Source organism: Polypterus senegalus, chromosome 10 (assembly GCF_016835505.1).
Source record: "Polypterus senegalus isolate Bchr_013 chromosome 10, ASM1683550v1, whole genome shotgun sequence".
In the NCBI taxonomy this organism is placed as follows: Eukaryota; Metazoa; Chordata; class Cladistia; order Polypteriformes; family Polypteridae; genus Polypterus; species Polypterus senegalus.
In genome coordinates this window covers 145799208-145871296 of record NC_053163.1, presented here as the reverse complement: position 1 = coordinate 145871296, position 72089 = coordinate 145799208, and the positions used below count along the sequence as shown (strand labels likewise).

Sequence of the window (72089 nt, the reverse complement as noted above, 5' to 3'; positions counted from 1 at the left end):
AGATACCTAGGAGGGACCAGGCTCCTCTTGTTCCAATACCCCTAGTTGACATTCCCTTTGATAGGATGGGGTAGACCTTGTAGGACTCTTGGAACCCTCGAACCGTGGCCATAAGTACATATTGGTCATGGTCGATTACGTGACTCGGTACCCAGAGGCGGTTCCACTGTGCTCCGCTAACACAAAGAACATCGCACGGGAGTTGCTCAGCCTTTTTTCTAGAGTGGGAATACCCAAAGAAGTCCTCACGGATCAGGGTACGCCCTTTACCTCGGATACATTCAGGGAGGTTGCCAGGTTACTCCGTATCAAGCATCTGAAGATATCTGTCTATCACCCGCAAACCGACGGGCTGGTAGAGTGTTTAAACCAGACCCTCAAACAGATGCTGCGCATGGTAGTCAGCGCGGATGGTAGGAACTGGGATCAGCTCTTGCGGACCGCTTCTCACCTGTGCACTTAGGTGAGAAACGCCCACATCACGAACTCCTCAGGAACCGCTTCGGCCACACACCACCACGCCCCCTCGCTAAGCTGCGAGTGCGGTGATTATTTATTAAAACTGGCTTTTTTGATGGGAGCTGTGGACCCGCTATACCACAGGAGGAAGCTGGGCTGAGAGAAGGTTACAGTTTTGAGGGAGAGTCCCTCTGCGTGATGCACCGAGAACAATGTACAGTACAGGGAGAGACTGAACACGTGCAGAAATCATCGGCGCGTACGAACCGAAAGGGAAACTGGCTTGTTCGTCAACGTAGTGTGTGGTCGTAAACAGATGCAAAAGTTTGGCAAAAATTTTGGTCGTAACCCGATTTGTATGTGTTCAGAGACGTTTGTGAACCGAGGTTCCACTGTATAGAGATGATGTATCTGCACAATGGTTACCTGTCCTCTATCTCAATCCATTCTACCAAGACAATGTTTGGCCTTCTGTCTCACCTTCTTCAGATTTAGTTGGTAGTTATACAGTGCCTTGAAAAAGTATTTGCCCCCTTCCTGATTTCTCCAATTTTTGCTTATCCATAACACTTACTTGTTTCTGATCTCCAAACGAATTTCATGTACAGTAATGCAAAAGACAACCTGGGTAAACTCAATACACCGATTTTAAATGAGCAAAAAGTTTGCCAACACCTGCATCACCCATGTGAAAAAGTAATTACCCTCAAGTCACTCAATCAACCAAATTTCAATGATAACGGGTTAAATTCAACTAGACGACCCCAAGCTCGATGGCTGCCAGCCTTATTAAATCCAGACATCTCTTGAACAGAACCTTCCCAGCAATGTGAAGTTGGCTAAAGGTCTCAACAGGCAGCACCCGATGCCTCAATCAAAAGAAATTCCAGGCCTGAGAAAAAAAGTGACTGTGATATGCGAATCAGGAATGGATTATGGGGGTGCTGAAAAGCTCTAATGATGTGGAGCCATGAAACGTACAAGTTATTCCACATATTCACCCCAAAGTTCAAAACATTTGGCACATTGTGTTTGAAGTTTCTGTCTGATCACGGGAATACTGCTCTGCTGCCGCAGTTACCTCCCAATCGATCAAAAATTGCCACCCTTTCAAACTCTTTTTAAGGTCTGTAAAAAGGAAATAGTCAGATGGAGCAAGATCTGGGGCCTCATGTGTGATGCCTTATGTAGAATTCACACCTAAACATGGTGTGTGGACAAAACTAGAAATGTGTGAATGCACAAAAAAATTCAGATGCGTAAAACTGTGTGTAAGAAAAGTTCTACGCGCTTTCCCTTTATAAGCCCCAATCGAGCTGAATGTTAATGCACATACACAAGCCTACAGCCCCACTCTGACTCCTCCCAGGATTGTGCCTATTTGAATAAGCAAATCAGTATCAATAGCCCCTTCCGCTCAGTGTTTTGTTAAAAGAGACTGGCAAAAGCACGTGTAAAAAGGAAGAGTTTCAGTGAATGTAAAATGGAGGTCCCGCTCATTAAAGTGGAGCCAAATAAAAATGTACCATTTGGTGTCGTAAGCAGTGGTATAAGCAACAAGAGGAAATTAATGGAGTGGCACAGTGTGGTGGAGGCACTCAAAAGCTCGAGTTCAGAAAGTCACACAGTGCCTGAAATAAAAAAGAAGTACAGTAGTCAAATATCAAAGTTGGTGGGAAAAAGACGACTTGCAGCCCACCATTTGAGTGTCAACACCACTGGAGGAGGTAGCAGAGTTCCCAGGCTCACATAGTTTGAACAACAAGCTGCAGCAATTATTGGCCTGTCACTTACAAACCGGGATTTTATCACAGCTCCAGCCTGAGAGTGGAGGTCATTAGAACATCACTCTTGTTGGCGAGTGGAGTGAGAAGTCACGTCTTTAGTGGATACCCAATGTCACTTTAGCAATTGTGTTATATGCTTCAAGTCAAGTTTTGGATCATGCACTGATACAGTGCGTTGCCGCATCCACTGCACAATGAAACAACTCAGGATCCTGGTTGGCAACACACAGTCGAGTCCCACCTTCCGGAAATGACCCTCTATCTGACACAGCCAGGTGTTACATGGGCGTCCCCTTAGCCTGGTCCAGCCCCTCGGGTCCACAGCAATAAGGATCACCCTCGGGGAAAGGCGCCACATGGCTGTAGTGCTGTAACTGACACTCCCTCACAGTTCAGGTAATGTGCCTCATTCGGGACTCCATGAGCAACACAAGGTCAAACCAGCGGTACCCAAGTATTTTCCAGAGAGACACAGTACCAAAGGAGTCCAGTCTTCATCTCAGGTCACTGCAACCATATAGCAAGACAGGAAGCACCAGGACTCTAAAGACTCGGACCTTCGTCCTTTTGCAGATATCAGGAGTGCCACACACCTCTTTCCAGTGACCTCATGACCCCCCATGCTCTCCCAATCTGTCTACTGACTTTATAGGAAAAGTCACCAGAGACATGAATGTCACTGCCGAGGTAAGTAAACCTCTCGATGAGGTTGACACTCTCGCCGCAGACAGACACACTGCTGATGGTCAAGCCTAAGAGGTCATTAAAGGCCTGGCTGTTGGTTTTTATCAGGACACTCACAAGCCCAGACATTCAGACTCCTCACTCAGTCTCTTGAGACCCCCGAGCCTCCATTGAGTGTGTGAAGATCACAGCATCGTCAGCAAAGTCAAGATCAGTGAATCTCTCTTCACCAACAGATGCCCCACAGCCACTGACCAAAGGGCTAATGTTAAACCTCTTATCTTACCAAGAAGCCAGCCATCACACACAACAACAACAACATTTATTTCTATAGCACATTTTCATACAAATTATGCAGCTCAAAGTGCTTTACATGATGAAAAAAGAAAAAAAAGAAAAAGTAAGAATTAAAATCATGGAACACTAATTAACATAGAATAAGAGTAAGGTCTGATGGCCAGGGAGAAGAGAAAAAAACAAAAAAGAACTCCAGATGGCTGGAGAAAAAATAAAATCTGAAGGGGTTCAGAGACCACGAGACCACCCAGCCCTGACTAGGCATTCTACCTCACATCAATGACCTCAATCAGTCCTCATGGTATTCAGGGTTCTCATGGAAGGGCTTGCTGATGGCGGTCATGTAGACTTCTGGCCTTCAATCCATCAATGTAAGGACATCACGGTGCTTTGATCAGGTGGTGGTGGTGCAGTTCACCACCACAGAAAACCGGAAAAAGAACAGAAGAGAGAGTAGGGGTGAGTATAGATTTTGCAGCCACCATGAATAGTAATGATAATTAATTGAATATGCAGAGCATCAGGATTAAATTAAAATGAAATTATGAGAAAGCCATGTTACAGTAATGAGTCTTCAGCAGTTTTTTAAAGTGCTCCACCGTATTAGCCTGCTGAATTTCTATCAGTCAGCTATTCCAGATTTGAGGTGCATAACAGCAGAAGGCCGCCCGCCTCACCACTTCTTTTAAGTTTAGCTCTTGGAATTCTAAGCAGACACTCATTTGAAGATCTAAGGTTATGATTAGGAATATAAGATGTCAGACACTCTGATATATAAGATGGAGTGAGATTATTTAAGGCTTTGTAAACCATAAGCAGTATTTTAAAGTCAAAATTCACCATTTTCAAGTTTGTTCCCAACACTATCATTTCTCAGAATGAGTGAATCATGAGTTGAGCCAGGCCATCTCTCCACAACATTAATGAGACGCAATTTCGCATCGCAGATAATTTGCACATTAAGAGAGTGGAAATGCTTTCTATTTACATAAGCAAATTCATTCTCTGAATTGCCATCATAGCAACATGTGTGCAGTCGACCGCTCCGATTACATTTGGAAAACTGGACGTTGCTGTGAATTGCACTTTGATGTTTGCCCGTTCAACCACAGTGTAAGGAAATCTTATATATTTAGATGACAAGCGGGTAATACCATTCCATAAAGCTGGCATGGCGTGAATCAGAGATGACTGAGAAATACCCGATCAGTCAGCCAGATCACGAAGGAAAGCTCCTGTGGCTAAAAACCAGAGAGTGGGCAGAACTTGCAAAGGAGCAGGTAGAGCACAATTTCTCCAAGTCTGCCTTTGTAAAGCCGGTGCCAGTTCAGCACACAGCACCATGAGGAGAGCTCCTGGAAATTGAAATCGACTTAGAAGCCCATCATCGTGGGACAAGAAATCAGTATGATCTCTAAATATGCGCTCTCTTGTAATTCTTCCATTTGCAGTCTTCTAACAACGCTACAGCAGTACTTTGGCCATTCTGCGCACCATTATATGTTTACAGATTGATTACAAATCAATCGCTTTAAATTTGTAAAGGCTATGCAATTAATTTTGGTGTATTTCAGCGGTGTCGAACTCCAGGCCTGGAGGGCCTCAGTGGCTGCAGGTTTTCATTCTAACCCTTTTCGTAATAAATGACCAGTTTTCACTGCTAACCTAACTTCGATTTGTTAGCCCTGTTTTTAAGGATTCAGTCCTATGAATTGATTCTTTTCTTCATTAAATGACAGCCAAACAGAAATGAGACGGGAAATGAGCCGACAGATGACCAATTAAACTGGGGATTCAAACCCCAACCAATTTCACTCCAACCAGTTTCTTAATCAGATGCCGATTCTTGCTATTAATTAAACCCGTCATTCAATTCCACGGCTTGTTGCTGCTTTCATTCTGCCACAGCAAACATTTCCAGAACTGTTGATTTTCTGTTTTACTGAGGCTTTCACCTTTCTTTATTTTCAGCTATCGTGTGATGGGCACAGGTTAGCTGGTCAGGTGGTGGCTTGTTTTGTGTCTCATTATTGTTTGGCTGCTAATTAAGGAAAAAGAAACAACTAAAGGGGTCTGAGTCACGTCAATTAAAACTAAAGCAAAAGAAGCTCATTAGCAGCAAAAACGGATCCCTAATTAAGGAGATGGGTAGAATGAAAACCTGCACCCACTGTAGCCCATCCAGGACTGGAGTTTGACACCCCTGGTGTATTTGATAAAGCCGGCGCCATGGATGTGAATATAACAAATCAGGAGTGCTCTCCCCTCAACTTTCTCGTATACTCAGATGTGGGGATGGATATTTTAGGAGTAAACCGTAAAACAATTATTATATTTATATTACGTGCATTAAAAGTCCATCAACAACAAATAAAATGAAATGAATAATATACTGAAGAATTATTATAAAAAGAAAAGTTAAATAAATTCGACTCTGCAGCTGCATGAATAAAAAAAGTACCACTTGCAGATAGCGGAAATACCCCAAAAGTTGATAGAAATCTGCGTTTTGTACCTAATTCTTATATGCAAAATTTGGCTGACCTACTGTAAGTGAAAGCGAACTCAAGTTATCGTGTTTATACACACACACACACAGAGACATAATTCCAAAAATGGTACTTTCGGAACTCAGGGAGGTCTTAAACGTCGAGTTTCATCAAAATCTAGAAATCAAATTTTTGGACGATTATAATTCTTTCAATAGAAGAAAAATTAAATTGGACTCAAGGAGGTCTAAAACATTGAGAATCATCAAAATCTCGAGGTTGAATTTTTGGATGATTACAATAGATTCCCTATACTTCATATACGAGAAAGTAAAAAGAAAGTGAAGCCACACAGAAACCGTACCACTGCTTTGACGCTGTCCGCCACCCAATTACAAAACAAAGCAGAAACTTGCGTACGCATGGTCTGAGTCTGCCGTGAAAATGTGCGTAGCTTAATGCCAAGTTAGTTTTTATACATCTCGACATAAGCGTGGAAACGGGTATATGAAACATGTATACATCAGGCCTCTGGCGAGACGGGTGAATGGTCTATGCACTCAAAACCCAGTTTGTATGAGAAAGGGATGACTTGGGTTAAAAGCAGTGTTGGGGTAACAGAAGAGTTCCCAGTAAGAGGAGACATGCACCAGGGATCTTCTTGAAGTTCTTACTTCTTTGGTCTGGTTATGAATGTGTTGACTCATGGGATAAAAGAGGAATCCCCCCTGGTGTGGGCTTTGAGCTGATGATGCTGTGTTGTGTAACACCAGAAAAGAGGATTGGAAGGATGCAGAAGGGCTTTGGAAGATAGAGGATTGAAGATAAATAGGAAGAGGAAAGAATATACAAGTTTTAATGATGATCAGGATTCAGAGGTTAGCCTGCCGGGAGAACTATCGTAAAGAGTGGATAAATGTACATACAGTATCTAGGATCAGTGGTAGCCCAAGACGGAAAACTAGATGAAGAGATAACCCATAGAGTGCAGTGAAGATTGAACAATTGGGAGAAGGTATAAGGAGTGTGTGATCGAAGAATTAATTTGATGGTTAAAGGTCAGGTTTTTAAGACAGTAGTAAGACCAGCAATGATGTATGGAGCTGAGACATGGACAATAAAGAGGGCACAGGAGAAGTTACATGAGTTAGAAACGAGAATGTCGAGATGGATGTGTGGAGTTACAAAAACAGACAGAATAAAAATGAGACAATTGGAGACGCAACAAAAGTGGCAGAGATATCTAAGAAAACATACGAAGGTAGACTGAAGTGGTAAAGACATGTGGTGAGGAGAGATAATGGATATGGGAATGGAAGTCCAGGGGAAGAAAAGCGAGGGAGGTCAAAGCGGAGGTGAATGGATAAAGTCAAAGAAGATCTGAAGGAAAAGAGTGTGACTGGCAAGGAGGTGCAGGACCGACCTGTATGGAGAAGGTTGATTAAGCACATCAACTCTAAATAGAAGTGGGAAAAGATGAAGAGGAAGAAGAAAAAGAAGAAATGTTGTAAAGCACTTTGCAAAGCTGCATGCCAGCAATCGCTCTATATAAAGTAATGACTGATGGATACACAAGAATGCATACTGTAAATACAATGCAACAAAGATAAACAATGTAGGAGGCACACGGGATGGACAGGCATCCCGGCAAGAAGTCAGGAAGATCCATTAACCTGGATGGGAGACCCCAAGAGTACAGAAAGGCATCCTGGCCAAGACAGGGAAGGAGGTTGCACCCAGACAAGGCTGCACTAAGGGATGGATGGACATCCCAACCAGAGATGATGATTCCTTACCCAGGTGGGAAGCCCCAAATAAATGGACAGGTGTCCTGACCAGACATGTACTAAATACCTTCCCTGGCCAGGATAAAAGAAGAGGACAGGGGAGGACTGTCACAGAGAGATGTTTAATTCCCTCAGGCGCTACATGGCAGCAGCCCTCCATAACAGTGCCCATTCAGGAACCACCAGGGCATGCTGGGAGTTGTAGTCCAGCAACACAGCCCTGCTAAGGTCCAAGGGTGTTGCAAGGGGATGCTACAGGGAGACGCGCTCCCCAGTACATGGGACTTCCGTATGACCCAGAAGTAATTCCATTGGGAAACAGCACTTCCTGGTCCTCAATAAAAGGCGAGTTGAAGCTGGAAGTAAGGGCGGCAGCACTCGAGGGCAGTGCGGTGGTGAGAGGAGAGGAGACTGGAAGAGAGAGATAACTTGTGCTTGGTTGGATTCATTTTTGGATAATAAATCATCTATTATTTAAACCTGGGACTGTGGTTATGTCTTTGTGCTTGGGGCTCACTGGCACCCTGTTCCTTCACAGCAGTTACCTATTACAAAACAAAATAAAAAATTTTTGCCAATCACTACAAACTACATGGAACAAATAAACAAATAAATGACTTTTTTTTATTCAAACTTCTTAACAGAATGGAACAAATACACTGTGTGCACAATTATTAGGCAAGTGAGTATTTTGACCATATAATCATTTTTAATGCTTATATTCCAACTCCAAGCTGTATTAACTTGAATGCTTATTGGATTTAAGCACGTCAGGTGATGTGTATTTGTGTAATGAGGGAGGGTGTGGCCTAAGGAGATCAACACCCTATATCAAGGTGTGCAGAATTATTAGGCAGCTAGTTTTCCTCGGGCAAAATGGGCCAAAAAAGAGATTTAACTGACTCTGAAAAGTCAAAAATTGTAAAAAGTCTTTCAGAGGGATGCAGCACTTTTGGAATTGCTAAGATATTGGTGTGTGATCACAGAACAATCAAACGTTTTGTTGCAAATAGTCAACAGGGTCGCAAGAAACATGTTGAGAACAAAAGACGCAAATTAGCTGCCAAAGATTTGAGAAGAATCAAACGTGAAGCTACCAGGAACCCATTATCCTCCAGTACTTTCATATTCCAGAGCTGCAACCTACCTGGAGTGCCCAGAAGTACAAGGTGTTCAGTGCTCAAAGACATGGCCAAGGTAAGGAGGGCTGAAACCCAACCACCACTGAACAAGAAACATAAGTTGAAACGTCAAAACTGGGCCAAGAAATATCTGAAGACAGATTTTTTCAAAGGTTTTATGGACCGATGAGATGAGAGTGACTCTTGATGGACCAGATGGATGGACCTGTGGATCAGTAATGGGCACAGAGCTCCACTCCAACGTGGAGGTGGGGTACTGGTATGAGCTGGTATTTTTAAAGATGAGCTAGTTGGACCTTTTGCATTGAAGATGAACTCAAAATCAACTCCCAAACCTACTGCCAGTTTTTCGAAGACACTTTCTTCAAACAGTGATACATGAAAAAGACCATGATTTTTATGCAGGCCAATGCTCAATCACTTGCATCGAAGTTCTCCACTGCGTGGCCAGCCAGTAAAGGCCTTAAAGATGAAGGAATAATGACATGGCCCCTTCCTCATCTGACCTAAACCCTATCGAGAACTTGTGGGCACTTCTTAAACGCTAGATTTACGGGGGAGAAAAACAATACACCTCTCTGAAGAGTGTCTGGGAGGCTGTAGTCACTGCTCGACAAAAGCTGATCGTCAACAGATCAAGAAACTGACAGACTCCATGAATGGAAAGGCTTATGACTGTTATTGGAAAGAAGGGTGGCTATATTGGTCATTCATTGATTGATTTATTTTGAAATGTCAGAGATGTTTATTTGTAAATTTTGAAGTGTTTGTTTATTATTCTCACTATAACAGATGAAAATAAACAAGTGAGATGGGAAAATTTTCATTTTTCCTTTAGTTGCATAATAAATCTGCACACTAATAGTTGCCTAATAATTGTGCACATATGTATTCCCCTGATGATGTTCACACTCACATTTCCATTGTGAAACATTCAGGTTTCAGGTTTATTAACATTTTGGATTGACTGATAGCACTGTGTTTGTTCCATATTAAAATTAATCCTCAAAAATACAACTTGCCTAATAATTCTGCACTCCCTGTATAGTCACTCAGTCAATTTCCAACCCGCTATATCCTAACACAGGGCCATGGGGGTCTGCTGGAGCCAATCCCTGCAAACACAGAGCACAAGGAAGGAACAAATCCCCGGGCAGGGCACACACGCACACACCAAACACACACTAGGGACAATTTAGGATCGCCAATGTACCTAACCTGCATGTCTTTGGACTGTGGGAGGAAACCGACGGAGACACAGGGAGAACATGCAAACTCCACACAGGGAGGACGTGGGAAGCGAACCAAGGTCTCCAAACTGTGAGGCAGCAGCGCTACCACTGTGCCACCGTGCTGCCCAGAACAAATAAATGATGTAAAATAAAACAAGTGTACAGAAATTTAAAAATATATTTTACAAAGTCAAGGGATTAAACTGTTATACACAAAATCCAAAGTGTCGGCAAACTTTCAACCAGGTGCTCTTATTTCCTCCCACAGTTCAATGCCAAGCTGGTTAGGTGAACTGGCAACTCGAAATTGGCCCGTGTGTGTGTGTTCACTCTGCAATGGATTAGCACACAGATCAAGGATTTGGCTCCAAAAGACCTCTGTGACCTTGTTCTGGTTTAAGCAGATTACCAAATGACTGACTGGCTGACTTTACTTTTTGTTTCTATTATAACATTGCGGCTGACGACTGGGGTTCTTGCCCAGCTGGGACGCCTGGAGGATGAGAAGACCAGGAGAGAGGCAATACCTCCCCCGGGACATGAGAGGGAGCTTGGGCAATTCTGGAGCCATGTACTGCAGCACTTCTGCTGCACTAGGAAGTTCGGTCAGAAGAGAATTCGGGTGCACCTGGAGTGCTCCCAGGTGCTTTTGGAGCACTTCCACCACACCAGGAAGTGCTGCAGGAAGATTGTTAGGGAGCACCTGGAGCACATCCGGGACCAATATAAAAAGGCACGCATCATTCCATTCTGGGGGCCAAAGTTGGGACGAAGAAGAAGAAGACGACGACGACAATGCCTGAGGAGGAGTGGAGGTGGATGGACTGGCAGCAAGAAGGGACTGTGTATTGGTGTTTTGTGCACTCTAAAAACTGTAAATAAACTCGGGTGTTGTGTTGAATCTGTGTCCTACCTGTTTGTATTTGGGTTAGGGTGCCTGTATACCCCCTGGTGGCTTCACAACATACAGCAGCAGCCAATACTCACCCAGAAATGGCTATTACTACTTGAAATACCTTATTTTTTTATTTATTATTCATGTATGATTACAAAGCCCCATTTTTAGCAGCCATTTCTTCAGTGTCCTAATGGTCAACTCCCTTATCTTAGCCTTAATGAGTCATTTAAAATGCAAATTGGTCAGAGAAGCATTTCTAATTGCATTAGCACTGCTGAAACTGGTTATCCAGTTCATTTGGGCTGCAAGGAGCTGGCATCCCTAAAGTTCAGTTTTGGGTTCAGAAGTGGCAGAGTCTTGGGTGGTATTTTTAAACCAATTCAATGGCATCTTTATAAAACAGGTATCAGTTTTTATCAAAATCATGAAAATTTCTGAGTATGTCCAGACATTGGACTGGTACTCTAAATATTAAAATATTGGTGTGCGCTTAAATTAGATAGATACTTTATTAATCCCAAGGGGAAATTCACATAATCCAGCAGCAGTATACTGATACAAAGAAACAATATTAAATTAAATAGTAATAAAAATGAAAAAGCAGACAATAACTTTGAGTAAATTAAATACTTGAAAAGAGGTCTTTGTTCTATTATAAAATTACCCATAACAACAAATTCATTAAAAATGTCACATCATCTTTTAACCCACTTAATCTAGACTAGGATCATTGGTGATACCATGAGGGCTGAAGCCTATCCCTGCTAGCATTGGGCTTATGGCAGAAACAAACACCAGTCCATCGTTAGGTAAACACATCTCCAATCCCAAACACGCGCTACGGCCTCTCATATACCTTCGCCAATTCACCAAACCTACATGTCTTTGTACTGTGGGAGGAAACCAACACAGACACGGGGAGAACACACAGACTACATGTAGGGAGGTCCTGAAGCCTTCTGGAACCCTGGTCTCCTTACTACAAGGCAACAGATCTACCACTGCGCCACCCTTCATTGAAAATGTGGTCCGTGCTAATCATTATATTGTTGAAATATATTTTTAAAATGTATACCTTTGAATTTTATTCTGACATTTGCCCTAAATAAAAATATTTTCATCCCGAACCAAAAAGTATTTTAACCACAGTTATAAAACAAGCAGGTTTAGTTTCCTCATCACAGAGACCACACACTTCTCGAATATCCATCCATCCATCCATTATCCAACCCGCTATATCCTAACTACAGTGTCAGTCTTTGGACTGTGGGAGGAAACCCACGCAAACACATGGAGAACATGCAAACTTCACGCAGGGAGGGCCCGAGAAGCGAACTCAGGTCTCCTAACTTCGAGGCAGCAGCGCTACCCAGTACCGTGCCGCCCCACTTCTCGAATACCTTCTGCTAAACCTTGCAATTGTCCTGTTATGGCTGCCACCGATGCAGCGTCCTGACTTCAGAGTTCGAACGTTCTCTCCCAAGTAAGCACAGGTTTTCTTCCCACATCCCCGAAGACGTAGTGTTTCGGTGGATTGGAGATTCCAAATTTGCCCATTGACGGATCTGTACTGATGCTTCCTGACTCCTTCCCCCACGCAATTTGATTAAGCGGGTTTGCGACGGTAGCGTTACGTTACGTCGTGTTTGCGTAGCGATGCGTCAGCTCCCAACACACCAAACCCCGCCCTCCCTTGACGTCTTCTCCGACGCGCGGGCGCGCGCGCGTGTGTGGGAGGGGGCGTAAAGTGATTGAGTGCGAGGTGCGCGCGCAAACACTAGCGGTCGGAAAAGGCTGTCTTCAGCTGGTTTTTTTTCTTCCTTCGGCCGGTTGGGGAGTGGAGGAGGAGGAGGAGGTGGTGGAGGTGGAGAAACGGGAACGGGATAACGAAAACACTTAATACATAAATCGCGGAATATAGACACAGGCAACAGTCACGGACTGAAATATATCCTACACTGTCTCACTTTAGATGTGCCCATGTCAGCGTCAATGTACGTCGAATGACACCAGTTGAAGATGAGAAGGCAAAAACGCAGTGAGTGGCCTTTTTTCCTAACTAACCTTAGTTATTTGTCAGGCGCGACTTCCACCGTTATTCGTCGGGGGTGTGTACGTATGGATTTGTATGTTTTAAAGAAGCGTCATTATAACATTGACTATAAAAGGAGCGCGAATGCATATGATATGGATGGGGGGGGTCTACGATGGCGTTGCGTGTTATAACGCGTGACATGCGTGTAATTTCACAGCTTGGACGGTGGGGTGGGTGCTCGGTTGGAAGGCCTTGGGCTCTTGCCCTTTTAATTTCCTAATTCAAACGCCGTACGTGATCACGGGTTGGCCTTCTAGCTAGCATATGTATCTGGGACATTTATTTAACCCCAGTGTACAATACACCCCCTTTCTCCGATTGGCCAGTGACCTCAACACCTGGCGGAGGACTGCAAGTCTTCGGGCCTCCCGCAACTCCCGTGCTCATCCAGGGATGCGCGAGCAGCAGGGTTTGCTTCGTTTCACATTTAACGGAATACACGTTCCCAGGTCACCATTATTCATGTCTCGTGCCCATTAGTGCTTTAGACATCCTGATACGTTGGCAGATTTTTGAGGATGCGCGTATTCCATTTGTAGGCATCTACGGTGCTGAAATGTTTTGTTGTATTATACCTGTAAATACTTTTGTGTTCAGGTACGGGTGTTTTTATATAGCGCATTGCACTTTATCACAGCTGGCTTAACGGGCACAAAATGATGTTATTGAAATATGTGTTTTAAAGGGTAAAGCGCTCAATAGATAAGACAATTATTAATAATGTCAGGAACACACTGCCAGAGGTAAAGCCATTGGGCTTCTCGAGACAACCATTGCACTTGGCCGTGGATCAAAGTTTATGTGCCTTGAACTTCCAGCCCGTACCTCACACGCGTTTGGATTATCTTAGAAAATTATACTATGGCCTGCATCATTATTATTGGAGATTACATGGTGGTGTCTTGTTCAGCTTCCGATGTTAATTTTTAACGAGGGGTGAAACCTTTCACAGCTTTATAAGGTAGAAGGAGAATTTAGAGATGTGTTTTAAGTGTCCCTGGAGTCATGTGTTAGCTCTTCCTGTTTTTTGTTTCAATCCTTCCTACTGCTTTTTGGTGACGGGATGTTATGGTGATGCAGTGGTCAGTGTTACTTCCTCACAACTCCAGACGTCTGGGTTGAAACCCACAGCCCGTGTTGAGTTTGCACAACAGTATTTCTCTGAGAAATGTAGTGTTCTTTTTTTTTTTTTTTCTTTTATACCACATCCTAGAGATGCAGCAGTTAGGCCAATTGGCAACTCTAAACTGGGCAGTGTGGGTATGTGCATGTGTGTGCCACGTTAAGAGTTAGACCCCTCCTTGCATGCACTACGCCCAGAAAAAGCACCAGGTCCCTGCACTTGAGGTCCTCTGAACTTGATAAGCTGGCTAAAAAAATCACAAGATGGGTGCATAGTTAGAATTCATCACAAAGGCACACTTACTTACACATCTGCCCTCGCATATACTATTAATTCTAGAGAAGAACAGCAGTGGTTAAGGATTGGCTTCTCAATTCTGTGCATTAGTGTTGGATCATTACAAAACATTTTGACTTTGGTAATGATTCCAGCTTTCACACTTCATTACTGGCTCCCAGCTGTTTTGTTTCACCAGCCCATATACATGTGTGCCACCTGGTTCCACAGCACTCTGCTCACCCATTGTCAGGGACAATCTGAGTGGTACACCAACTGCACTGATCTACATGTTTAATAATGGGGGACATACAGGTTTGCTTTCGCCCTTAGAGTTTCAAGCATGGTAAAATACAGTAAATCTATTACTTTGAAGTATGTGGCAGTCAGAGTGAGAGGTTAGCATAACATAATGCCGGTATAGTTCTGTTTTAAAAAAATTGCTATTTCCATATATTATTGGTATTAGTGTACCATGCGCCACTACTGCTGTGCATGGAGGAACATTTTGGACAAAATAACATAAATAAATACGCAACCCCTTAGTAGAGGGGACACGCAAAGTGACAACTTTGTACATGCAGATGAACCAAAGGATTCCCAAGGTAAGCAAAGCACATGCTCAAAGTTGTGACTGTGCAGCCTTGTTGGATATAAGCGCTAGAAAATGTTAGCCAGAATTACTGCACCAAGCAGCTACTTAAGCCTTGAATTCATCATCATCTCCAGAGTCTGCATCTGAAGTGTCTGCCTATCACTGTAGCGCTTGATTTATGGCGCCATTCTATCAACAATTTACCAATCATAATACAGTCCACACTAGAGCTCAGCCTCTCAACTTAAACAGTATAACAGGTATTTCACATTGCATGTGGTGTTGCTAAAATATTAAAATAAATATTTAAAGAAATAAGGAACAAAAACATATTTTATGAATCATTTAATTATTTATGCTCTCATTTCGGTGTGTTTCTATTTAATTAATGGCATATTTCACAATGCCTTTTCATATTTAATTTTTTTGTCTGAAATATTCCTCCATATCTGTGTAGTGGTTGCACCTTCTCTTGGCATTTATGGATTGCTCAGATGTATGTGGCTGTGGCAAAGAGAGGCCTAGTGGCAAATGCACTTAATTATAAGTCGCACATTTTCTGTTTGACACATTATATGAACTTGAACAAGCCTTTTAAACATAATGGATTTCTTTAAAGAAGAAAACCAGCTTAATCCAATTCAGAGTCCTGGGCAGCGCTAACCTATCCCAGCATCACTGTGCACAAGACCACCTTGGGATTCTCACTCACTTCAAGTACTACCAGCTTGGAAATACTGACTAACATGAGCTTACCCGTCTTATGTATAATACGCTATGTGTGTGTTTATAAAATATACTGTAAAAAAAGAGTAACAGCACATGGACTCAGTAAATAGCTCTGTTTTGTTGTGTTTATGTAAAGCACAAAACCCTTCTGAAACAAGGGTAAAAACCTTAATGGTCTCGGGAACAAAAAAAGTTTACATTTTTTTTTAATGCTGTCCACAACCCACTGCACATTGACGGTTTAGCAATGGATTGGTGAAGGGCACTAAATTCCTTGGTTATGCACCTGGCAGTTGACCTTACTTGGTCATTTAACACCTCCTCCATAGCCAAGAAGGTGCAGCAGCATCTCTAATTCCTTCTGTCTCTGAAGAAGGCAAGCTTCTCTTCCCCTCCCCATTCTCGCCACATTCAGCAGAAGCACCGTCAAGAGTATTGTGACCATCTGCATCACTCTCACTGCAGTGCCTCTGACCGTAATCTCCTACAGCAGATAGTGCACACAGCAGAAAAGATTGTTGGGACCTCCCTGCCCTCTATTAAGGATCTCTTTTTAAAGTGTTGTGTCTACAAAGCCTATTGTCTTTTTTCTCTTTCTTCGTCATGTAAAGCACTTTGAGCTATGCTATTTAAATAAATGTTGTTATAGTATTGTGAAGGACCACTTCCTTCTCTCCCACGGTCTCTTTGTTGCACTTCTGTCTAACAGAAGTTACTGTAGTGTCCGAACCAGTTCTGCCAAGTTCTACAAGAGCATCTACCCCTCGGCTGCCCAGACTCTAAACTCTGAGCTGCCACCCTGCCATCAGATCTGCTGCTAGTGGCATATTTATATGCAGGTCATTTCTTACACTTGTTGCTACTGTTGTTTTTAATTATTAGTTGTATTAATATATTTCATATTACTACCTTCTATTCACTTACCTGTCATTTGTTTATTTACAGTGTAGTATAGTTCTTTTCCTGACTCCCACTTGTCCTGTGTTTAGTGTATGCATATGTCGCACTGCGGTTCTGAAGAATGTTATTTTATGCTGCTATATGCTGCGCTACTGTGTATTAATGGTATGACTTGGCCTGACTTGAATTCTGAGGTACATATTTTGTCACCTCAGTTTTTGATTGAAAAGTGAATGACAACCACTGGTGTTTTGCACTCTTATGTAGTTGTTCTGATGGAAGGGCAAAGGTTTCCATCACAGCACCAGGAGGGACATTGCACGTTTTCTTGGAAAACATCCTCCTGTCTGCCGGTAAAAAGGGAGAAGAGGTTACTATAGACATAGTGCCTCCCCTACATGATATGTGTGCGTGTATATCTAACATATAAATGTATAATATGTGTGTAAACACATGATGTTTATTGTAGAAGGGTGCTACATAAAATAAGAGATAAAATAAGAAAAATTGATTTGGTTAACTGAAGTAGATTATTACACACATCACAAACAAATGGAAGATTTTAATTACCCATATCTTGGTCAATGTGAAATCATGTTAATTGTATGATTTTTTTTTTTTAAAGTGGTTCGTTTAACCCTGTCCATAATAGTCACAAGCACAAGGCACTTAATCAATCAAATTATCCGTAATTTTCTTTTTTTTAATCAAATCACAAGGTGCTTTATCAGTCAAGTGAGCCTTTATTTTTTATACTTACTAGCTTTCAAAGAGGGTAATTCTACATGGAACTTAACACAACATAAATATAATGCCGGTAATTTAAAAAAAAAAAGACTTCTTAAAAAAGTGGTTTAAAAATATTAGTCATGAGTAATATTTGGTATCTGAAGAGCATGAAAAGGTTCTGTCATCATGTCATAGTTTAAAGCAATGAAATAACTGTGTGCAGTAGCTGATTAGTGGTATTGGTTGAAAGACAGCACAACAAAAGTACAATATTGCACAAGCTTAGTTTCCTGAACTGCATTGGTCTTTTTCCTGTAAAAAAAAAAAAAAGTTGAATAAACCAAAAACTCTATAACCAATCTATTAATTTAAGACTTGTAAACCAGTCCTACACACATTTGTTTGACTGTATATCAAGAACAATTTTTAAATTTATCATGATATTTAATACAATGATGTTTAGTTATATTGATCTATCAAGTGTTTTTCAGTAGAAGAGTGATGCTGTGAAGGTAGCTCCCATTCTGCATTTAGTTCCACCTAAAAAGATCAGTGTTTTAACAATAATATGGTCCATATGCTTCTGTATTGAGATTAAAGTGGAAGGGTCTCTCCAAGTTTTGTAATTGTTATACATCAAAGGAAACTTATACTTTCCTAAATCCTGAACGATTATCAACAAAGTGGCACAAACGCAATGTTTGCAGATTTACAGTACAGTATCCTGTCTGTCTGTCTGTCACACCATAAACATTTACTTTGACTTTCAGATTTGCTTAGAGAAAAACTATCCTAGTTTTCAAATATATAGCCCTCAAAATATATTTCTTACTTACATTAGTTATTTAATAATCTTTTTTTTTTTTTTCTTTTTTTAACATTAAGTACATTAGAAAAATTTAGACAAGAACAGGCCATTCAGCCCAACAAAGTTCGCTGGTCCCGTCCACTTAATTCCTCTAAAATAACATCAAGTCAACTTCTGAAGGTCCCTAACGTTCTACTGTTTGACCACATTACTTGGTCAGTTCCACATTTCTATGATGTCTGTGCGAATTGTACCCTTAAAAGTTTCCAGCTGTGTCCCCGTGTTCTTGATGAACTTATTTTTAAGTCACGGTCTCAATCCACTGGACTAATTCCCTTCATAATTTTGAATGCTTCATTCATGTCTCCTCTTAATTGTCTTTTGTTTAAACTGTAAAGGCTTAGCTCTTTTAATCTTTCCTCATAATTCATCCCCTATATCCGTGGACACCGCACTGTTGCTCTTCTCTGGACTTTTCTAGTGCTGCCATGTCCTTTTTGTAGCTTGGAGACTAAAACTGCACACAGGACTCCAGATGAGGCCTCACCAGTCTGTTATAAAGTCTGAGCAGAACCTCCTTTGACTTGTAATGCACACATCGGGGCAGTATATAACCTGACTTTCTGTTAGCCTTCTTAGTGGCTTCAGATCACTGTCTGGAAGTTGATAAGGTGTACTTTTGATTTTCAGACCTCCCTTTGTGTATGCAAATCTAACATATTTACTTCTTACATATACCATATATACTCATGTATAAGTCGGGTCTTGAAACCCGAAAAATCGATCATAAAATCAAACCCGACTTGTGTGCCCATTCAAAAATGTGATGCTTAAATCTTTTTTTACATCTACTTGCCTCCTCCAATCTCATATCAGTTTCTCAGGCTCATCAAAGTTTGTTGCAGCAGCATAGTTGCCAATTTCTTTTGCTACTTCAATGATGTTTAATTTAAAACCAGCTTCATATTTTCTTCTGATCGAATGCTCCATCGTAGATAAGGGATGCTCTTACGATAAAGGTGTATGAGGGTGTGAGATATAAAAAACACAAAACAATGCAAACGTGGCTTTGGAATAGTTCTGGTATTACCGTGTGGTCACGCAGGCACAATACATAGGAAGAAAAAAAAAAAAAAGCTGTGTGCTCCGTGGTTACCATCTCAGGTGGGCGTTACCATAACATAAGCTCTTGGACCAGTAGTGTGAGTTTTCTGCATTCGGCTTGTAAGACCGACATTATAAAATACCAGAAATTATACGTTAAAATCAACTCCCAACTTATCCACGGGAGAACTTAACCGCGAGTATATACGGTAATACTTTATATTTACTTAGATTAAATGTCATCTGCCACAAGTCTGCCCAAGCCTGTATTCTGTCCAAGTTCCTTTGTAATGCTTGAATGGATTCTAGGTTATCTTCCAATCCTCCTTTTATTGGCTTATGTTGTTGCAAAGATGACAAAACCCCTTTGAAAGTACTTTGCTTATTGTTAGAATAAGCTACTTGCAATATTCTGTACTTTGTGCCTAGTTGGTTTAGGGATTCCCATGACTTTCAGTTTTCTACAGAGATGGTGTGGTCTCATTTGCCGTTAGCGGTATTTCATTTGGAATTCTTTTATGATAAGCTGATACTGCACCCTTACTGAGTTCCATGTTGTCTCACTTGTTCTGGAGAGTTAGCCAAAACCTTATAACTGTGTCAATCAGTCAACTTGACCAAACTCTGGCCCTTCAAGGAGCGATGCGTTCAGATACTTGTCACTACATCAAATCTGTTTAAAGAGTGGACGTTGTAAAAAGCCAAAGGTATTCAGTCAGTCCTGTTGTCTTGTTTTTGTTGAAAAGGATTGCACAGCTTAGGCAAGGCTTGGAAATGATCTAATTTGGGACTTGAGACTTGCGTGGTCTTGTCTGAGTTTGAAATGAAGTGGTTTGCAGCAGAGTATGATATGGTTATGAATAGAATAACAGATTAATATCTTAAGTCATAGTCCTTTCACAGCAAAAAAAAGTAGGTCTGCTCCCTACAGGTGAAGGAGGAGCATCTGCCCCAAACAACAGAGTTTCAGAACTTTGGAGTCAGGTCTGTAATTGAAGGTAGAGGAGCTTATGAGACTGACCAGTGGTGTAGTGGCATTAGTTTGTGATGTAGGGGCTAAATACTTAGACATTTTTCTAAGTTTCAGTCAGTTTTTTTCTTATTTCATCACAAACTTTGGATATTTATCAAAGAGTTAGAGAACTTCTGCTTCTCTGGAGTGAGTAAAGCCAGATAACCTGGATTGGGCATCTGTTGATCCATTTAGATGTAGTACATTCAGGAAGGACTTTATCTTAAAGGAGGTGTGGAAGTGTTTGGGAATTCCCCTGGAGGAGGTGAATACTGTGGAATAGAGAAGTCTAGTGTCAGCATGTTTCTTCTGTTCGGTTATTACTGAGATTGGGTGTTTACTTCTTTCTAAATCATCTTGTGATGGTTTTTGCTATAAAAGGCACTATGTAAATATTTTCCTTCAATATTTTTAGATTTTAAATATGAGTGAAAAAGAGTTGTATAGTTTGATTTGCAGGTTAGATGAGTTGCCATTACTAATTTGACTTAATTGTGTGTCTGTGTGTCTGAATTTGCCCTGTGATGGCAGTCCAGATATTGTTCCTGCCTCATGTGCAGTGCATGCTGGGATAGACTCCAGCTGCCCTGCAATCTTTCCCTGGATAAGTGGGTTTAGAAGACTGACAAATGTACGTCAAAATATCAGACTATAGTCAGTTTTTTTATATAACCTCCTCTTTGCTTGATCAGCTGTTGGCTTGCTGCTGCTGCCGTGCCAGGCTTTGAACATTTAAAAGCCTGTACAGCAGTTGCGTTCGTTATCTACTCTTTGTCTTTTATTTTCAGCCCTGGGCGTGGTTAAATCTCTTGTCACAAAGTCTCTTGATATTTTTTTAGTCTATAATTTAAAAACAGAATAAGAATCTGAAAATCTAACAACATCACATTAAAGTTTGATAAATTCTGAAAAGAATAATACCAAACATATATATATATATGACCAGAGAGTCTTATTTCTCACCATCTCCGAGTCCTTCAGGTGTCTTTTAGCAAACTCCAAGATAGAATTTTTTGGCCTTAATTCTAAGCGGTATGTGTGGAGACAACCGGGCACTGCTCATCACTTGTCCAATACAGTCCCCACAGTGAAGCATGGCGGTGGCAGCATCATGCTGTGGGGGTGTTTTTCAGCTGCAGGGACAGGACGACTGGTTGCAATCGAGGGAAAGATGAATGCGGCTAAGTACAGGGATATCCTGGACAAAAACCTTCTCCAGAGTGCTAAGGACCTCAGACTGGGCCGAAGGTTTACCTTCCAACAAGACAATGACCCTAAGCACACAGCTAAAATAACGAAGGAGTGACTTCACAACAACTCTGTGACTGTTCTTGAATGGCCCAGCCAGAGCCCTGACTTAAAACCAATTGAGCATCTCTGGAAAGACCTAACAATGGCTGTCCACCAACGTTTACCATCCAACCTGACAGAACTGGAGAGGATCTGCAAGGAGGAATGGCAGAGGATCCCCAAATCCAGGTGTGAGAAACTTGTTGCATCTTTCCCAAGAAGATTCATGGCTGTATTAGCTCAAAAGGGTGCTTCTACTAAATACTGAGCAAAGGGTCTGAATACTTAGGACCATGTGATATTTCAGTTTTTCTTTTTTAATAAATCTGCAACAATTTCAAAAATTCTATTTTATGTCTGTCAATATGGGGTGCTGTGTGTACATTAATGAGGGAAAAAATTAATTTAAATGATTTTAGGAAATGGCTGCATCTATACTAATAAAAGGCAAAGCCCTCACTCACTCACTGACTCATCACTAATTCTCCAACTTCCCGTGTAGGTAGAAGGCTGAAATTTGGCAGGCTTATTCCTTACAGCTTACTTACAAAAGTTGGGCAGGTTTCATTTCGAAATTCTACGCATAAGGGTCATAACTGGAAGCTATTTTTCCCCATATAATGTAATGGAGTCTTGAGTTGAGATGGCTGACATGACATCATCGCCTCCTACGTAAGTACGTAGAGCACAAGGAAGAACTCCAAACAGCGATCAGCACAAAACGCCATTTCACAATTGAGAAGGCAGAAAACAATTATGAAGCAAATTATGCATACAAGCATATTCATAAGTACAGCTACTGCGGAAACAAAGCACGGCGTGAACCGTAAGTTTATATTAAATTAAGTTCATAGGCTACCACTAGCGTTTGTAATTTAGTGCCTGCCCATATAAGGCCGTCCATCAGCGGCAATCCAATACAAACACTGCCGGTAAATATTCACCTGTGAAGGACTGTGCTTATGCAGAGGAAGATGAGATGGTCAGGGTGGTGTTTGGCACAAACTCATTGAAACTGCGAGAGAAAGTTTTAAGTGCCGGGTCTTAGCTGACATTACATGAGATGGCACCAGTACAGCTGGGAACCTTCGATGCAAGAACACCAAGCGGCTCACGTGAACTGACGCAGTGCACAGACAAAAAGCAACAGTTCCAAAGAGTGCTGAACAAAATTACATAATTGAGAAGGCAGCAAAAAAATATGAAGCGTCTTATACATAGAATCATATTCATAAGTGCAGCTACTGCGAAACAAAGCACACGGTGGAAAAAGTGAATGTCCTGCTAAAGGAAGACAGTGTAAAAAAAACCCGTGCATGCAGTTTGTCACATCACAGATAAAAGGAAGACGAGCTGTTTATTGATGCAGTAAGGAACTAATCGATGAATGAAACCTCTTATCTTTACAACGATTGACAAACACGGAATGTAACTTGAACACATCCTACAAATACGAGCCTGATTGAAAGAAATAATGATAATCAAATCCTTGATGACAGCAACATTCAATAACACTCACAAAACAATTACTGTATATTGACAATCATGTTACGTTATTTTTAAAATGTTCCCTTTTCTTTTTCATAACTTCTACTTCTCCACTGCGATACACGGGTATATATATAAATGTATATATATACCCCGATCTACAATACATACTTTAGCATAGACAAGCCACACGCTGTGGCTAATTGTAGAGTCTTAAGCCTCTAACGCCGACATTCGAGGTTCGATTCCGAGAGGGATGTACTGACTATGTACGCGCTACCGATTCATTTTACCTTCGATCTCCTTGGTTTGGGACGTATGAAAAATATTAGGTTAACGCAGAATCATGTTACGTTATTTTTAAAATTTTCCCTTTCTTAGCACAAGCACAGCTGAGAAGCTTCGATGCATGTACTCCATAACGCGTTAAAAAATAACGCATTTAATCACACTTTCAATTCCAAGCAAACGGGAACTTTTGTCAATGCATGATTTCCTGGTACATCCATTACACTGATGCACACATCACAGCTACAAAAATGTTAGAGTCGGAATAAAGCGCTCCTACGACTGATCATTTCGACTTCCAGAGAAGCCTTGATAAAAGCATGGTTTTGTGCACACTGAAAAGCAAGCAAAATTAGATGCATTACAGAAAGCGGACTTTGTGGCTCTTACTGGGGATCATTGGACTTCCGTGACCGTTAGTAATTCTAAATACATCTAATTACAAAATGTTCAATGATCACACTGTTTTAGCCTAATGTACAAAATAATTTTGGCTAATGTTACTCAGAGTTTAAAGAGTAAGCTGGTCAAATTACCTTTTATGTTTCTGACTTATTTTTTAAGAAGAAAACTGCACTTTATGGTGAAATTTTGGTTATTATTATTTAAAGACAATACTATTCTGAAAATGTACTTAAAGTACTTAAACTACCACTTTATTTTTAAGTCTGCCCAATTTTAACCAGGGATGATATTTTTGTTTCTGTTTTGAATTCAAATGCAGTTTAAAGGCTTTTTTTCAGAAATTAAAACAGCTTCAGTTTACAATATTCATGTCCATGTCTATTATTTGATTCTGTCGCCCACTAAAACCGTTTTAAATAAAAAAAAAAAAAAATTTGCGATTTGGGGCAAATTTACGTGTGATTACATACGATTAATCAAGATTAATTCTTACACAGCCTCTAATTAATTGGATTAATTTTTTAATCGAGTCCCACCTAATATATATATATATATATATGTAGATATATATATGTAGATTTGTATATATATGTGTATATACAGTGTATATGTAGATATGTATATGTTGTATATACAGTATGTATATATATGTGTGTATATATATACAGTATGTATATATGTATATATATATATATATATATATATATATATATATATATTATATATATATGTTTATATGTATATATATATGTTTATATATGTGTATATGTGTGTGTGTGTGTGTGTATATATATATATATATATATATATATATATATATATATATATATATATATATATATATGCCAGCAACACTCGTATCAATGACAAAACAATTACATTAACAATCATCTTACTTTATTTTTAAAATGTTTGCTTTTCTTTTTCATAACTTCTTTAACACACTACTTCTCCGCTGCGAAGCGCGGGTATTCTGCTAGTATAATATATATAGTTCTGGCAAGCAAACTCTGATTCTTAACGCGATAAGAGAAGTTCAATCAAGTTAAATCAATTGGAATGTTCAAGCAAATTATACAAAAAACCTGATCTAAATCTGTGAAGTAGTTCTCTTGTTTGCTGTCCAAACAGAGGCAAGGTACGCCCCGAGGCTGGCGTGTGAGTAAGCAGGGCCTCGGCCCACTGCGTGTCTCTCGTATTTGCACAAAAAAATTGCTGCTGCAAGTGAACTATGATACATAGTACAATGAGAGAAGTCACAAAATAAACCTGGAATGTTCAAGCAAATTATAGAAAAAAAACCCGATCTAAATCCATTAAGTAGTTCTCTCGTGAAAAGTGGACAGACAGACGATGGATTTTATATATAGAGAGATTTGTGGATACATAGAGGTAAAAGTAAAATTTAGTGGTACTTTACATGAATTGTGAAAGAGAAGGTTGCTGGTTTATCCCTCACCATACATCCCACAATATGAGTCCAAGCATGCTGTGATCATAAACACCTCGGATAGTGCATTGAAGTGCTTTAAAACTTTAGCAATATTAGCCTTTTAATAAGATGGATATAATAAAATCAATTAATTTTAATTATTTAAAAATAAAAAATGTGGTTAGTGTTAAAGCAGTTAAAAAAACCAAAAAAAAAACACCCAAAGGTTCAGTACCAATTGCAATGTATTGCAGAGGAGAGTACTCTAATGTAAAAGACATCACAAAACAGTAAGCAAAAAGTACCTTTTTAGAAGGTCTAGTATTCAGGTGCTCCAGTATCACCTAGAATATGATCTCAAATTTGTTAGCACAGATTTCTAGAAATTTCGAAATCCCAGACAGTGATCATAACATTGTTGATACTGAACCTGAAGGAAATAGGCGTCTCCATTAATGGTAATGGCAATTCCCAAAACATCTCACTGTGTCAGTTGTTACTGGCTGGTGTGCACCTCAACTACGTATCTTATGACCACAGATTGGAGCATCCCAAGTTATGGATCCCATTTGAAATTCTGAGGTGCGTTTTGTCCAGGCTGCATGCTGTCGTACTTGTTGAGCTGACCTAAGTGTAGACAGGATTTTTGAAGGTGGACCAGTTGAAAGAAGTTTTTGTTCAGTCTGGTAGTAAGCATAACTTTGTTGGCTTAGCTACAGAACATCTGTGCTCTAGTAACATTCTGTGTTGTATATTAGCATATAAAAAAAAAACTTGAATGCTTTCAGGTTTTTATGTTAAAGTATTTCTACCAGCTGATATATTTTTTTTTTTCTTTTCACGTTTACTTTAAACTTAGCATTAAATTAGTCAATTATGGTTTTCTTGGCAAGCCCTTTCTTCAGGATTAAACCTTTGGGTTTTGTTTTATATTTTTGAAGTCTGGAGCTTGTTCTGTCTTTGCCTGTGATGGCAGAACGTCCTTATATTTGCTACTGCTTAGTATTTGTTTTGTCAGTGTTTACCATCTTGGTCCTCCATTAGTTAGGTGTTTCAGCATTTAAAGTAGAATTTACATAATATAGCAATTGTTGCTGCTTTTCTTTGATGTTGCTAATTTACTCACTTAAGTATTCTAGTTATCCGTAGTTTAAGGCTTTTTATATGCACTGCAGTGCTTAAACACCTTATTTATTAGCGTGTTTAAGCCCTGTGTTGTAATCTAATTGGCTAAGTTAAGCTTTGAGTCATAGGGTCAGCTTCCTTTTGAGAGTTGAATATTTGCTCCTAGTTGTGAGATTTAGTCACTGGCTTGTGTTGTTTGCCGATGTGGAGTCATTCCCAGGCCCCGTGCGTACTGTATATGTGAGTTATTCTTTCCGTCTAGATACCTGGCATGGAGCACGGAATTTCTTAAGCGAGTGCCTAGAATGCAGCTTTGTTTTAAACTCAAGCACTAGACTGTTTTGGAGTTTCAAATAAAAATACAGGCAAACATCTGGGATCCTTCTCTCTATCTTCAAATAGGTCATTGGCCTTTCAGGAAAATACAAGGGAACCACCGTTATTCTTTTTCAAACAGTAAATTATTGAAACATTTCTAAACCAATAAGTTTAATTTTAAATCTATTTTTGTAACTTTTTTTTACACAAATGTAACAAAATGCTAAGTTGTTCCAGTGTAATTGTAATTTAACTATAAATAGTTTGTATTACTAGACAGCTAGATATAAATTGTGATTATTTAGGTACCAGTACCAGACGTCATGTTATCTAAGTTAAAGTAAACAAGGTGCAAAATTAGTGATCACTTTAATAGCTCCTAATTCTAATTATTGTTCTCTTCATGTGTAGGTGATTAGTAAAAGATTTAAAAGTAACTAGAATGTCCCAAGCTTTACACATACAGTGGGTATAGAAAAGAATCCCCCCCTTTGAAATATTCCCATTTTTTTTGCTTTACAGCCTTAAATGAAAACGCATACAAAAAGTATGTCTTCCCAGCTTTAAATACACAATGCAACCTATAGCATCCAAGTGAAAGACATCACATCTACATTTCAGAAAAATTATAAAAAATCAAAAACAAGACCTACTGAGATTAATAAAGGATCACTCCCCAGTGTCAATGTCATTTTGTTGAACCACCTTTTGCTTTAATGACAGCCTTGAGTCTGTTGAGTCTTCTCTATCAGCTTTGCACATCTAGATTGTATATTATTTGCCCCGTTTCTTTACAGTTTAACTGTTCAAGTTCGGTCAAATTGGATGGTGAGTGTTGGTGGTCTGCTATCTTCAAATCTTTCCACAGAATTTCAGTGGGATTTAGGTCTGGGCTCTGACTGGTCACACGAGGACATTCATTTTTTTTCTCCTTCAGCCACTGTGTGGTCAATTTTGCTGTGTGCTTCGCGTCATTGTCGTGTTGAAAGGTGACTATTCTGCCCATCTTCAACTTTCTGGCAGAGGGTAGCAGGTTTTCCTCAAGAATTTCACAGTATTTTGCAGCATCCATTTTTCCTTTTACCCTAATGAGAGCCCCAGGCCCTGCGGCAGAGAAACACCCCCACAACAGGATGCTACCACCTCCATGCTTTACTGTAGGTATGGCGTGTTGTGGATGGTGAGCTCCATTGGTGTACCGTTTGGTATTGAGGCAAAATAGTTTGATTTTGGTCTCATCTGACCATAAGACCTTTTTCTACTTGGCATCAGAATCTTCAAGGAGCATTCTGGCAAACCTCCAGCGAACCTTAATGTGGCTTTTCTTGAAGAAGTGGCTTTTTCTTTGTGTCCCTCCCGAACAAGCCAAAGTTGTGGGGCGCTTGTGAAATTGTTGTCACATGCACACAATGATCACTCTTTGCCAAATGCTGTAACTCCTTCAAAGTGGACATTGGCCTCTTGGTAGCCTCTCTTACCAATATCCTCCTTGCTCTTCCATCCAGTTTGGAGGGGTGGCTGGATCCAGGGAGGGTCCTAATAGTACCAAACACTTGCCACTTCTTTATGATGGACTTTACTGTGATCCTTGGGATTGATAAAGCCTTTGAGATGTTTTGTCTTCATCTCCTGTTCTTATGTCTGTCCACAACTCTGTCCCTGAGATCTTTTGAAAGTTGCTTGCCACCCATAGTCAGTTGTTTGCTGCAGTTGCACTGCCAAGCAAGGGAATGAATGGACCAGGAACAGCTTCACTAATCACGCTCATTACAGTTGATCACAGGTGGAAGGAAGCCAGTAACCATGGTCAGCAATGGAAATGGTGGGCACTTACACCTGATCGAGTTTAGGAGGGAGGTGATCCTTTATTAATCTCAGTATTTCTTGTTTTTTATTTTTTTTAATTCTTCTGAGCTGTAGCTGTGGTATCTTTCACTTAGATGTTATTGATTGCATTGAGTAAGTAAAGCTGGAAAAATATTGGTTTGTGTGATTTCATTTAAGGCTGTAAAGCAAAAAAAAAAAAATGGGAATATTTCTAAGGTTGGGGGTGGGGGGGGGTTCTTTTCTATACCCGCTGTAAGTGAGAAACCTTGTCTAGTTTCATGTTAACTATGCAAGTTTGGGACGAGTTACAGAGCAATAGTGGGTTTCAAGTGAGTCATTCTACCTTTCTTTGGATCATGTGAAAAGAACGAACATTTGACATATTGGACAGTCTATTAAAAGCAAGTCTTTCATCTGTATTCAGCCCTGATGGTGACCAAGAAATGTTTGCAGAAGAACCCAAAACTCCCATGTTAACATCTATGGTAGAGGTTATTTATATAGAGTGTTTTTCAGCAAAGTTTTTTCACAGTGAATATGTTATGTTTGTCAGTGAACTTGTTTGCTGTATATTTTCCTGGAAATATGCCGTGCAGCTGGCATAGACAACCTTTTTTTCCCAGTGCCCCATGATGCTTTGCAAGATCATTGTGATATCACAGAGCTGTAGCAGCCATTCATAGAACTTTCATGCATGTGTACTATAAGCTTACTCCACCTCACATTTTATGTTGTTGCACAATCTGCTTTACACATATTGTGATGTCACTACCTGCTTGGTATTCCACATGGATTTGCACGCAGTATGCATTGAAAAAAGAAGAAAAATAAAAACTTTCAGTATTTTCATTTAAGGGATACATTAGCTGATTAAAATGAGAATGTGATCAGTACTGCTGTGGAATGTATGATGATGATGATAAAAATGTTATTTATATAGCGCCTTTCCTGTGCACTCACTGAATCACCGCCATGCCACAAAGCTAATAATATTCTGGCTGAAAGCATGTGCAAATAGCCACAAGGCATAGCGACAGTCGAGATAAACCTTAAAGGACCTTGACTTTTCTCAGAGGCAGAAAACACATGAAGCCCTGTGAAATAATAATAATAAAAGATGTATTACTGTTTACTGTCATCTTGATGGAAGAATAAAATGTGAAGCATCTGCATTGATAGATCAGAAGCAAAAAAAGTAAAGTTTTGTGGAGGGATGTGACTTCAAACAATGGAATGAGCCAGTCCCGTGTTGCCGCATTGTGACAGGGCCAATCAGTGCTTTGACGACTTGAACTTTGTGAATGAAGTGATTGTGTTTTTTAACCTTTTTGCTAGTTTGTGGTTATCATCCTGTGTGCATTGTTTGTTTTTTTAGGCATGGTGGTACAGTGTTTAACACTGCTGCCTCACAGCTTAAGTCACACTTTTAGCCACAGTAATTGGTCCAGCATAGTTAGCAGAAGCTTGTCTATCGTTCAGGGATACTTAAAAGGCCATTGCACCATTTGAGTCCACTAAAAACTCATTTCGTCCCTCCATCCCCATTGACTTTTGCAGCATTTCATGGAGTTCGTCAAAGTTCCCTTGACATTTTTGTGATTTCATCAAGCTCACCGCAAAACAAACTCTGCTGTGTTTGCTCATCACTGGTCACGAACAATATAATTTATGATGTTCTTTGAGGGGCCGGCACGGTGGCGTGGTGGGTAGCGCTGCTACCTCGCAGTTAGGAGACCCGGGTTCGCTTCCTGGGTCCTCCCTGCATGGAGTTTGCATGTTCTCCCCGTGTCTGTGGGTTTCCTCCCACAGTCCAAAGACATGCAGGTTAGGTGAATTGGCGATTCTAAATTGTCCCTAGTGTGTGCTTGGGGTGTGTGTGTGTGCCTGCCCTGCCCGGGGTTTGTTTCCTGCCTTGCGCCCTGTGTTAGTTGGGATTGGCTCCAGCAGACCCCTGTGACTCTGTAGTTAGGATATAGCGGGTTGGATAATGGATGGATGGATTTTCTTTTTAGACTTTCCATCTAATTTTTGTTTTTTACTGAATGCATCAATCCCTGTTAGCAGTGCAGAGAATTGAGACTATAAACTCTTTCTTTTTGACAAATAAACACTAATTTTAATTCAATGATGATTTTGTGTTAATGTTGTGTTTATACACTAAAGTAGTGACTCATACTTTTTGAAACACCATGTCTATTTTACTTTCAGTTGCTGTAGCTTCCTTCACTTGATAATATTAAAATCATCCCAGTCAAAGATCACCTCACAATTCTCAGGCACATCATTAGGAAACTTAGCAAGTCAAAAAAAAAATATATTTTTTGTACTAGAACATTTGAACAATCTAGATAAGAACAGGCCATTCAGCCCAACAAAGCTCGCCAGTCCTATCTACTTATTTCTTTCAAAAAAAACATCAAGTCGAGTTTTGAAAGTCCCTAAAGTTTTACTGTCCACTGCACTACTTGGTCGCTTATTCCATGTGTCTATCTATCTCTGTGTAAAGAAAAACTTTGATGTTTTTGCGAAATTGACCCTTAACAAGTTTCCAACTGTGTCCACATGTTCTTGATGAACTCACTTTAAAACAACAGTCTCAATCTACTAGTCTAATTCCTTTCATAATTTTAAACAGTTCAGTCATGTCTCCTCTTAATCTTCTTTTGCATAAACTGTAAAGGCTCAGCTCTTTTAATCTTTCCTCATAACTCATCCCCTGTAGCCCTGAATCAGCCCCGTCGCTCTTCTCTGGAACTTTTCTAGCACTGTTACGTCCTTTTTGTAACCTGAAGACCAAAACTGCACACAGGACTCCAGATGAGGCCTCACTAGTGTGTTATAAAGTCTGAGTATAACCTCCTGTGACTTGAACTCCACACATCAAGGCGCTATATAACCTGATATTCTGTTAGACTTCTTAATGGCTTCTAAACACTGGAAGTCCATAGCTTAAGAGTCCACTACAACTCCTAAATCCTTCTCATAAGGTGTACTCTCGATTTTCCGACCGCCCATTGTGTATTCAAACCTCACATTTTTACTTCCTATGTGTAATCCTTTACATTTACTGACATTCAATTTCATGTGCTATCCAAGTCCATATCCTATGTGTTTTGTTGTGGGAAAATGGTTCCAGGGATTAGAACATAAGTAGACAAAGAATCAGAGAGAAGAGGTCCAATATTTCTATTTTATTTACTTAATCAGCTATAATAATCAAACACATATAATGCAGACATACAAAACAAAACAATACTTACAGACATATAAAAAGACACAGAGCCATCATCCCAGACCAGTAGACTGAGGGGGCCCGCTTGTCAGTCTTGTCAGAGGACCAACTCATTTTTGCCTTTCAAATACCGGGCGGTGCATGCTGTCCCCACGGTTGAGCCTCCAAAGAAACTGAGGGCTTAAACCTTCCCTTATATACTAATTGAGCGCCCTTGCCCAAAGCGCTTACGTGCAAGCAGTGTATACAGAAGTGATTAGTTTCAGCACACACACCTTTCCACGGGGCGCGGTGTTGTTTTGCACTTGGTCCTGATGATGATGACACCTGGTACCAAACGGCACACAAAAATAAGAATTGCGTTGTGAAGCCCCTTGAAGTGAAAAACAAGTCAGCATGCCCCTTTATCCTGACGGAGACGCGCCTGGTACCAAAAGGCACACAAAAATAGTGAAGCCCCTCGAAGTGAAAAACAAGTCAGCATAACCCTCTGGCCATATTCCCAGTACTTTTCCTTCTTGAAGCTGGTTTTTGCGCTGAGAGACCAACGCCCATCTGCTCTCTTGATCCCCCCCCTCTCTTTAGAAAAATCCTTCCATTACACTATGATATAATGGATTCCAAAATATCTGCTAATCCACCTATCTTGGTATCATCTGCAAACTTAACCAGCTTGTTACTTATATCCACTTATCCATTATTCAACCCGCTATATCCTAACTACAGGGTTACGGGGGTCTGCTTGAGCCAATCCCAGCCAACACAGGGCACAAGGCAGGAAACAAACCCCACACAGGGCGCCATCCCACCGCAGGGCGCGCACACACCAAGCATACACTAGGGACAGTTCAGAATCGCCAATGCATCAAACCTACAAGTCTTTGGACTGTGGGAGGAAACCAGAGCACCTGGAGGAAAGCCACACAGTCACGGGGAGAACATGCAAACTCCACGCAGGGAGGACCCGGGAAGCGAACCTGGGTCTCACCGTGCCACCCCTTGTTACTTATATTCCTATCTAAATCATTTATATATATATATATATATATAAAAATTGCAGTGGATTTACTTGGGCCAAACCTAATATTGCTCTGTAGAATCAATAAAATGTCTACTTTTGTTTAAAGTTCTATTGTTTGAGTGAAATAAGCTTTTAATTAATTTTTGCTTTTTCCTTTTATTAAATTTATGTACTAAGGCATGGAATGTATATCAGACACATAAAATTGGACATGCATAGACAAAAATGATTCGTATCTCAAAAATAACAAAACCTGTATTAACTATAAATGTGAAAATTAAGACATAAATTCTCATACAGAGATAGGGGTTTAGTTTGTAGCATGGATAAAAATCATACTTTTTTTTTTTTTTTTATAAAAGTCTGATAGCTACACTTTTATTTTTTTCCCTCTCCAAATATCTTGCCCAGAATAGCACCATGATACGTATTTCAATCACTTCTCAGACTTTTAAAGATATCTTTTGCAAAGCGTAGCGTGATTCTTCGAAAATGGGAACATCTTGGCTCTATTAATAACTATACTGTAATCCGGGAATTCACTGTGCACATTGGAAACTTAATCATCTAACTGCTGAGCACTTCAGACACCTCTGAGTAAACGCTTGTCACTTGTACAAAGCCAGTATTTATGTATGAATGATTGGCTTTATATACAGGTCAGACTGTTCATGTATGTATGTAGCAATTACTAAACTTTTTTACATTCTATGCATTTTGTTAACCAACACTCGCAAAATTATTAAAAAAAATGTACATATAACTTATTGCCCATAGTATTCCCTTGAATATTTATAGTATTTGTGAAAATACTGTATGATTTACTTGAAACAGAAGTATCGGCTAAATAAAGATGGTAAAGTCATCACAGTTTGTCTGTTTTTAATTTTTTGCAGTATGAATTTTAAATTCAAATCTGATGTTGGATACTTCTAGAAAATAAATATTGTAGTCTAAATGGAGAGGAAAGGGCCCACTTAGGGGGTTGGCAGAAATCTGTGATAACAACACAGCCTGAATTCATTATAATTGCTGTGGCTCTTGTCCCTTGGATGTTTTTCTTGATGGTAGTAATATGACCTTGGCTGCAGTTTGCTTAATACTGAAGGTACTATAAGCTGCATATATTTCAGCCTGTATAATTCGGTTTATAACAAACAGAAATGCTGTTTCACATCTGTACAAAGAAATAACTTGTATTGGCCGCCAAAAGATTTTAGTAAAATTTGCGTAGATTCTACATGTTTTTCCTGTGCTGATATAGTGTTTCATCTTCAGTCTTACTCGTACATCCTGAAAATGTAAGCATTAGGTTGAATGCTGATTCCAAATTGTCCCTGTGTGAATAAGTGGAGTCTGCAGAGGACTAGCACCCCAGTGCTGGCTCTTGTCTTGCAGCTGATGTTACATGAATACACTGTGGCCTCTAGTGACTCTCTGAGTTGGATTGAGCATGACTAAGGTCATTTTTAGGCGTGTAACGGTTCAGAAGCCAAGACCAAAACCTCAGTTCAAACATCCATGACCTCATGGTGCAGTTGTGAAAGACGGACCCGCTACACCCACCAACCCGCTGACACTGCTTTATGCAGCAGCCTGTTGAGCTCTCAGTATGTTGCAAAACTCATTTCTTATTTCACAATTCACATTATCAAGCATGTAAATCACAATTGTATTGTTCTATTTAAAGTTAGGGCAAACTGTATATTTTGTAAATAGTCAATCCTCAACTTTCGCTGGGATTTTGTTCTTGCAAAACAACACAAAAGTTGAAGTTGCGACAGCTAATACATTTCATTTATGGGAAATGAGGAGTTAGATTCCAGTGATAAACAAAAACTGTAATCTTTTTCTAGAGATTGCTCAAAATGCACTTTTCGTCATGGAATTCTTTATAACAAAAATGCTATTTTTGAGAATATTCACCTTTTGTAACATAGTAACCATGAAATAACCCATAAAATGCAGTACAGAAAAATTCAATTTCTAACATGCAAAAAATATTTTTTTTTCTCACTAGTCATTCCCTAGAATTCTGTGATCTTCTGCGCTAACATCAAAATAGTACATAAAAAAAAAAAAACGGCAACACTAGTCAGTGCTGTCGGGAGAGCCTGAGACTGGCGAGGTCTTAACAAAACCAGGAAAATATTCAACAAATGCGTAGGGAGCTCTTTCCTGTATGATGGTATGGTGACCAAGACAGGTGTTGTATCCAATTCAGTCCCCCTTGTCAAAAATATCAGACCTCCAAATCTGTGACATCTTATGAGCAGGGCTTGTCCCAGAAATCATTACTAGAGCACGCATTTCCCTACGGATCAGTGCAAGGTTCAAATGCCATTCCTTTTTTTTTATTATTTATTTATTTATTTATTATTTTTTTTAATCGCTCCCTAAACTTTTTTCTCTACTGTGCATAGCCACAAAGATGGCGAATACATGAGGTAGCCCCCACAAAAGTGAAAAAAAGAATTAAAAAAAAAAAAAATCATATGAATCCTTATTTGCTTTTAGTGTTTTGGAAATCAGATACAAAATGTCGAGCTGATCGCATTTCAGTCAAAAATGTGTTGACTTTATAACAGTAAAAGTTAAACTGCTGGTGCATTTGAGCAATGAGAAGTTCATTGCTTTAACTACAGATGAGTGGACCCAGGGCCGTCTTAATATAAGGGTACAATATGGGCACTCGCTGGGGTCCCCAAGAGCATAGGGGCCCACTGTGTTTCTGATTTGCTATCAAAATAGGGGCCCCAGAACACTACTTTGCCTGGGAGCCTAATACGGCCCTGAGGGTCCACCATACTGAGTGTCTCCCATACAACAGAGAGCTTCATCACAATCACACCACACTAAATTTCATCAAACCCCATTCTCCAGACATGCGCTTCCATCGAAAGTCACACAAGTGACCACTGGTCAGCAATACTGCAGGCTGCTATAACAGAGTTTTAATATTGACAGACCAAACTCCATCATTCCCATGACAACAGATAATGGCAAGAGCATTGTGAATGCAGTTGAAGAGGCTGGATTTTGACCACACATTTGATGCTTTGCACATGCAGTGAATCTGGCATAACAGAAAGGATTGGGTGTTAGCCAGATTAGCCCAGCTATTAGACCAAGTTAGAAAAGTGGTCAGTTTTTTCCATCATAGCTTTACTGCTGCAGTGCTAAAGGAAAAACAAGAGAGAACTTCAGCTTTCTTCACACAGGCTTATTAAGGAAGTTCCCACTAGGTGGAACTGGAGCCATGAGATGCTTGAATGCTACCTTGAACAGCAGGCTGCTGTTTTCTCAGCATTTACAGACAAGAGTATTAAGGGGAACATTAAGGACATTATTACTCATGTCTGATGAAGATGTAAAGGAAGCTGAGGATGTGGGTCAGGCTCTCAAACCAATGAAAACTGTGACAACTCTTGAGTACTGAATAGCTGCCAACAATTTCAATAATAATACCACCATTGGAAGACGCAATCCTTGCAGCCATAAAGCAGAGTGACTCTGATTCAGCAGTTGTGAAAGATGTCAAATCTGCAATTGCATCTGATTTCAACAACAGATTCCCCTGACTGGTCAACACTTTATTCAGTTCTTTTGTGTGAGCACTGCACTTGACCCACATTTTAAATCCCTGCTCTTTCCAGTGAGAGGCTTTTCTCTAGTGCTGGGGACATTGTGACAGCACAGAGAGCAAGCCTCTCGCCTGAGAATGATGGTGCTCTTGAAAAAAAAACTTAAAAAACTCAATTGAAGCATTTCCACAAAAATGTGTGATCAACTGAGTGCACCAACCACTGTTCATTTTTGAATGGGTTTTTATTTTTATTTATTTTTTGTTTACTTAGACTAGTCTTAAGGGAATTGTTGTTTGTTTATATATGTTTGCAGACAGTTTGGTCCATCATTATTTGAACAGTGACACAAATTTCATGATTTTGTCTCTGTCCTCCACCACAATGGATATGAAATTAAGCAATCATTATTTGATTGAAGTGTAGACTTTCAGTTTTAATTTAAAGGGTTTAACAAAAATATTGTGTAAGCTGTTTAGGAATGAATCACTTTTTTAGACATGGTCCCGCTATTTTCAGCATTTGGACAAACTGACAATTGTGAATGTAAAGATCATTTACAATATTTGGTCAAAAATCTTTTCCAGTCAATGACTGCCCGAAGTCTGAACCCCAGGTCATCTCCAAATAACTGGGTATTCACCCCAGTGATGCTTTGACAGGCCTTTACTGCCACTGTCTTCAGGTGCTGCTTGTTCGTTGGACTTTCTGCCTTCAGTTTTGTCTTCAGCAAGTGAAATGCTTGGCCAGTTGGGTTGCGATCAGTTGATTGACGTGGCCATTGAAGCATATTCCACTTCTTTGTGTTGAAAAGCACTTGGTTTGCTTTCATAGTATATTTTGGCTGATTATCCATCTGTACTGTGACGTGTCATCCTATCAGTTTTGAAGCATTTACCTGAATCTGAGCAAATGGTATAGCCCCACAGGGCTACTTCACAATTCACCCTGCTACTTCTGCAAGCAGTCATATCATCAATAAACACCAGTAACTGACTTCCATTTTCAGCCATGCATAATCAGGCTGTAAAACTGCCTATAAACCATGTTTCACAGGTAATGTGGTATTCATTGTATCATTAGCCATTACTTCTCTTCTCTTTCCAGCATTCTGGTATATATTGATCTTGCTTTTCTTTGTCTAAACAAATTTGTTCCAGAACTGGACAGGCTTTTAAAAATATTTTCTGGCAAAGTCTGATCTGTCCTTCCTATGCTTGAGGTTTGCCAGTGGTTTGCACCTTTTGGTAAACCCTCTGTATTTACTTTCATGAAGTCTTTTCTTGATTGTAGCCTTTGACATTGATAGGCCTACCTCCCGGAGAGTGGTCTTGGTTTTGGCTAGATGTTGTGAAGGGGTTGTTCTTCACCAAGGACAGAGTTCTGCAATCATCCAGCACAGTTGTCTTCTGTGGTTGTCCAGACCTTCTGGTGTTGCTGAGTTCTCCAGTGTGTTCCTTCTCTTTAACAGTGTACTAGATGGTTGATTTGACCACTCCTTGTGTTCCTGCTATCTCTCTAAAGGGTTTGTTTGGTCTTCTTAGCCTAATGATGGACTGTTTTTAGTTGCATGGACAGCTCTTTGGATGACATATTGAGAGTTCACAGCGACAGCTTCCAAATGCAAATTCCACACTTGGAATCAATGCCAGATCTTTTACCTGCTGAATAATTAATGTAATAATGAGGGAACTTCTCACCCCTGGCTTTGGAACAGCTTGTCAGTCAAATGTCCAGATACTTTTGAGCCCCTGAAAATGGGTAGTGGCCTGGGGGCTATGAAGAAAAATGGCTGTCATTCCTAAACGGCTCATACAGTATTTTTGGCAAACCCTTTAAATTAAAGCTAAAAGTCTGCACTCCAATTACATATGATTGGTTAATTTCAAATCCATTGTGGTGGCACACAGAGCCAAAATTATATCTTATACACATAAGTGCAATAAGAGCAATAATGCACTCTACACATAAAGAATACTTGAAAGTTAGTGAACAGGATTAGATACAAAATAGTGTCCCTCATGTAAAACAAATGCTGGGGCTTTTCTTTTATTTCTCCACCGTTGAACAACAACTGCTACATGTATTTGTATAGCACATTATTAGAGTCAGACATGAAAGAAGTTCAGAGTACTTTACAATGAAAATGGGTAAACAGAGTTACTAAAGAATATAAAGGTTCCTAAACCGCTGAAATCTTGTTCATCTTGGTAACCAAAAACTATGGTCAAATGGCCAGAGGTGAAAGGAAAATAAAAACTTAAGTTGGTGGGATGCTGGAGAAATGAAACCCGCTCAAGTGTTTTAGGGCAAAATAGGCCACCCAGCTAAACAAAATACTGAGACATGAGGGCGTTATTCATTTAGCCGAAGCTTCACCAGATAGGTCAAGCCCCTCCAAGAGTATTATGTACTACAAATTGAGAACATAAGCTTAGAGAGATTTTTTATGTTAAACTTCAGAAATCTCTAAAATGGGTGAGATGGTATTGCAGTCAGTGAGGTTGATACATTAAGATTAAACCAAATGCAGTTATGACATAAATTGTAAAAACCTATAACCTTCTATCCAAGGGTAAATCAATATTGTTGGATCATATTGGGTGATATCATTATTGGAATTGATGTTGAATCAATCAAACATGACAGAGGTTTTCTGTTTTTAATTGTTTCTGTAGTTTTTCTTTAATTTTGTTTTTTTTTTTTGTTCCAAAATGTGAATGGCCCATCTTCCTCCTGTAGTCAAAACTACATTGAATTTTTACTCATGGTGTACATCCTCCTGTGTACATCAAAAACATAGTGTAATGAAATTCCTTCTACTTGGAACAGGGACAGTACTACAGTACTAACAAATACCCAAATGTACATAAAAAAGTATATATGGTATACAACATACTGTATATATACAATTTTATATACAGTGTATATTTGCTAGTATGTATGTTGCATACAGTGCTTTCATGTTGCAGTATTGATTAGGTGGATTTTTTAAAAATTTTTTCCTCTGCTCCAGCCTTTGCCAATCATGCTATGAACCAATACTGTAATGTATCTAATTAATAAAGCAAGTCAAGATTTATTAGTATTCTCTGAATCTTAGGCCAAAGCAATTAGACTAATGCTAGTGCAGCTCACCTTGCAAATAACTGCTTTTTAAAACAGACCTGTAGCTCCTCTGAAAACAAAGCTAATTTACATGAAAAGGGAATTGCAGTGGTTTAATGACATAATACACTCTCTTTAATTAGATTGTCAACAATTAGAGCGTAAATGGAGACAAAAATTAAACTTTACGGACTGCATGAACTGGAGTATGAAACAGTGTAAGAATGCAAGGCCTGCTGTTGTTACCAATCCAAATTAATCTTTCAAAATTTGAATAGTCCACGTTTTATTTTGCACAGCAAATGATCCGGCAAATGAGAAAATGTAACGGTAGTAGTTTTGAGTTAATGGGTTTATAGTTTAGCAATAAACTAGATAGTATAAAGTTGTAGACTGAGAAGGTAGCTTCCAGATATACTCCTGCAACATAAAATGCCAGTCTTTTGCCGAGTTGCAGTGGTTACTCAAAGAAAGTAATCCATTGCAAGTTGCTGCTTATTTCTGTCTAATGGTAATAGGAAAGCTTTACTCATTGCTTCCTGCAAAAGGTACTGGCATTAGTAATTATTTTACTTTTATGTTACTCTCTGAACCTATTTAAATGCGTATTATTTAGAAAGTACAAGGATGACACCAAATGTCCTTTCAGTATTTTAGTCGAAAGTAAATAACCATTAACAATGAACATGTCTTTACAAGCCTTTACTACTTGGAATGAATTTTTAATTTAGATAAATCTTAATAATTAATACTTTTATTTAATCAATTAATTTATTTAAGTATTCAAAAGGTTGCAAATGTGGAATAAGTAAAATTATTGCTAGTGTAGCATCCAGAAAATGAGAGCACTTATTGTTTGGGTGGGGCCAACTGTGTATGTATTACAGTATTGTGTCATTTTTTTCTGCCTTTAATAAAATCTTTTAACCAACAGTATTAAGTGAAAAAAGGGTAAAAAAACCTTTCAGTGTCTCGCTTGCATAAATGTTCATGCTGTTTATAATGGGGGTTGTAACTGTGCTCAAATGTAAGCCCTCACATACTAAATTATGCCCAAAAGTAATTTGCCTTGACCTGAAATTTATTTCTAAAATTATGAGTTGCCATAAATAAAATATGCTGTTCCTTGTAAGACTGCCCTGAGGGTTTATTCTGCTAACAAAAGATCTTAGGACCTTATTGTTAAAATGTAGAGATCAGAAAAAAATTGTACATTTTGTACACATTGAAAAGAAATAGCACTGTGAATGATAAAAAGTTTCAGAGATAAAGTGCAGAAGATACAGCACTGTCTGATGGATAGCAGAACACAGTAACCAACTGCGAGGAATGGGACTATTTGGTTCTTTTAAGACAGACTTTCCAGAAGCTGCATATTTGTGTGTGTTGTTGAGAATGAGTTGTTTTAATTACCTGCTTGTGCAAAGGTTGACAGGTGAGCTTCTAATAGATTTTCATGAATTCCTGGACATGTTTGTCCATACCTGATATCCACTTGAGTGCTGAGTGTCTACCTGGTAATGTTGGATTCGTATTGCAATTTTGGCTTCGGTATCGATACCTGCTTTCAGACCTCAGTGCTGCACCAAAGCAAATAATGGATTACCTCCTAAGCACCCCATCCCTATCTCACAGCAGCCTTCCTGCTCTGCCACAACATGGTGTGCCTCCCTGCCCTGTTAATAATTACATTTACATTTATTTGCTTAGCAGACATTTTTGTCCAAACTGACTTATAAAACATCAACATAATTAATAACATCAACCTGGGAACTGTTTATGGACAAGGGTACAAAACTGATCATCTCAAGTGAAGAACTCTGAACAAAATGCAAGTAATTTACATGTCTCAGATTTACGAGGGATGTTCAAAGCATTTCCACACTTTTTTTTTTTTTTTAACTCTATTATGGATTTCAAAAACGAATTACAAGCACTTTTCTACATAGTCACCTTCCTTTGCGATGCAATTTTCCCAGTGTTGTACCAACTTTTTAATGCTCAATCACTACTCCTCCTGTCTTCACCGTATCCAACGAAAATATAAAAGTGCGGAAACTTTTTGAAAATCCCTTGTATAAAACTTATAGATAGGGATTCACAAAACAAGAGAGTCTTCAAACACTTCTTGAACACATTGAGAGAGTTAGAGCTTTGATTGGATTTGGGCAGCCCATACCATCAGCCAGGAGCTACACATGAAAAGAGTGTGGACTGAGATTTGATACCACGCAGAGGTGACATTAACAGTTGCCGTTCATCAGCAAATATGAAGGATCGAGAAGAAGCATAGGACCTCACAATTGCTGCTACAGGAATCCAGTGTAGTGTTCTGAAGAGAGATGTGACCTGTGCCCACTTTGGCTGGTTTGACACCAGACATGCTACAGTGGCTTGGTGACACATGCCAGTGCTCCTGCTTGCAGAGAATTGTAGTAATACAGCCATGACAGAATCAGAGTCTAGACCAAGAGTTGTGCTACATCGTCTTGTCAGATAAGGTCTGATCTTGTGGATATTGTACTGAGTTAATTTGCAAGATGACGAGACCGTAGAAACTTGGGGCTTGAAGGACAGCTGGTCATCGATAACCACCCCATATATGTGTTGAAAAGGTGGGGCTGGTGGGTTTGGGGGTTCCCTGTGATGAATCAGGCTAGACGTAATACATATATTATTCATTGAACAGCAGGTTAGGTGGGGGTTGTTACAGAAATGCTGATAATGTGCCATTTAAGAAATTGTTTTGGTTTTTTTTTTTGGTATTTTTTTTTACTACTGCTATACTGTGCCAGCCTACTACTGACATAAGGTGCACTATTTTGTGGGGATGATTGATTATTTCTCTGAGAAACTGTCAGAAGCAGTAATTTTTGTAGTACAGTATGTTGATTCACTGAATGGCCTTCTATGATAGGGAATTGTATTTTAAAATAAACTACTAATATGGTGATGATTCATCTGTTCAAATAAAAAGTCGAAAAACTCTTTGATACAAAAAGACAACTTAAACGGGCAACGTAAATTGTGCACAGATTGCTCTAACATATTTAGTCAATTTAGTATGCTGAATTAGTCATCATTCTTTCTACGCAGCATTTTAGTCATATTAACATCTTTGTCATTATCATCAGGAAGCATTTTAGCAGCAAATAACAAAGCACCGGATTCCTTAAATACTATTATTCATTCATGGAAAGTACTCTCTCACCAATATCCGTAGTTGAGCGCCATGTTTTCCCACCTTTTCTGAGAGTAACCTGAGAGATGTTCTGCCTATTGTTCCTGTGTGTGCAAATAGTTTCCCATACCCTAGTTGAGACTTCCCTAAAATCTTAACAAACCTTCCTTGAACTGGGAAAAGAATGAATGAGGCGGATCACCACATGTACAGGACCTTGACATTTCTCTGGTATGGGAAGAGCTGTAGCCACCATCTAGATAGGAGTATTCTCTCCCCTCTCACAATTGACTCTGGGGTTCAAATCCCACTACTGACACTTTGTGACCACGAGCAAGTCACTTGACTTCCCTGTACTTCAATTGGAAAACCAAAAAGAAATGCAACCAATTGTGCCATAAATGTAAGTCGCCTTGGATAAAGATGTCAGCCAAACATGTATATGTAATGTCATGTATTTGACTAGACATCATGAGTTGTTTCCCTTGTACTTTGTAGTTTTTTCCAAAGGCAAGGACCCTGGGTTGGAAGTATGGATATTCACAAGACCCCTGATGGGTTTCATAAAATTGGAGTTTGTCAGTGGGTGGAAGAGTTTCTTCAGTGCAACTTTAGCTTTGAGAGTGGAAACTTTCCACTGTTTTTGTGTGTATGCTTCTTACAATTATTCGGAGTATTAATTTTTAAGAGGTGATTTAGTGTTTAGGAAGGTACTGTCTGTTGACACCGTAGTCCTCCTAGGAGACTTTGGTGCTCACATGGAGAATAATGTATGGGTAAATACCTGCAGGGGCATGATTCGGGGGAATGTTCTAAACATGGATATTCCATAATAACTACCACTTATGAATACAACTCCTACTTCTAGATTAGATGTTGAAAAAGCTCATTGTTAAAGCTTCAAAATAAATTGCATTGTTTGTATTCTGCATTGCAAGATTCTTTCAGTTGTTAAACCGCTAAGTCAGAATCTATAGTGAAGACTATGAGGAAAGAAAGTGAAGGATTTTTAGGAATCTGACGAAGATGCTTTAGGGAAATATTGTGGTTATTTGTGTTAACCTTAATGTCCATCCTTTAATAAAGGGATAGAACAGCATATGCACAATGGTATCAATTAACAGCAAAGTAATATAGCTTGCTTCAGAAAAAGTCCCTTTGTTAAAATGTTTATCTGTAATCACTGCACAATCATAAAAATATCAATTGTCACTTTACTTCCCTAAATATTTGTAGAATGTGACCATTCAGTTATCTGTTTTTCCTCATTTAATGCAGTTAATGTCTCTCATTTCTATACTGAAGTGTCAAGTTAAACAATAATGAAGTATTTTCAGTCTAGCTTGAAAATATGTGAGTTAGAAATGCAGTCCAGGACTCTTGTACACAAGAAATACAATAGCAAGGAGAAAAAAAGACCGCCTTGCATGGTCCTCTATGTTAATGGTCTGTATAGGTCTAAACATTTACATCTTCTTAACTGCCTGCAACTTACCAGAAAATTAAACAGCCAGACTAAACTTTGAATTAACCCCAACTGTTAGCAACTGTTCAGTTAGCAGAGTTCAAATACTGTTGTATTAAAAATGCAGCTCAAATATATGTGCAAAAATTTGCCTGAAAACTTGTGCTAGTGTGGTAAGATACATTTAGGTCCATAGCAAAATGCTCAGTTTTTAAAAAATAAAGGAGCAGTCAGGCTTCAGAATAATATAAGTATACGTGGTAGTATGGCCAAGCAGCTCCAGGGTGATGAGTTGATTGACTGGCCACATATTCACATGCAGATGCGTGCAGCTCAGTCGATTACCTCATTAGTGCTCCGGGGTCTGTAATCAGCACCAGCACACCTGCATCCCGAACAGTATGATAAGGAGCCTGGGCAAGAAGCAGATGAATCAACGAAAGGAAAGAAGGAGAGGTTTAATTGAAAGTAAAAGAGAAGATCAGATTCATGAAGGAGCCAGTGCAAATGTGGAGAAGAGGCAAGAAGTCTGGAAAATTGCCCTGAGAAAAGCACATGGCAGGAGTCACTCCTCCTTAGGTCCCAGAGGAGCAGGAGCCACCAAATGCTCAGAGTGGACTCCCACTTGAGGCTAAGGAAAGGTGGTGGGAGAGAGAAGCAAGGAGTAAGGACCGTGGCATCCCTTCGAATGTTTAGGATTGTCGGTTTTTAGAAAGAAGCACCAAAGCTCATCCCTGTGTTTGTGGATGGAACCTACCAGTGGATTTTAACCTTGTTTTTATGGATCTGTTTATTTAGTGTTGACTTTCCAAGTGCTGTTTATCACCTGTTTTTGTGAATTATTTATTGATTATTTATTGAAGAGCTCCCTTTTCACACCTTGGGGTTTAGATCCCAAGCTTATTGGAAAATAAAAACACTTGAGCACTTTGTACCACTCTTGTTTGTTATGTATCCTTATTTCATGGCTTATCCCGATCATGATTATTGACGGTTCTGGGTTCAAGGAGTGTGGCAGCTGCAGCCAATCTGAACCATCACATTTTCTGTTAGGGGTGGGATGAGCCAATGGCAATGAGAAAAAAAGAAGAATACAACAAGAGGATTTGATGACTGATTTTAAAAAGAACCCACATACCCAAGCATGAAGAATGGAATAACTAAACTTTTAATGAACAATATATTGTTGTATAGTTCTTATTCTTTTTTTAATGTCCTGTTTTTAAAGGCAAGCTCAAGTTTGTTTTTCTGTGGGTTTTATTTGAATGTTTTTAGTAGTGATAAAAGTGTGAGAAGGGCACATGACTGACCTTGGCCTCCAGTTGCACTGGCTGCTCTGAGTGTGCGTCTCATCCATGCCACTGGAGGCTTGGAGGGATTGGGTTCAGTTGGGTGTGTGTGGTATAGCTTGTGACAGAGGTCCGTGGCCATGTGCAGTGTTAAATAAATGGAGCACTTGGCCTCTGGACAGGTGCTGGTGCATTGTAGTATGGTTGAGTGGCACCAGAGTATTGAGAGATTGGCAAGCCTGCATTCATGTGTGAATGTGCATGGCAGCCAGTTTCCTCACAGCACTTGGGCCTGAATAAAAACTTTAAATGGAGCCTAGGCAGGATAGTGGGTGAGATGGGACTTTAAAGGAAAGCAAAGACAGAATCAGGAATGTGAGCCAGCGAGTTGGAGAGAAGACAGAGTGGTTAAGCAGCCCTGCAAGGGAACGAGAAGAATGGCACTACAAGTGCAGATCACTCCTGCTGTGCACCGCAGGGAATGACAGAGTGCTTTAAATGCTCCTGCAGAGGCTGATGGTGGAAGCAGGAATGAGGGAGTCTGGCTCTAAGTATCCTGGCAGATGCAGGAGGAGGCAGTCGGGATGAGAGCCAGGAACCACAGCTGTTGGCATCTCTGCCTGTAAGACCTGTAGGGTTTGCTGAGAGAGATGGAAAGATACACAGGGCTGACCGGAGTCAAGGGAACATGATGTCTACAGGATTTTATTGTTGGATTTTATGAACTTTATTACTGAATTTACTTCCACCTGAAGTAAAGGTTTTTATCATGGATTATGTATTTATTCATTAAGAAGCACGGCATTTTGTCTGGGACAGTATTTTTTGTTTCAAATAAATGCACAATTGCATTTTGCACCATCCTCTATTGCTGTTAAATGTTCTCATTGTCCTGCTTATCTCGTTTTGACTCTTGACGGTCCCATGTTCAAGGAGTTTATGGCAACTGCAGGCAACCTGGACCATCATAGTTAAGGGTTTAAAAATGGTGTTCATGTTTAAAAGGGTATCCTCAACACTGATTGTTGCTTGTTAATCATATGGGTTTAAATCCAAAATTAGAGTGACCTCTGGATGGATGTTGTTTTAATACACTCTGCTCAGAACGGTTCAAGGGTATTGAGGTTAAAGCTACAGGATACAGATGACTCATTAGTCATGGTCTATTGTTCTTGGCCACATATATATATATTTTTTTTCCTTTTTCCTTTTCTTGCAATGGCCAGTGACTTCCCTGCTATATACTGACTGTTGATAGACCTTTGAAAATATAGTGATGACTGGTTCATCTGAGCTTGTAAATTTTTACATCCAATTTCATCTGGGTCATGGGTTTTGCTTTACATTTGTAAACTGTAACCTTGATTACAATAATTTGGATTAGTGTACCAGTGTGTGTGGCTAATTATAGCTATAATCCCCTACCCTAATCCTAACTTTATTGAATTAGTTATTTTGTTATTGACACCACCGTAATTTTATTTATAGAATGTGTCTGTTTTAAAGTAAAATCTTTTGTTACCGTGTAAGCAACAGAAATGTTTAAGATAATTAGGAAACTTTCATTATGATAGCATATCATATGAGATTTAAGCATGTGGAATTTTACAATCCCATTCTGTCTGACACACTTTCAAGAGACATACAAAAACAAGTAGCAGAGGTGAATATTATTTTAATTATGTATGTCTTGCAATTCAGACTAGGTTTTGTGTCTGGTATGAATTGTCAAGAATTGTATTAATTTTGTTAGCTTTTAATGTGGCAGATCACTAAGGCAGAATGTTAGTCTTGAGCTACGCTTCTGACCTTGCCCTGTTTTACATAACTTCTATTCATTAATGTCAAACTCAAGTGGGATTATATGCTTAACATGACAATTTAACCCCACAAACCCCCCCACCTTTACATTTTCTAAGCTGTATGCTGATCAGTGCTACTCCTTTTCAGAGACCAAAGGTCAAATCCCAGTCTGGCCAGATTTGTATTTTCATGTCCCAGTGATGTTGCTCATAGATAATTTTTGGTGATTCAAAATTAGCTCTGAATGAGTTTGTGTGTGTGAGTGGATGTGTGGTTTTGTGTGCCTTCCCCAGGGGTGGTTTCTGCTTTTGCTCCATTAATGCTGGGATAAGGTACAAACCCTAAGACAGGGGTCCTCAATCCCAGTCCTGGAGAGCCGCAGTGGCTGCAGGTTTTTGTTCTGACCTGGTTGCTTAATTAGAAAGCAATTCTTGCCAATAAAGCACTAACAAGCTATGAAATTAAATTAACTCTGCTATGTCAGGTCATTCTCATATCCTAGATTTTCTTTCCCTTTCTATCATGCAAATGATTTGAAGGCTAAAATGGACGAGTAATTCTCAGTCCTTCACTTTTTTCTCTTCATTTTTCTTCCAAGTATTTAATTAAACCCAATAGTGCAGATAAATACACACAGGTGTAAATGTAAATAAGCTAAATGGAGAAATGCTGCTCTCTCTTGTCATTTGCATGTTATTGATAATAAGGAGCAATTAAAATAGCTGTTTAAGACAAAATTAAGCAATAAGGGCTCAAAATCACTAAAGTGAAGCAGAAGTGTTACTTTAGCAATACGTGCTTTTTATTAAGCAACTGGGTTGGAGCAAAAACCTGCAGCCACTGTGGCTCTCCAGGACCGTGATTGAGGACCCCTGCCCTAAGACCCTGAAATTGGTTAAAGTGGATCAAAAGTAAATTAATGCATTGTGTATCTTTATACTTAAAGAGACCCAGACATCTTAATACTATGTCTTGTTTTAACCTGTTGTTATAAATAATTGTATCTCTCAAGTGAAAATGTTTTGCTGTAGACCAATATACATCAAACATTTCATAATAGCATGAATTGCAATAAGCCTTTTTTACGTAGCACCATTACTGCTACACACCTAATAGATTTCAGTATATTAGCAAGTATATGCAAACAAACCAGTAAAATTAATACACCACTAATCAAAAAACGCATCACTGATACAGTATTAAAATAAAACAACTTAGAAAAAACAGTAATTTAGCCTGTCTTCCTCACTTATTCTTGTGGTTTTAGATATATGAAGGTGGGAGTGGGTGTATGGATATTGACAAGTACAAGGGTTATTTGATAAGTTTGGTAAATTTCTGTGAGATGGCGCCATAGTACATTTGGTGACTTTACGGCTAACAAGTGTCACTCTTCAAACTAGGTCAGGCCCAATTTCAGCCAGAAGCGGCACATTGTTCACGTTTTATAGACATTTGAAGTTATTTTTTTTCCCAAAAAGATGATGTTTAACTTGCTTTTTTTATTATACTTATCAAATGACCCTCGTGTGTGTGTGTGTTTGTATATGCACACTATACATACACATGCACGCTTTTATTTTAAAATCATTTGCACAACTCCTTTATAATTGCACTGTTCTGCAACTGTTTTTAATGTATGTTGTTTAACTTACTTTGTTATTTATGGTATTTGGATGTGATGATGTGTTCTGTTGTAAGTAGCTCCAAAGCTACCAAGCTAAAGTCCTGTACATTAAGTACTGGCGAATAAAAGTGATTCTGATTCAGAAAATGTATGGTTGCTGCCACTTCCAGGTGTGTTTGTAGGCATAGTTAATTGATTTTAAATTTGGAGCATTTTTACTTGTTCGGTTAATTTAAGCAGTTATCACGTTTTTATTTATTAAATATTTTTGTAACCTTAAGTTACAATTCAAAAAATTCGGACGTGAGCGTCAGTAGGGCTTGCCCCTTAGGAACCAAATTATCCAAACTATTCTCTTAACATTTCAGTATTTATTTACCGCTCTGATTCTGATCTTTCTGATCATAAAATAGATCATCACGGTAGCAATTGATGAGAAGAATTCATAACTCATTGCAGAATTATTGTATTTGAGCGTTCCTCTGGAGTGCCTCTTTATCTTGCACGATTTGGCTCAAAAACTAATCTGCACATCATCATCATCTCATAACAGACTTAAGTATCGAGTTTGGTGTTTTTCCATCCAGCCATTTTAGCTTGTCAATAAACTGTGACACACAGACAGACACACCCCCCTCACCAAGATCTCGGTATAGGGAGATCCTAAAACATCGCGATCCATCGAAAACCGAAGATCAAAGTTTTCAACGAATTTAAAGCTTTCGCTCCTCTCCCATAGATGATGGTTTAGGTTAGGAAGGACGCAAAGCAGTAACTGTAATAATAGAATATAGTTACATGTGTTAGTAGGCTACATTAAATACACACTCTTTCACTGACTTTAAAATGGCACAAAGCAAAAAATAGAGCCGTAATAGGCTTGTGTTGGCCCAATAGCTTTAACAGAGAGCAGATGACAATTTAAGTGATGTTAAAATGTCATCCATTGACATCTCTTTTTTTTTTTGGTTGTCGTGGGTGTAGTTAACTGTAATTCAGTTTTTTTTTTTTTTAATAATTTTTTTTAAAAAAATACCTAAGAGATAAAACCTGGTGCAAGTCTCGAGATAAAATTTTTGGCTGTTTCAGACCATGATGGCAAACAGGTCTGAAATTTTTCCTATTAAATTACAGTGTCAGAGAAAGACTGAATCATACTGTGCAGTAGTTTAGATAATTATTAGTATAATATACTGTTAACATAGAGTACAAATTTGTTCATTCTTTGGTGAGCAACACTTTTGTATAATAAATTTCCTCTCACAATTTGTAGATAAGTGACTTTTTTTTTTTTTTTTTTAATAATTTTATGGTTAATTTATCTCCAGCATCATTGTGTGCACCTCACTATGTATTTGACTAACTTGTATTGGGGATCTGTTTTATCAACAGGACTGGCTGTTGGACGAGTAATAGAGGAGAATATACAAAATATACAAGTTGAAGTGACTGCTCTGAAGGTAAATTTGAATCAGTAAACTAACCATTAATTGAAGTCACATAGAATATATTTCTGTTTTAAGTATGATTAGTTTATAGGAGCACCAGTGGTTTTCAAGATGGCATTTTAAAATTTCAAAATATTGTACAGCTTTTTTTTTTTTTTGAGGTATCTCAATTAAAAATCCTGTTCCGAATAAATTTCCTTAAAGTGTGTCAAATTTCAACAAAATTGGTCCATCGGGATCCATTTGGTACAGACACAGACAGATATGGCAGTCATAGTAGATGTGTTTAGCATGATACATGACAGTGGTTATAGACCAAGTAGAAGACCAATATTTGTATATTTGGCTTGGTAATTTATTTTAATAAAAATAATTTAGGAAGATACTAAAATTGATTTTTATTCACAAGTAGAAATGAATGTGTTTAGTGGTAGGCATTCAGTGATGTATTTTCAGATGTCTGTGACATTTGTAAATGTTGGTTTCACAGTTAACTTTGACAGTCTCTATAGTCTTTTGCAGAGTTGCTTTTTATTACAGTAGATTAATAAGCAAAACATACTTCATTAGGTTTTTATAAAAAATTTTGTAATAACTGTGCTTTTTGACAGTCGCCACCAGGTTTGGTTCTTGCCTTGTTCCCAATTACTTGCCTACAAAGCTTCAGTTCCCTGTGCCCCTAAAATTGGACTAGGCATGTTCAATAAATTGGTGGCTTGATAACTTGCATATCCTAGGAATAATGTTGATTTTTTAAAAAATGACAAGGTGAGCATAAAATACCAAACCTCACATGTTGCACTGTTATGCTAATACCATCAAATTCAAATATTTCTAAAATGGTGGCACAGTCTGGATCAGTAATCTGGCTTTTTGTGGCTAAATGTTATTTTATCAGAGCTTTGAAATCATTGGAAGGAAATACTACAGGTTTCTTTATAGAATAAAATTAAATATAACATCAGTTTTCACTAACAGATTAAATGCACTGTTGTATATATGTTAAAAGATTTAGATGTAGTTTCCTTTTTTTATTGTTTCAATGTTTAAAGAAATTAAAATTCATATCATCACATTTGTGTAGAGGAAAAGCTTGCCTCCCAGGCTGACAGCATAGTTGACTTGTCTCACTGCAAACTTTATGAAATTAATTAAAACATAAATTGGAGTAGGTTTTGACTTTTCTGAGATTAAACTCATACTAGTGGTAATTGCAGCCACTGTGTAAGGGTGGAGATGAAAAGGAAACCAAGGCACAGCACTATCAAGAAATGGCTCAAAGTACCTGGATGCCAACAGCAGTATAGGGATGTCCAGATCTAATTATGCAATTTTCATTACGCTATAACTTATTAAGTTTATTACATAGAGAATTCACAGAAAATTCTTTTTTGTTGCCGATAGATGTGGTACACATTTTTAAAGATCATGTTTACTTTTGAGCAGACATATGGGTGAGGCAACGACTAATTCAAAGGTAACGTTTTCACTAAAACATCACAGAAATATACTAGGAATGTATTCATATTGTATATATGTAGTAATCTGAGCTCAGAAAGTTTGTTGCTTTTATTTAGCATATATAGAAGTGAAAAGGTAAAAGGTGGAAAACAAAGAGAGAGGTAACGTCCTGTCAGTTTGCTTAATCGTAGGGCCAGCCTGATGTGTCAGTAGAGGGAGCGCTTTCCCTGTAAACTGACATGACCACTGGAGAGTGCTGTCATCTTCCTGGATCACTGTGTGACTGCACTGGCAACACCGCTCTGTCAAAGACAGTGGAGGATTCGGACATCCGACGAGCACAGTACGTTACTCAGGTCACCGCTAAGGACGGCAGACTCCTTTCCACTGTCATCAAAGCACTGGGGCCGCAGAGGTCAGTTGGCAAATAGCGCCAGTATGTTATTGCACTTATAACTGACATGCTTGGTATTGGTTTTGAGGAATTATTACGTTTTGCATAAAAATACTGCATTGGAAAAAAGGGAATGTTTATCAAGTTATGTTTATTTTTTATTTATATTTTATCCTTGTTCTAAATTGTTTTCTCTCCAGTTCTCACTTTACATGTATTTCCTAAAGAGAGTAACAGTAAAAGAGAAGTGTAACACAATTTTCAAACCTATAGTGCATCTCTAACACAACAGTAAGTATTGCTAATATGGCAATATTTGAATGATGAATTTGGCATCCAGTTTATATTCTTGAGGTGCGATTCTGATATCGGTATATGAGTCTATGTATTGAAGATACATAAATATGTATAGTATATTGGTGGTTTATCTTTTCTTTAAACTGACTGTTTAAATCTAGCCATGTTAGCAATAACTCTACAATATAGGTTTGAAGCTAGTGTTATACCTATCTTTTACTGTTCTGTTTTTTCTGAGTAAATGTAGATTCTAGCAGTCCTCACAGTTGTAGTCGCAGGTGGTGTCCTAAAGAGGGTCAAGAAAAGGCTAGGATTCTGATGTTTATATTTAAAGTAGTTGCAGAACAGCAAATAAATTCAAAAAATGAAGCTGATGATCTCCCATTTTTATGAGCTTTTAGACACACAAACCTGACCCTGCCTACAAAGTCTGTAAATTGTATGATTTCAACAAATTAACAAAAGCCAGAAGTTCTAGCATAATAAACCTAATCCCAACTTTACTCAAAAGGAGAAGGCATCTTGTTTAAACCACATTTATAGAGTACCGTAGATCCCGGAATACAGGCCGACCCGGTATATTAGCCGAACCCCTTCTCTACCTACTAAATTACATGTATTTGCCGATGACGGTATTTAAGCCGACCCCTTCTCCAAGCAAAATTTTCTAAATTTCCTTAAAAGTGTCTCTTCGGGTATATTTATAATGTTTATCGGCGAGAATTTGAGACTGCCGGCTTTTTTGATATATAATATAATGTGCATAATTTACCAAAACACCAATAATTTTTCTAATGTACTAACTAAAAAGTTATAAATAGTGCCTAGCCTACTTCGATTAAGCTAGGAGCATGGGGCGCGCATGGTCGCAGCGGCTCAGGGCTCTCCTTTTCAGTGCACTTTTTTTGTTGTTTTTGTACTTTTTTTTTGTCCTTGTTTGTGCACGATAGGTTCGGCGAACATCCGCTACACCATTCAGAACCTTATAGACATCGGTGTCCAGAGCCAGACATCTGTTTCGAGTGTTTTTCACCACGCGCACAACATAGCGAGACCAACGGGCTCTCCGTGGATGGTTGTCGGGTCTAGGAGACGACACAGATGGAGGAGGGAAAGAAAGCAGAATCGGGGCCACAGATCCGGCGTTATGCTAAAGCTAAAAAACAACCATACAAGCCCTATACAGAACTTTATTCTGCACTGAAGGAGCTGCTTTTAATCTCATTGTAGATGCGTATAGTGACAATAATGTCCATCTTTGTTTCGATTGCGATCGCTTTCTTTTACCTTCTCTTCCTTCCTTAGCAATTATGTGTCTTGCTTGCATGGTCTTAATGAATTATATATATATAGGTAAATCACTGCAATGACGGAAATTACATCCACAAACACATGTATCTGGGCTCCGACTGACGCTACTAACGCTCTCGGTTGTTTGTCTACAGTCGCGCAAGCGGATACACGTGACCGCATCCGTTTCGTAATGCAAGATGTTGGTCGTAAATCAAAATAAAAAATTTCATTTTAAACTTCACGATAATTTATTATAAATTTTATTAATAAAATCAACAACTAAAACACTATTTTTTGAATAAATTCTTTATTTAATTTAAAGTACCGGCATGCAAAGTTACTTCTTCACCTGAAAGATGGCTCTGTGGTTTCATCATTATTTACTTCCGTATTCATCGGCAAAACCGGCATTGCACTGGAAATCTTGAATCTGAAACGATACTCGTTGTATAAACCGACCCCCAAACTCCAAGCCAAAAATCTAGGACAAAATTCTCGGCTTATATAACGGGATCTACGGTAACTGAAAACTATGTGATGTGTTAGTTTCCCTTTTAATAAAACATTTCCCAGCTGGACATTTTTTTTTTCCTTTTTCTTCAGGTATAGTCCCATTTTTCATAAGTACTTAAGTACATTATGTAAATGCTTAAAGAACCGATTCCTAGAACTACTGCATTAATTTCCATTTAAATGAAAGCCATTTTTGAGCAGACACTTTAAAATGTGGTAAATAAATACTTTTTCGATACAAAAAATATCCTGTATATATCAGGTTGGTTTAAAGAACAAAACGCTTTCATGGTGCATTCATTTTTATCTGTACCTTAATAAAATATAAGTTGGAAATTTTTGTGAACAAAAGGGGGTGTTTTGAAAAACTGTAGGGTATTTCACTAGTAAACATACCGTAGCATAATATTCTGAAAGTAGATTAACTCAGTTGCACACTTGTGACCATGAAAAGTCAAAGGATCCCTGAACAGAGTCCCAGTCTTTCACGGAGCTCAGTCACACCCACATAGCCACACTGGCACTCATGCAGGAGTCAGTTTAGAATAGCCAATTAACCTTAAACACACGTCTGATGAAACTGATGTTAATTCATTCATAAAATTTCACAAGATAATGTTTTGTAAACATGGCCTAAATGTTGGGATTGTTCAACATGAGCAAAATGCTGAGTAATCTTAAATATGACAAAAAGCAGCCCCCTGTACAGCTTTTTGAAGCAGAAGTGCATGTTGAAACACAGTGCTTTAACTGTTAGGTGTGGAGTTGTGCTGTCCTCTTTTTAATAACATGGAAGTGGAAAACTTGGAGCAGCCATTGTGTTTTGCATATAATGGAATGCAACTTTTAAATATTTATTCTATGCTCTCCTGCTTCTGCATTTTATTGAACCCAATATAGCTATATCATATGTTTCACTATAATAACTCAACAGAAGGCAGTCCCTTTACTACTTAATATATGATCAAAAGGTTTAGAGAGATGTATTCAAACAACAGCTTTTCCACCATTTGTTTGAGGGGGTGAGAGGACTCCCTTAGTCTTCATGGGGTAAATGTTTACTACTTCTGGATATATGGATTATCTTTTTTAAAAAATGATGCTGTCTTTTGCAGGCTGCTTCTCCCTACTGTTTCATATTCTTTCTTCCTTGTGATGGTAAATCAGTGTATGTGTACATTGTTTATTTACAAACAGTAAGAAGAATTATAACCGAGTACTTCAGAAAAATCAGTTTTGTGAAATATCAAATTTGGCCAACATGGAGCACTAAGATGTTCAGATTAAAATTTTCCTGGCACATTTAGCTGAATGTTAGCAGTAAATTGGTGAAATAAACAGGTCAGTATTTCATGCTGCAATCGTAGTGCACAAAAGTTTTTTCAAGTGTAATTCATATAAATATATGTTGTACTTGTGGTCTTTGTTTACTTTGCCATCTCAATAAGGAAAGTTCCACTTTCATTTGTTGGCGTAATTTACATTTTGGTATCTTAATGTTTTAATGGTCTGTTTTTTAGATCAATCTACTAATGCTGGATCTCCCACCAGTAAGGAAATCTTCATCCTGCTAGACCTCCACAGTAACATTTCCACAACACATATCAAATTCTGACTGCCTATCATACTCGTATGTTTTGTCAAAATAGACTGTTAGTGAGCTAACTTGGTCTTGGAGAGCATTCATTGTAGACATTCAGATAGCCACCAACTCTAGTGCTCCAAGTCTGTGGTAGAACATTTTGTGTAATCTTGGTAGTAGTTTCCCTATTCTTAAATTTAAAGAAATCTGGCAGCATTGTAGGTATGTACATTTTTTCTTTATTTACTCTGCATAATGTTGGTAAGGGCATTTATTTATCAGGCTAATGATGAACAAATACTGGTGTGAAAGATAGGCATGAAACAATACACTTAGCCCATAATGCAATTCCTATGGCAATTCAGGTTTCATGATGCAATAGTCCCATTATATGAGATTTTCTTAAAAATAAATGTCAAAGAGTGTAAACTAGAAGCATTTTGGAAATTACTAATTTATTACACATTAAGTCAAAACACTGCAAATAAGTTAAAGTCCTTGTACAAATACATAACCCTCTATATAAGCTGTTCTAAGCTTTTTCTTTTTAAATGTTAACGGTGTAGTTTAGTCAATATTAACATTAAGTATTTGCATGTTTAAATCGTTATTTTCTGAGTTAATGTCAAACCGCAAACTTGTATATAAACATTGCTAAAGTAATAGCTGTTCTTATACTCCCTGCTTGAGTTTTTTTACCAACTCCATTAGCTATGAAAGACTTGGAATGTCATTTTTTATTTGTTTTTTTGTTTTTTTTTTTTTTAAGGAAAATGAGTATGCCTTCACTTTTTGAATGAAGCTGACACGTCACTACTCTGACAATTTCCCCAATGGCTAAAAATATGTCTCTGTCCCTGCTACCTCTGTATGCTGAGGCATATGATTTGGCAAACATTAGGAATTTAGCTTCATACTCTCGTAATTAGCCCAGAGGTCTGCTGTTTAATTCCAGACTTTCTAAAATCTGCCTCCTATTTCTGGGTCAGCATCTGCAAAAGAGAAACAATTAAATTGTTTAGGTATCTTCAAACCTTTCTGGGCTTCTTAAGTGTGTGCACAGTGTGTGGTCCTAGCTGCCTTTCACGTACAGAGATGTCCATGTTACACACACTGTCTGTCACAACAGCAGTCTGAGACTTTGATCTCTCTTGCTTTTCTACAGCAGACTGTTGTAGTTTACTGATATTGATGCTGGTGTATAGTTTATGTAGAGGACTTCTTTTGAAGTATATAGCTTGCCAGTTTTCACTGGTATATGGCGTATATACCTTGCCGGCCCTAAGTACAATTTATATACCGTGAAGTATATACAGTAGCTTGCCAGCCCTTTATTTGCAATGGTGATGGACAGGTTGACAGATGAGATTAGACAGGAGTCCCCTTGGACTATGATGTTTGCTGATGACACTGTGATCTGTAGCGATAGTAGGGAGCTGGATGAGGAGACCCTGGAGAGGTGGAGATCTGCTCTAGAGAGGAGAGGAATGAAGGTCAGTAGGACCACCATGACAGAATATGTGTGTGTGAGTGAGAGGGAGGTCAGTGGAATGGTGAGGATGAAAGGAGTAGAGCTGGCGAAGGTGGAGGAGTTTAAATACTTGGGATCAACAGTACAGAGTAATGGGGATTGTGGAAGAGAGGTGAAAAAGAGTGCAGGCAGGGTTGTGTGGGTGGAGAAGAGTGTCAGGAGTGATTTGTGACAGAGGGGTGCCAGCAAGAGTGAAAGGGAAGGTCTACATGACGGTAGTGAGACCAGCTATGTTATAATGGTTGGAGATGGTGGCACTGACCAGAAAGTTGGAGGTAGCAGAGTTAAAGATGCTAAAATTTGCACTGGGTATGACAAGAATGGACAGGATTAGTACAAGATTAGAAATGAGTAGAGGGTCAGCTCAAGTTGGACGGTGGGGATGACATAGTCAGAGAGGCAAGATTGCTTTGGTTTGGACATGTGCAGAGATGCTGGGTATACTGGGAAAAGGATGTTAAGGATAGGATAGGCCTTCCTCTTTTTCTCTTGCCTGGCAGCTCTAAGAGAAGGTTTATGGATGTGGTGAGAGAGGACATGCAGTTGATGGATGTGACAGAGCAAGATGACGAGGACAGACAGATATAGAAGAAAATGATCTGCTGTGGCAACCCCTAATGGGAGCAGCCAAAATAAGAAGAAGCTTGCCAGTTTTGGAGGTGTTGTGGTCATGTTGGCTATGATTATAACATAAATCTGTAGCAGCAGATGTCCAACAGTCGGTAGTGAGAGCAATTGACTCCCTAATGCCACTTGCAACTTTATCCTTCACATCATTACAGAGACGTGAAATAGCAGTTTTGGCAGATTTTAGCTTGATTCTAGCCTTTCTATCAACTTTTTAAAAGCTCTGCTTTTGGTGACAGAAAAGGGCCTTATGTGAGGAGTTATGTACATTACAATGCATTTGGTAATTTCTTAAGATCTCAGGGACATTCATGGAAATTTGCTGCAGAAAGATTACAACAAGCTCACTTGTGTCTCCAGCAGGGGGCACTTGCTACCTGGGATTATATTCTTTTGTAGAAATGCAGGACATATTTGAGTCTGGATGTATATATACTCCTTCAGTAACCATGGCAGAAATAGCCAGATAAGAGAAGAAAGGTACCAAAAAATATATATTTAACTTGCTTTACAGTGCAGCTTTCAGTTCCAATATATAATGGAATATAATCATCTGAAAGAGTTAACAAACTGCCAGCAATGACTGTTGCACTTTTATTGAAAGATAGACGTTTCAGTTTTGTCCAGAGGTGATTCTCTGGTGTTGTGGAAGTATTTATCTAAGCAGTGTTATGATCATGTGGGCAGCAGGAGCCATACTGAGATGGAAAACCTTAACAGCAGAAGACAGATACCTTAAAAGGAGTGAACTAGACATAGTCAAAGACTGGCAAAAGGTCAGAATGCCAGAAGGATTTTAACAACAAGTTAACTAAACGAGAGAGTTAGATCCAACATGTATGTAATCAAAGAAGCAGCCGGGGGTCTTGACACTTAACGTTTTTTTTTTTTGTAAGCACTGTTTAACATCCTCTCAGCTGGTAAGAATACCAGTTAGCAGTACAAACTAAGACATGATGAGTGAGTGGCAAGAGGTCACAACAATCAACAAAATCCAGTATTTAAAACATTATAAATAAAGGTGTCTAAACAAAGCAAAATATACATACACTAACTTGTTTGAGATTAACCCTTACTATCTTTACAAAAGACATAGATTTCAAGTAAGAGAATCTCCAGACTAGAACACCAGGTGCCACACACTGCCATTATATGTCATAGTCATGCCCACGAACTTACGAACAGTAATAATCAATTAATCTTTTGATCTTGGTTTATTTTTATGATCTGCTTTTTAGATACCTTTTAACAATATATAAGAACTAAACAAGGCAAGTCAAATATTAAAAATGGTAAATCTTTGACTATGTAAGAAGAAATTGGGGTTGGGTGGGGTTTTGTGGAAGAATAACTAGAACTTTAAAATGTTACACCCCTTATGTTACATTATTGCTTTTTTAACCTACTCAAAGCGTTTTACATAGACAGTGTGCAACAAATTCAAGCTCCACTAATAGGATCCACTACCTGGGTAATGCAACGGCAGCCATTTTTTGCACCAGTATGCTCACCACACATTAGCTATCAGGTGGTGAAGAGGTGAGGGAGTTAGCCAATAAGGAACAGGGAATGATTAGGGGCCAGAATGAACAGGTCATAGTTGGCCATTTAGACATGACATTGGGAAATATCCTACTGTTTTCAAAAGATCCCAAGGGATCCTTTATGATGGCAGACTACCGATAAGACAACAACAACATTTATTTATATAGCAGTGTAGCTCAAAGAGCTGTATAAGATGAGAAAAAAAAAAGAAAAAACAAAAAAGATTAGGCAAGAATAAGTAACAAAGGAAAAGAATATGGTCAGATGGCATGGATTACAGAAAAAAAAAAAAACTCCAGTTAGGCCAGAGAACATAACAAAATCTGCAGGGGTTCTAAGGCCATAATGACTGCCCAGCCCCCATTGGGCATTCTGCCTAATATAAATGGTCATAAATCAGTCCTGTTTGTTTTCAGGCTTCATTTGATACTATTCGATGATGTTGCTCTTGTGGACAGCTGGGACACCCACCTTCAATCCATTAGTACAAGGGGGCTGAATGATGCCTTGATTAGGTGGTGCTGGCATAGATGACCACAGAAGAACCGGAATAGACAGCAAAGAATAGAGATTAGCACAGACTGCAAATCCCTGAAGAATATGATTATTTTATGCCCATGTAGTCTATCAGGAAATACAACTAAACTGTAGCTATGAAAAAGCTGTATTAAAATAGTGGGGGTTTAGCAGTTTGTTTTTTTAAATGACCTGTAGTAGAAATCAACATCTTAACTAATCGCTGAAGTATTCCAGATTTTTGGTGCGTAATAGGAAAAGACTGCCTCAACACTTCTTTTAATTTTGGCTCTTGGAATTATAAGCAGATCTCCATACAGAGATCTAAGGTTACATCTTAGAGTGTAGGGGGCAGGCATTCCAAATTATAGGATGGGCCAAGATTATTTAAGGCTTTATATACATCATTTGTAGCATTTTAAAGCAGTAGAGTGTTGTACCGTGTTAGCCATAGATTGATATAGGAGAAAGTAGGGTGAAATGACAGCTTTTGATTGGCTAACTAAATAGATTACAAATGCATGCTTTTGAGGCAGCTAAGGCCCCTTCATCAGGCAAGGTCAGTTTAATGACCAATGTAATGACGTTAAAACTGGCAAGATGTGCTCAGATTTTCTTTTTCTAAATAAGATTCTGGCTGCTGCAGACTGGACTAATTGCAGCAGATTGATGTCTTTCTTAGGTAGTCCTCTTAGAAGTGCATTAAATAAATCTAGTCGACTAAAAACAAAAGGTAATAGGCCTTCCTTAGTTGGGACCCTGCAACTTCAGCTGGATGGACTCTTTCTCAACATTTTATGCAGCAGTCTTAAGTTACTTGCACATTTTGATTATAAGATTATAGTCTTGAGTAACTGATTACTGGTTGTACCTCTCGTTTAATGGTTATTTGGCTAACTATGGTCATCTACAAAAGCAGCTGGTGATGGAAAAGTTTTCTTGGAATTGCTGACATTCATGCAGTGTTGCTAAGTACAATTTTAAATTCTTACTGCAGTCTTACCAGTTTGTCATGTTGCTTCAAGCCGTTTAAACATTGGTCAGTAATTATAATTCCATTTTGAAGCAGTTTTATTAACTGTGCCATTGAGTTTGCTAAAAACAATTGTTAATACACTCGCCCCATTAAAGTTCTGTTGTTTTAATCCATTCTCCTAATTTCACAGTGAAGGGCCTATCTGCCGAATCTGCCATGAGGGAGGCAGTGGAGAAGGACTGCTGTCCCCATGCGATTGCACTGGTACGCTGGGTACAGTGCACAAGAGCTGCCTGGAAAAGTGGCTTTCCTCCTCAAATACAAGCTACTGTGAGCTGTGTCACACAGAGTTCACAGTTGAGAGACGGCCTCGGCCCCTTACAGAGGTAACAAAGGTCAATGCTCAAACCCATATATTATTCTTTCTAATGTTACAACAAATCTGGTTTTCAAAATGGAGATTATTTTATTGCTGGTAAACATTTGCCATAAATATTAACATGATTAAATGGATGTTTAGAACATTTTACCTAGTTAACTTGATTTAATGTTACATTGATCTTGAACTTTAAAATATGTTAAATATGGAGAATAAGAAGTGCATGTTATTTCTGTAGTAGCTGGGTGTTGTACCGTGTTAGCCGTGTAATAAGAATTCAAACAAACGCCACCTTTTACTGACTTACTTAAAAGATTACAATATGTTTCAAGACAGCTTAGGCCCCTTCTTCAGTCAAGATGTGGTTTCCTGAAGAAGGGGCATGAGCTTCCTCGAAAGCTTGCATATTGTAATCTTTTTAGTAAGCCAATAAAAAGTGTAATTTTGCTTGACTTCTCATGTTATTTCTATTCATTTTAAATTACCAAACAAAGAAGTCCTATTTTTGAATAGCATTCTACCATCTACAGATGTTGGCAAAAAATGGCTGTATATAATAAAAGAGCAAGATACCAGGGAAGCTAACAGAATCTTCAGTAACTTTCAGCTATGTTGATAATGGGGAAGTATACATGAAGTTTATCTGATAGAATTTTTGGATAATGTGTTTTTTCCTTTACAGTTTAAAAAAAACTGTTTTTACTTAACCTTAATATCATCAGTCACTTGAAATTACTAATCCCCGTAAGACTTTTTTAGTACATAGGACATGTTTGCTCCTGTTGTTAATTTTGGTTAACACTGCTTCCTCACAGCTGAACATACTTGGGAGTAAAATTCCAGCCTGGTCACCGTCTGTTCACACATTCTTACTAAAGCCACTTGGATTTTCACTGAATACTTCTGCCTTTTCCAACATTGAAAAAACACGTGTATTAGATTAGAGATCCCAAAGTTGCTCAATATAATTGTGTGCGTGAGTGTCGTGTTATGAACTGGTGTTGTGTCCATAATTGTTCCCCTGTCACAGCCCCTAATTAGTGGATTTTGGCTATTTGCGACACACCCATTGCTTGCACAGGTGTTAAATTGCATACACAGCCATGTTACTGGAAGAACTCTGGGACTTTCAGCAAGGCACTATCATAGGATGCCACCTGTGCATCAAATTTCTATACTGCTATAGGTGCCCCTCCCAAATGTACCTGACATTATTGTGATGTGGAAATGTCTATGATCAGTAGCAGCAGCTTACCCATGAAGTGCCAGACTATTCAAACTTGCACATTGGGACTGCAGAGAAGTAAAGCACATAGCCCTTAAAAATTGTCGAGCCTCAGTTGAAACCATCCTTTCAGTGTTCTGCCTCAGAAAGTAATGTCAGCAGACATATTGTTCTGTTGGGAGCTAAACAACATGCATTTCAATGGCCAAGCAGCAACTATGATTACCATCTGCAGTAGCAAGTATTAGCTAGAGTGTTATAATGCTCACCGTTATTGGGCACTGGACCAGTGGAAGTGCATGTTCTGAGGTGATGAGTCATTCTTCACTGTCTGGCAGTCTAATGGACCTGTCTGATTTTTGGCAGTTGCTTGAATAAAGCTACCTACCTCAGTGAGGTGTATGGTTGGGGAAGTGCAATGGTCTTCAGGTGGTTCTTTTTGTTCAGGCTAGGCCCCTGCTTCCACTGATGCCAAAACTTAATTCCAAAGCATACACTGACTTTCTGAGCTTCCTAATTTATGGCCAAAGTTTGGAGAATGCCATGTCCCTTTTCAGAATGACAATGAGGTCTATACTGTAATGGTTTGATTAGTGCAGAGTGGGAAGAACTTGACTGGCCTGCATAGAACCTTAACCTCTGCTCATCTCAACTCATTGTTGATGAATTTGAGTGCCTTTTACAAGCCATACCTAAGCACCGTGCATCATTGTCTGACCTCACTGATGCTTGTATGCACACACTCACACACACACACACAGAGTATAGCTTTTTTCTATTTATGGTGACATGCAAAAGTATTCAGTTTCCTTCAAAGTCATCATGATTTTCTGCATGACAGAAGATTTGTACACATATTTATCCATTCAGTATTTTTTATGCTAAACAATACATTTCCAAAGTCAAGATAAACCATTTTCTGCAGATATTTTACTGAAGGAAAAAAAAATGCAAACACTAACTTTTGAGTAAATATTTCAACCTCTGTGCATTGGAGGCTCCAGGTTTAAACAAATGACAAATTTGTAATCACAAACAACACAAAGAAAACAGTCAATTGACCATAATTAAAAATAATTAGGTACTACTTATGAGTCCTTTATATCTCTGTGGATATGAAAGGCCCCCTTTGTAAGGGCCTTAGTCTTTGTTGGACAATCAATGCACAAATGAAGACAAAGGCACATTCTGCTGATGTGAGAAAAAAAAGTAATTGTAATGCACAAGGCAGGAAATGGCTGCAAAAAATGATGACAAACCGTCTGGGACAACAGGCTGAAGACCTTTCTATGTCTCCACCCAGAGAGTGCAGAGAAATGACACAACATCACCTGATGCTTGCACCTGAGACATCTCCTGATGTTCATTAGGATGCTTTATTATCCCTTCTTTCTGTGCCATTTCTTTGCCACTTTTGCAGCTACTGCTCTTTTTTCAGACACCAGTAGGTATCAGTTAAAGAGCCTGTATTTCTCTGGGAATCTGCTATACACATTCTCCACAACAAACAATGGTTTGAAGAGTCTGATGATCATAAACAGGCAGAAACATCATGCTTTGGACAAACTAAACAACGCAGTAGTACAGGTAGGAGGGTTAGGGAGCAGGTGGCAAGTTGACAAACACACTGTTGCCATTTACCTATTTAGATAATAAATAACATTCTAAAATATTGTTTAATTCAAGATCATGCAACAAAAGTGCCTACCTTTGCAGCACAAGCTAGGAACCAACAGTGGATAGGATGCCAACCCATTTCAGGGTCTCTTCTGTTTATTTTTCCGGTTTCTTTGTGGTGGCGGCCTGCGCCACCACCACCTACTCAAAGCATCATGATGCTCCAACATTGATGGACTGAAAGCCAGAAGTCTACGTGACCATCATCATCAAGTCCTTCCATGAGAACCCTAAATACAAAGAGGACTGTTTCACTTATGTTAGGCAGATTGCCCAGAGGAGACTGGGCGGTGTTATGGTCTGGAATCCCTACAGATTTTATTTTTTTTTCTCCAGTCTGGAGTTTTTTTTTTGTTTTTGTTTTTTCTGTCCACCCTGGCCATCGGACGTTACTTGTTCTATGTTAATTAATGTTGACTTATTTTTATTTTTTACCGTATCTTCTATTTTTCTATTCTCCATTTTGTAAAGCACTTTGAGCTACATTTTTTTTGTATGAAAATGTGCTATATAAATAAATGTTGTTGTTGTTACTCCTGCAGACACCCAAATAGTGCTTATTTTGAATTTCCAGTTAATATAACACTCATTTAACAGAGGGCCGAGAAGAGAACCTTTTCAGAATCGGAACTAATGTGGAAACTCAATGCGGAAAACAATCGGGTGTTGGATATTAACCTAGGATGTTGAATTTGTGAGATAGCAACACTGAACAATTAATAGTGCTGTATTTTCGATTTACCTTATTATTGTATTTATTTTATTTTTGAAACTAAACACAACCATTTTAGGTTATTTACCAGTATGTTGCTTGTATTTTTGGATCGGTATACTTAAGAAGCAGCCTTAGAAGGCATGCTTTACAGTGCTATCACAAGCAATCCTGAAAATATTTACGTTGATATTGCGTCCGTCTTAAGTTTGCCAGTGAACATCCAGGCAGTGTGTTACCAATGGTGTTCTCGTTGACTCTGGTGGTCCCAACTACCTTCAGATTATTAACAGGCTTCTCCAGTATAGTTTTGGGCTGATCCCTCGGCTTTCTCTTGATTATCCTCACCCCATGAGGCAAGATCTTGCATGGAGCTCCAGACCAAGGGCAATTGATGGTCATTTTATATTCCTTCCATTTCCGAAAATCTCACCAAGCTTCTTGCTGATGGTCTTATAGCCCATTTCAGCCTTGTGCAGGTCTACAATCTTGTCCTTGACGTCCTTTGACATTTCTTTGGTTTTGCCCATGGTGGTGGAGAGGTTGGAATGGAAGAAATTGATTCTGTGAACACGTGTGCTTTATGCAGACAACGAGTTGAGATCAGGAGTATCTGTATTTGATGCACACAGCCAATCTGTGGGAGCTAAAATTCTGGCTTGGTTGTAGGGGATCAAATCCTTATTTCTCTCAATGATATGCAAAACAATTTATAACTTTTATGTAATGTGTGTTTTCTGGATTTTTGGTTGATATTCTGTCTCTCTCCATTAAAATGAAACTACCATAAAAATTTGAGACTGTTCATTTCTTTGTAAGTGAGCAAACTTACAAATTCAGCAGGGGATCAAATACTTATTTCCCCCACTGTATATAATATTAGCCAAAGAGAATCCATGGGACAATACAGTTGTCTTACAATTCTTCAGTTATGTTTTTGAGAGTTGTGTGTACATCTTCGACTGAGCTGGAGGCATTTCTGTTAGCACAGACTTGATGAGATGACCTCCATCTTATGCAGGCCTCCTGGGTCAAACAGACTGTAACAGGCTTTAAACCCACACTTTCCACTCACCGTTGCAATATATGGATTAGGCTTTATTCTCCTAGTTTAGCGCTTTCAGTGGGCTATTTGAAGTTTCTGCTGACCAGTGCTATGAATGACTTAAGCTTCCTTCCACCAATAAAGCAAAAAATAATAGTTTTTAAAACATGTTTTCTGACATAAGCGGGTGTGGAATCTGGGTCCTTTTATTTTAACACCTCTTTGTATCTTGACTACATCTTTTGGTAAATTGGTATGATCTATCAAGCAATTAACATTTTGATCTCAGAAAAAAATCTTTTAAATTCTTGCTAATGCTACAATATTCTAAAATATTTCATTTTATATCATCCTACAGTGGCTGAGAGACCCCGGACCTCGCAATGAGAAGAGGACACTTTTTTGTGATATGGTCTGTTTCCTGTTCATCACTCCTCTGGCTGCCATCTCGGGCTGGCTATGTCTTAGGGGAGCCCAGGACCATCTGCAGTTCAACAGCCGGCTGGAAGCAGTGGGGCTCATTGCTTTGACTATTGCACTTTTCACCATCTATGTCCTTTGGACCCTTGTGAGTTCCATGTTTCAGATATAAGGTTTAGAGCTAAACAAATTGCTCACCATTTTTTGAGCAAGAATCTTGCCTGATCTAGAGCAGAAGAGTGCTTTTTCTTCATATAGTGCATGTTGGCATTGCTACTAGTTTGAGCACATTATTGAATGTTGTACATATCTCAGTAGAAAAAATTGTGTGAACCCTGTTGGCAAATTTTGGTCCTTTTCCAAATACTTAACATACCGTTATTTATAGACATACTTTTTTCAGATAATGCACTTTATGTTGTATTTTCTGTAGTACTAGGATGTTGTACTGTGTTAGCCATTAGAAATGTAGTGAGAAGTCAAGCAAACTCACACCTTTTACTGGCTAACTAAAAAGATTACAAGAAGAAGGGGCCTGAGTTGTCTCGAAAGCTTGCCTGTGGTATTTTCTTAAGAGAAAGCTTATGTGTGTTTGTTTTTTTTTTGTACTCTTATCATTTCCTAGGTTTCATTCCGCTATCACTGTCAGCTATACTCTGAGTGGAGACGCACCAATCAGAAGGTTCGCCTATTGATTCCTGATGCCAAGGGCGCCCATTCTACCCAGCATTCCATGCTCTCCACAAAGATAATGAAAAAGACTGCAGATGAGACAATTGTATGAACTATACACAGCACCCTAGCCCCATTCCTAATTGTTTGAGTTCTGGGGAAATAGTGGGATCGATAAGATTTATAAAGCTTCAGCCTTCAAGGACACCCTTTCTTGTGTCAGTTTTGTCCCAGTATAATTTTGTGAGTGTATCTGCGTGCTTCTTTACAAGCTCTTTCATTGAATCCAAGCGCAAGCATTGTGGGATCATCTTGTTCTCCGCATCAATAACATGTGAATCACCAAGACCCAGCAGCCATCAAGATTTTTTTTTTTTTTTTTTAATTTCTGAAACCTGCCCCTTTGAAATTTGCAAATGTTCATTACTCTGTTTTGGTTTTGTTTATTTCTCTCCATTCCCTGATCATCTTTGCCTATGTCAGCACCCCAGACATTCCTCTTCAGGTGATACTCATATGTTGTTAAAATAAGTAGTTCAATTTTACATACAAGAGACTGTACTTACCAGCAGATACATGCTGATCTAATGATGTTAATTTGTTTACTGGGGGGAATAATATTGCCGTTTACATCCGTATACCTGCCTATTTTGTCAGTCCTGAACAATTTCTCTTAAATAACTATAGTATATTACATGTCCTTTTGTTACAATAGATTTTCCAACTGTTTATACTGTTTTTCTGGTGGAGCTGAGAGGGTGAAGTGCATGAATATTTTATGAAACTGGTGAATAATGAATACGTCGTAGATATATGTAGGTAGGTTACCCCTTAAAAGCTATCTGCTATCTGTCTATGCCCCTTCCACACCGTCCCATGCTCCTTTCCTTCTGCCCCCACTATGGTAGTGGACCTTGAATGGTGTATAATTTCTTTTCTCTGTAGACACCTAGAGAGACCACCATTTGAACTCTGCTGTCCACAAGTATGTGCAATAATGTTTTATATCCTCTATCATTGTTAAAGATTGTGGCACAGTGCTGGAAGAAAGTAGTGAAGTGAATAAACAAGTTCACACTTAAAAGGTACACACACATGTGTTTTCTTGCATGCTCAAGAGCATCTTTTTTTTTTAGAAAGTGTGATTCAATAAAGATTTTTTTAAAATCCATCTGTTTAGACGTAATGGACTAGAAGGACATATTTTTTTTTTTTTGCAGTCAGTTTTGAACTAACATCAAGGTGCTGCAGTTTGCTACAAATACTTATAGAAGACTCGGATGCATTTGCACAGTCTTTAAATATAAATATATATAAAATCTACAATGATTGTCTGCTGATTCTGTATGACTTTGTTATTCAGAACAAACATAATTTAATTAAAAATTATATTATTATACTGGGTGAAATTTATATTTACATGCACCATAGTGATTGCTGCTATCTTCAGTTATGTAGTTAAGATTTGAATTGTAATGGAGTATACAGGTATACTGCTGATTGACCCACATTAAACAAGGAGGAAGCAGATGAATTCAATGGAGCTCTTGTAAGATGAATGAAAATGTAATTATGCCAAATGATTTTCCATATGTTTAGGGAAAAATCACATCTGCTTCTCAAGTAGATTTAGCATTTCTGAAGCAAAAACCCTTGACTTCAGTTTCAGTTCAGGTAGCATATTTTAATGTGCATATTCAGTCTGTATTTTAGAACCTTGAAATTACTTTCCTGCATTTCAAACCAGATATACTTTTGCATGTTTAAAATACAGTACATGCAGCATTAAGAAATTAACCATTATTTTTTCCTATTTTTTAAAATTGTACATTTAAATATCTGACTTTGACTTATCCCATATTTTATATTTTCAAATATAAACGTATAGGATTTTTAAGCATAACTGTAAATATGGTGTATATAAGATTTATAAATATATTCCGCTTTAATGTATACTTGTAATAAGTACATTCTTTAGATGTGTATGTTTTAAATATTTAGAAGTTATTATATACATTTATGGCAATTAAAAATTTGCCAAGTGGACTAGTTTTGAATTTCAACGAGAGGTTCTCAGTCAGTCAAACTGATCATGGTCATAAAGTGCATCAAGTAACCTTGAATAGTATTATAGTATGTGGCTGATGATGGATTAAATTTGGATAGAGGAATGTTAGCGGCACAGTTAAGTACAATTCATAACAATTATTTGGGAAAATTGCAAATTTGTTTTTATTTAAAAGAAAAATAATGCCAAAGAAATAATATATAAATATTTTTCCAGATATAGAGTAGAAGAGAGAGCAAGATCTTAGTCTTGGACGTGATTGTTGAGAGTGGAGGAGCCCTTGAAAATGAATGTTAGGGAGATTTTCAAAGAGTCTACATTTTTCACTTACATAAACAAACAAGTCGTTTTACAGCTCCTGTGGTAGTGAGTATCACCAAAAAGTTTTATTGAACAAACTGAAATATATTATCTGAACAGATGGAAAGCTGGCTTTAGAGGACTGCTGCTGACACATTCATCTATGTGGGATTATCCCCTTGGCATTCTGTGGTTCAGTTTTAAAGAGTTAAAGACAATTAATTCTACTGCTAGATTACTGAGTAACCCTGAATAAGATGCTTTGACTGCCTTTTCTCTGGTGGTGTAAATATATCCTTCTATAGAGTTGTTGTTCTACAATTGTAAAGTATTTAGGGTGGTGTTGACCATGAAAGGTGCTATAAAATAAGGCTTGATAATTTTGTTTTTGTGTCAAGTAGGTTATTGAAGAAATGCTGTAAATCTAAATTGGGATGGAATAGAGAGAAACATATATTAAATCAAGTTTTTTAGTTTAGCAGTTTTTCTAAATAAGCATTTGTTTTTTAATCATTTACTGTTAATTATCTTCAAACCTAATATTGCACTGAAGATCACCTTTTCAATTTGCCCACCAAACTATGAGAAGTGTTTATCTTGCTTTTTTATATTTAAATCTGTACATTGGGATATTATGAGGTTTTAACTGTAGACCTTCAGGTGCCTGCTGAACAAATGTTAAAATTTACCAATAAATGTTATTGTAACAGCTTTGATCCTCTATCTTGGAACACAAGTTTGCAGTCATATGCATTAGAGTATATGTGTGCTTTACTATTTAACAAGCTTTAATATTGTATTTTCCATACATGCATGAGAATATTATTCACATGCATCAATAACACTGGACAATGAAAGTTTTGCTTCCTGAACACTTTTGGGTGTATGTAATAGATTTTGGTCTGCTGATTCCAAAAATTTTCTTTATTTTCCAGTAGCGCACTTTTATTGTATTTGCAAATTTTTGTGATGTCCTCTCATATCGTACGCATGCATATATATTACAACTTGTGAGCCACTAGGGGGCGTACCGCAACCCAGACACAGACAGGCAGGAGACAAGTTTTGCCACACTCCACACATTTATTTACAGTTTACAATGCCAGCAACCACAACACACTAACACCATTCAGTCCCTTCTTGCTGCCAGTCCTTCTCCCTCTACTCCTCTTCAGGCTTTGTCCTCTCCTCCCAACTCTGGCCACTTATAGAGTGAGGCGGCTCCTTTTTATAAGGCACCTGGATGGACTTCAGGTGTCTAACGAGCTTCTTCCGGCCACACTTCAGGGTGTGTTGAAAGCGTGACCAAATAAGGCCCTGGAAAGGTCCATGCACCCCTGACGGTGGTCACGCGTTCCAACAGGGTTGAGCCCCCATGGTCATAACCCGTGACCCTACTGGAAACCAAGGGGGCTGCCCTCTATCGCCCCAGGGAAGAAACTGTCCCGACAATCCTCTTTCTCCAGGTCCTACCACACTTTGGGCATCCTGGCCGGGCAAGGGCCCCGGCCATCCACCACAAACTACAACTGGAACATTATGGAGATCTAAAAGTAGTGGCACAGCTACAAGGAATGCAGCTCATATTTAAGTACTGTGTGTGTGACAGCTGTGCTAATGACTCGCATTACGTTAAAAACAACTAGCCACTCCATAAAGACAGAAATGTGTGGCACATAAACCACTTGTCGACCCAACAAAATTATTTTTGCTGTCTCTTTATATGAAACCTGGACTGATGAAAAGGTTCATGAAATCAATGAACAAGAAAGGTGAGGGATTTCAGTATTTGAGACAGAGTAGCTGATTGCAGTTAAGGAATGAAGGAATGTTTGTGGTTCCACAAGTCAGATCTGTCATCAATGATGAGCAGTTCAAAGATCTGCTAGTGTGGCCTGAGGAAAATCACATGGAGGGCATTCAAGGATGTTGTCGAGAATTTTCTTGGCAACTGCTTTGCAACAAACTACGTCCATCTGGTTGACAATATGCTTCATGCATACAAAACCATGAAGTGCAAAATGTCAGTAAAGATTTTTCTTCATTTACTCTCAGACTACTTCAATGTTAATCTTGACACATTAACGGACAGGGTGAACAGTTTTACTGGGATTTTGCAAAGATGGAAACAAGATATCAGGGCAAGTAGAATTCACCAGTGCTAGGCGACTAAAATAGGAGACATCAGATGCCAAGTACAAACAAATAAGCAGAAAAACATTTTGAGTTCAGTTGAACAAACGCAATGTGTCGGCATCATTTAAACATTAAAACACGCTAAATTCAACAGAAGTTCATTTTCATGTTCTCTGAATATCTGCATGATAGTCAATCTGAATGTGTATCTGTGTTCAGCTTGAACCTCTTTTATCATAATAACCAAAGACTTTTCAGGAAGCATAACGGAACAAAATTGTCCACTTTAATAATGTGATATATTAAATAATATGATATAAGACTAACTAGAGGACCTTGTAGTTGATGATAACATGACTAGTTAACTGTGTGGCGATTTTACAAACAGGGATAAAACAATTAGTTCAATAGAAAGAGCATAGCCAGTACTTCAGGGTTGCCTGAATGACTTTCAAGCAAAGGGAATATAAAGACATCTTCAAGCACACGCCAGGTCTTTTTATCTATTCACATTTGCATGGTTTATTTGCACCATGGCCTTCACCATAAAGAACATCCATCCATCCATCCATCTATTATCCAACCTGCTATATCCTAACTACAGGGTCACGGGGGTCTGCTGGAGCCAATCCCAGTCAACACT

The 72089-nt window shown here is 38.7% G+C and overlaps 1 protein-coding gene across 3 annotated transcripts; it reads left to right on the top strand.

The window, feature by feature from the left end:
- The first annotated feature begins 12541 nt into the window (after nucleotides 1-12541).
- march2 (membrane-associated ring finger (C3HC4) 2) lies at nucleotides 12542-70031 on the top strand. 3 transcript variants are annotated; one of them, XM_039766992.1, is made up of 6 exons: nucleotides 12542-12813; nucleotides 50022-50089; nucleotides 51730-51953; nucleotides 61003-61207; nucleotides 66209-66418; nucleotides 66896-70031. In XM_039766992.1, exons 3-6 carry the CDS (start codon nucleotides 51778-51780, stop codon nucleotides 67052-67054), a joined length of 750 nt encoding a protein of 249 aa, XP_039622926.1. In that variant the 5' UTR covers nucleotides 12542-12813; nucleotides 50022-50089; nucleotides 51730-51777; the 3' UTR covers nucleotides 67055-70031. The 3 variants fall into 3 exon arrangements, with proteins under 3 accessions (XP_039622926.1, XP_039622925.1, XP_039622927.1); XM_039766991.1 differs by having other exon boundaries at nucleotides 12543-12813; nucleotides 51715-51953; XM_039766993.1 differs by having other exon boundaries at nucleotides 12545-12813; nucleotides 51715-51953; nucleotides 61003-61198.
- The last annotated feature ends 2058 nt before the right edge of the window (nucleotides 70032-72089 follow it).

Bases quoted from the DNA above. Each gene is read 5' to 3' on its own strand.
- march2 (XM_039766992.1), top strand. From the start codon at position 51,778: ATGACCACTGGAGAGTGCTGTCATCTTCCTGGATCACTGTGTGACTGC. The intron at 51,954-61,002 runs GTCAGTTGGCAA...CTAATTTCACAG, and splicing joins AAAGCACTGGGGCCGCAGAG to TGAAGGGCCTATCTGCCGAA. The intron at 66,419-66,895 runs GTGAGTTCCATG...ATCATTTCCTAG, and splicing joins TCTATGTCCTTTGGACCCTT to GTTTCATTCCGCTATCACTG.